This window comes from Triticum urartu, chromosome 4 (assembly GCF_003073215.2).
Source record: "Triticum urartu cultivar G1812 chromosome 4, Tu2.1, whole genome shotgun sequence".
Lineage (NCBI taxonomy): Eukaryota > Viridiplantae > Streptophyta > Magnoliopsida > Poales > Poaceae > Triticum > Triticum urartu.
In genome coordinates, this window is record NC_053025.1 from 602,318,171 (window position 1) to 602,390,084 (window position 71,914).

The 71,914-nt window shown below is 46.6% G+C and overlaps 3 protein-coding genes, 1 long non-coding RNA gene and 3 pseudogenes across 10 annotated transcripts; 5 read left to right on the forward strand and 2 right to left on the reverse strand.

Moving 5' to 3' along the window:
- Nucleotides 1–8,360: 8,360 nt before the first annotated feature.
- LOC125553078 lies at nt 8,361–9,392 on the reverse strand. The gene has a single exon (XM_048716832.1). It carries the CDS (start codon nt 9,089–9,091, stop codon nt 8,639–8,641), a length of 453 nt encoding a protein of 150 aa, XP_048572789.1. The 5' UTR covers nt 9,092–9,392; the 3' UTR covers nt 8,361–8,638.
- Nucleotides 9,393–9,611: 219 nt separating this feature from the next.
- LOC125553079 lies at nt 9,612–30,687 on the reverse strand. Of its 7 annotated transcripts, none has more exons than XR_007303902.1 (8): nt 30,136–30,687; nt 26,625–26,686; nt 24,727–24,819; nt 20,377–20,472; nt 17,599–17,712; nt 15,155–16,271; nt 11,409–11,511; nt 9,612–10,346 (listed from the first exon to the last, which is right to left on the reverse strand). It is a non-coding gene; the product is annotated as an uncharacterized LOC125553079 (long non-coding RNA). The 7 variants fall into 7 exon arrangements; XR_007303900.1 differs by lacking the exon at nt 26,625–26,686 and having other exon boundaries at nt 9,615–10,346; nt 15,155–15,956; nt 16,052–16,271; nt 30,136–30,686; XR_007303903.1 differs by lacking the exon at nt 26,625–26,686 and having other exon boundaries at nt 9,613–10,346; nt 17,599–17,704.
- On the forward strand, nt 11,573–14,878 carry LOC125553077 (wall-associated receptor kinase 5-like). Its single transcript, XM_048716831.1, has 3 exons — nt 11,573–12,833; nt 13,268–13,450; nt 13,638–14,878. Exons 1-3 carry the CDS (start codon nt 11,909–11,911, stop codon nt 14,807–14,809), a joined length of 2,280 nt encoding a protein of 759 aa, XP_048572788.1. The 5' UTR covers nt 11,573–11,908; the 3' UTR covers nt 14,810–14,878.
- On the forward strand, nt 16,317–19,593 carry LOC125553074 (annotated as a pseudogene).
- Nucleotides 20,484–24,122, forward strand: LOC125553075 (wall-associated receptor kinase 5-like). Its single transcript, XM_048716830.1, has 3 exons — nt 20,484–21,712; nt 22,120–22,302; nt 22,824–24,122. The coding sequence occupies exons 1-3, from the start codon at nt 20,743–20,745 to the stop codon at nt 23,999–24,001; spliced, it is 2,331 nt and encodes a 776-aa protein (XP_048572787.1). The 5' UTR covers nt 20,484–20,742; the 3' UTR covers nt 24,002–24,122.
- Nucleotides 26,693–30,085, forward strand: LOC125553076 (annotated as a pseudogene).
- A 17,278-nt stretch (nt 30,688–47,965) lies between the features above and the next one.
- Nucleotides 47,966–53,805, forward strand: LOC125554946 (annotated as a pseudogene).
- Nucleotides 53,806–71,914: the final 18,109 nt, after the last annotated feature.

A 71,914-nucleotide genomic window follows, 5' to 3' on the forward strand; every position in this document is an offset into this window, starting at 1 on the left:
GATAAACTTAATTATCATGAACTTAGTCTAAAATCTTTACAATATGTCTTGTAGATCAAATGGCCCACGTTGTCCTCAACTTCAACGCGTTCCTAGAGAAAACCAAGCTGAAAGACGATGGCAGCAACTATACGGACTGGGTCCGGAACCTGAGGATCATCCTCATAGCTGCCAAGAAAGATTATGTCCTAGAAGCACCGCTAGGTGACCACCCATCCCAGAGAACTAAGACGTTATGAACGCTTGGCAGTCACGTGCTGATGATTACTCCTCGTTCAGTGCGGCATGCTTTACAGCTTAGAACCGGGGCTCCAAAAGCGTTTTGAGCAACACGGAGCATATGAGATGTTCCAAGAGCTGAAAATGGTTTTCCAAGCTCATGCCGGGTCGAGAGATATGAAGTCTCCGAACAAGTTCTATAGTTGTAAGATGGAGGAGAATAGTTCTGTCAGCGAGCACATACTCAAATGTCTGGGTTGCACAACCGCTTGTCTCAGCTGGGAGTTAATCTCCCGGATGATGCGGTCATTGACAGAATCCTTCAGTCGCTTCCACCGAGCTACAAGAGCTTTGTGATGAACTTCAATATGCAGGGGATGGAAAAGACCATTCCTGAGGTATATTCAATGCTGAAATCAGCGGAGGTGGAAATCAAAAAGGAACATCAAGTGTTGATGGTGAATAAAACCACTAAGTTCAAGAAAGGCAAGGGTAAGAAGAACTTCAAGAAGGACGGCAAGGGAGTTGCCGCGCCCGGTAAGCAAGCTGCCAGGAAGAAGTCAAAGAATGGACCCAAGCCTGAGACTGAGTGTTTTTATTGCAAGGGAAGTGGTCACTGGAAGCGGAACTGCCCCAAATACTTAGCGGACAAGAAGGCCGGCAACACTAAAGGTATATGTGATATACATGTAATTGATGTGTACCTTACCAGTACTCGTAGTAGCTCCTGGGTATTTGATACCGGTGCGGTTGCTCACATTTGTAACTCAAAGCAGGAGCTGCGGAATAAGCGGAGACTGGCGAAGGACGAGGTGACGATGCGCGTCGGGAATGGTTCCAAGGTCGATGTGATCGCCGTCGGCACGCTACCTCTACATTTACCTACGGGATTAGTTTTAAACCTCAATAATTGTTATTTAGTGCCAGCTTTGAGCATGAACATTGTATCAGGATCTCGTTTAATTCAAGATGGCTACTCATTTAAATCCGAGAATAATGGTTGTTCTATTTATATGAGAGATATGTTTTATGGTCATGCCCGCTGGTGAATGGTTTATTCTTAATGAATCTCGAGCGTAATGTTACACATATTCATAGTGTGAATACCAAAAGATGTAAGGTTGACAATGATAGTCCCACATACTTGTGGCACTGCCGCCTTGGTCACATAGGTGTCAAACGCATGAAGAAGCTCCATGCAGATGGACTTTTGGAGTCTCTTGATTACGAATCATTTGACACGTGCGAACCATGCCTCATGGGTAAAATGACCAAGACTCCGTTCTCAGGAACAATGGAGCGAGCAACCAACTTATTGGAAATCATACATACTGATGTGTGCGGTCCAATGAGCGTTGAGGCTCGCGGTGGCTATCGTTATGTTCTCACCCTCACTGATGACTTGAGTAGATATGGGTATGTCTACTTAATGAACACAAGTCTGAGACCTTTGAAAAGTTCAAGGAATTTCAGAGTGAGGTTGAGAATCAACGTGACAGGAAAATCAAGTTCTTTCGATCAGATCGTGGGGGAGAATACTTGAGTCACGAATTTGGCACACACTTAAGGAAATGTGGAATAGTTTCACAACTCACGCCGCCTGGAACACCTCAGCGTAATGGTGTGTCCGAACGTCGTAATCGCACTCTATTGGATATGGTGCGATCTATGATGTCTCTTACCGATCTACCGCTGTCATTTTGGGGCTATGCTTTAGAGACTGCCGCATTCACTTTAAATAGGGCTCCGTCGAAATCCGTTGAGACGACACCGTATGAATTATGGTTTGGGAAGAAACCTAAGCTGTCGTTTCTAAAAGTTTGGGGATGCGATGCTTATGTCAAGAAACTTCAACCTGAAAAGCTCGAACCAAGTCGGAAAAATGCGTCTTCATAGGATACCCTAAAGAAACTATTGGGTATACCTTCTACCTCAGATCCGAAGGCAAGATCTTTGTTGCCAAGAATGGATCCTTTCTAGAGAAAGAGTTTCTCTCGAAAGAGAAGTAAGTGGGAGGAAAGTAGAACTCGATGAAGTACTGCCTCTTGAACCGGAAAGTAGCGCAGCTCAGGAAGATGTTCCTGTGGTGCCTGCACCGACTAGAGAGGAAGTTAATGATGATGATCAAGGTACTTCGGATCAAGTTGCTACTGAACTTCGAAGGTCCACAAGGACACGTTCCACACCAGAATGGTATGGCAACCCTGTCCTGGAAATCATGTTGTTAGACAACGGTGAACCTTCGAACTATAGAAGAAGCGATGGCGGGCCCAGATTCAACAAATGGCTTGGAAGCCATGAAATCCGAGATAGGATCCATGTATGAAAACAAAGTATGGACTTTGACTGACTTGCCCGAGATCGGCGAGCCATAGAAAATAAATGGATCTTTAAGAAGAAGACAGACGCGGATGGTAATGTGACCATCTATAAAGCTCGCTTGTCGCTAAGGGTTATCGACAAGTTCAAGGGGTTGACTACGATGAGACTTTCTCACCGTAGCGAAGCTGAAGTCCGTCCGAATCATGTTAGCAATTGCCGCATTTTATGATTATGAAATTTGGCAAATGGACGTCAAAACGGCATTCCTTAATGGTTTCCTTAAGGAAGAATTGTATATGATGCAGCCGGAAGGTTTTGTCGATCCTAAGAATGCTGACAAGGTGTGCAAGCTCCAACGCTCGATTATGGGCTGGTGCAAGCATCTCGGAGTTGGAACATTCGTTTTGATGAGATGATCAAAGCGTTTGGGTTTACACAGACTTATGGAGAAGCCTGCATTTACAAGAAAGTGAGTGGGAGCTCTGTAGCATTTCTCATATTGTATGTGGATGACATATTGTTGATGGGAAATGATATAGAATTCTTGGAAAGCATAAAGGCCTACTTGAACAAGTGTTTTTCAATGAAGGATCTTGGAGAAGCTGCTTAATATATTAGGCATCAAGATCTATAGAGATAGATCGAGACGCCTCATTGGTCTTTCACAGAGTACGTACCTTGACAAGATATTGAAGAAGTTCAAAATGGATCAGTCAAAGAAGGGGTTCTTGCCTGTATTGCAAGGTACGAGATTGAGCACGCTCAATGCCCGACCACGGCAGAAGATAGAGAAAAGATGAGTGTCGTCCCCTATGCCTCGGCCATAGGGTCTATCATGTATGCTATGCTGTGTACCAGACCTGATGTAAACCTTGCCGTAAGTTTGGTAGGAAGGTACCAAAGTAATCCCGGCATGGAACACTGGACAGCGGTCAAGAATATCCTGAAGTACCTGAAAAGGACTAAGGACATGTTTCTCGTTTATGGAGGTGACGAAGAGCTCGTCGTAAAGGGTTACGTCGATGCTAGCTTCGACACAGATCTGGATGACTCTAAGTCACAAACCGGATACGTGTATATTTTGAATGGTGGGGCAGTAAGCTGGTGCAGTTGCAAGCAAAGCGTTGTGGCGGGATCTACATGTGAAGCGGAGTACATGGCAGCCTCGGAGGCAGCACAAGAAGCAGTCTGGGTGAAGGAGTTCATACCGACCTAGGAGTCATACCCAATGCGTCGGGCCCGATGACTCTCTTCTGTGACAACACTGGAGCTATTGCCCTTGCCAAGGAGCCCAGGTTTCACAGGAAGACCAGGCATATCAAGCGTCGCTTCAACTCCATTCGTGAAAGTGTTCAAAATGGAGACATAGAGATTTGTAAAGTACATACGGACCTGAATGTGGCAGATCCGTTGACTAAACCTCTCCTAGAGCAAAACATGATCAACACCAGAACTATGGGTGTTCGATTCATCACAATGTAACTAGATATTGACTCTAGTGCAAGTGGGAGACTGTTGGAAATATGCCCTAGAGGCAATAATAAAATGGTTATTATTATATTCTTGTTCATGATAATTGTCTATTGTTCATGCTATAATTTGTGTTATCCGGAAATCGTAATACATGTGTGAATACATAGACCACAACACGTCCCTAGTGAGCCTCTAGTTGACTAGCTCGTTGATCAAAAGATAGTCATGGTTTCCTGACTATGGACATATGGATGTCATTGATAACGGGATCACATCATTAGGAGAATGATGTGATGGACAAGACCCAATCCTAAGCATAGCTCAAAGATCGTGTAGTTCGTTTGCTATAGCTTTTCCGAATGTCAAGTATCATTTCCTTTATCATTTCCTTAGACCATGAGATTGTGCAACTCCCGGATACCGTAGGAGTGCTTTGGGTGTGCCAAACATCACAACGTAACTGGGTGACTATAAAGGTACACTACGGGTATCTCAGAAAGTGTCTGTTGGGTTGGCATGAATCGAGACTGGGATTTGTCACTCCGTATGACGGAGAGGTATCTCTGGGCCCACTCGGTGATGCATCATCATAATGAGCTCAATATGACCAAGTGGTTGATCACGGGATCATGCATTACGGTACGAGTAAAGTGACTTGCCGGCAATGAGATTGAACGAGGTATTGGGATACCGACGATCGAGTCTCGGGCAAGTAACGTACCGATTGACAAAGGGAATTGTATACGGGATTGATTGAATCCTTGACATCGTGGTTCATCCGATGAGATCATCAAGGAGCATGTGGGAGCCAACATGGGTATCCAGATCCCGCTGTTGGTTATTGACCGGAGAGTCGTCTTAGTCATGTCTGCGTGTCTCCCGAACCCGTAGGGTCTACACACTTAAGGTTCGGTGACGCTAGGGTTGTTGAGATATTAGTATACGGTAACCCAAAAGTTGTTCGAAGTCCCGAATGAGATCTCGGACGTCACGAGGAGTTCTAGAATGGTCCGGAGGTGAAGATTTATATATAGGAAGTCAAGTTTCGGCCATGGGGAAAGTTTCGGGGGTAATTGGTATTGTATCGGGACCACCGGAAGGGTCCCGGGGGTCCACCAGGTGGGGCCACCTATCCCGGAGGGCCCCATGGGCTGAAGTGAGAGGGGAACCAGCCCCTAGTGGGCTGGTGCGCCCCCCATGGGCCTCCCCCTGCGCCTAGGGTTGGAAACCCTAGGGGTGGGGGCGCCCCACTTGGCTTGGGGGGCACTCCACCCCCCTTGGCCGCCGCCCCCCTTGGAGATTGCATCTCCTAGGGTCGGCGCCCCCCCTAGGGGTCCTATATATAGTAGGGGGAGGGAGGGCAGCCGCACCCTAGCCCCTGGCGCCTCCCTCTCCCTCCCGTGACACTTCTCCCTCTCCTTGAGCTTGGCGAAGCCCTGCCGAGATCACCGTTGCTTCCACCACCACGCCGTCATGCTGCTGGATCTCCATCAACCTCTCCTTCCCCCTTGCTGGATCAAGTTGGAGGAGACGTCTTCCCAACCGTACGTGTGTTGAACGCGGAGGTGCCGTCCGTTCGGCGCTAGGTCATCGGTGATTTGGATCACGCCGAGTACGACTCCATCAGCCCCGTTCTCTTGAACGCTTCCGCTCGCGATCTACAAGGGTATGTAGATGCACTCCCCTCTCCCTCGTTGCCAGATGACTCCATAGATTGATCTTGGTGATGCGTAGAAAATTTTAAAATTCTGCTACGTTCCCCAACACCAGTCCCAGTTCTTTTCCTTCAAACACAATAGCTGAGTCTCGTCCCGAGTAATCTTCTAGGTTATAAGCTTGAACCGCATTAGAGCAATCAGATTCAATTTGTAAGGCAGTGCAACCAATCCTCGAAGCGAGATAAAACCCATTGCGAATGGCCATAACCTCTGCTGACTCTGAAGATGCCACATGTGGTATAAACCAGCCAGCAGCAGCAATAAACTCTCCCCGCTCATCCCTCGCTATAGCTCCCGTACCACCAGTCATATTTTCACAACAGAAGGAAGCATCCACATTGATCTTCACTACTCCCCTTCTCGGTTGCTGCCACATGTGCTCACATTTTCTCGTAGGTTGATTCGCAGCAAGAGAGCGAAAGAAGTTGGTAGCGAGGACTCTGATTGAGACTGCTGTTCGATCTGGTGCTGGGATAAGTTTTCCTTTCACCATCTGTCTTCTTTGCCACCAAATATACCAACGGTGGGGAAGTTTACTATTGAGGGTTCCGGTTTTCTACCCGAAAAAGAGTTCAGTTCCAATTCCACTTGTCATCGCACGTGAGAAGTGCCCCGAAGTGCACGTGAGGCTGTTGATAAAAAAACGCGCAGGTCAAGTTTTATAAATCTCAACATTTGTAGGAACTAATCATGTCCAACCATTATATAATGCGGAAAAAGAAGGGTGTGGCTAAATTTTGTTCTTTGTTTAATAATAAAAAAGTAAATTCTCATCTTTGTTGCACACCCTCCCAAGCTAGGTTTACAATTGACAGTCATCATGACATGAACAATGGGCAAAAACTCTTGCATGGAGCTCTCTACAATTTATGTGGTGACTTTTGCCTACCGATATAGTTCCTACAAATTTTGAAGTTCAAACAAATGTGAAAAAATAATATAATATGTACATATGCATGTAATATATGTACATATAAATTTGTATGCAACACATACTTTTGCATACGATTGTACAAAAACACAAGACCGTTTGGTATTACAAATCCACAAAATTATTCTTTTTAGTAGCTAACATGCTAAATATCTCGTACTAAAAATTTCTATACATGTAGAATTCATCCATTATATACATTTGTTATATATTGTTAGTAAAAAATGAAATATAATTTCTACTTCAAAATATCGCGCTCACACCCGAGCCGAGCTCCAAATCACCTCACTCGTAATTAGGTAATTCAAAGGTGAATGTAGAGATATGGCTCCCGCATAAATGGCAATCTTGAAATCGAATATTTAAAAACATCAACAATATATGTAAAGTTCCACAGTTGCAAGTTATATGTCTTCATATAAATTTTGGCTTCACGCGTTAAACAATTTTAGAACAAGAGAAACTCGGTGATAAAAAATTATATTTACATAGGCAACAATAATAATAATAATTTTTTCCTCGATATTTGCAAGCACATGAATGATGATATAATACCTTTTGGACGCCAATCCCTTGCGAACCGTTGCTTGGAGGGATGGCAAGGGCGAACGCCTCATATGGCATTTTGTGTGGCTAGGGATGGTATTTTACAAAACTGCCATGACATTTTGTTTAATTTGCGGGGAGTTTTTGGCAAAAATTGCAACCTTGACATCAAGATCAGATGGCTCGGGGCGTTCGCTGATATCTCACCCACAGTGAACGTTTGCCAGATATGAGTAAAATCCACCATTGGTCCTAAAAGTATTCGAGGTGTGTCACTTTAGTCCTAAAACTATGAAAACGCATATCTGAGTCCTACTTCTTTCTAAAGTGTGTCACCGCCGGTCCTAAACTCGCGGGGGCTAGGGTCGTATCATACACTAGTGGGGGAACGCCAGGGGCGCCGCTGTGGAGCCATATCCGCGCCACGCACCCGCTCCGCCGGCCGCCTGCTTCTGGCGACCTCCGCTGGCTGCCGCTGCGCCCCAGTCACCTCTGACTTGTACGTGTGCTAGAGAAGCAGAGTGGGGGCATAATATGAGGGTAAGAAATTCAGTGGGACTATTGCAATGTATCCAGTGGAGTTGTTTTTTCAACGTGGCCTTTCAATTGGACGTGGCAAAGGTCAGGCAGTGGCGAATCTTAGATGAAAATGAAGGGCGGGCTCAACTTCTCAATACAAGGGTTAGAACATGTAAACAACAGGCTAGACACTAGACAGTGGGCTGAGATGGGCTAAAAACTAGTAGTAAATTTTTTGTTTTTCAGTTTCAGAGGGCAGGCTTGAGCCTGTTGAAGCATGCCCGGTAGAATCGCCACTGGGTGCAGGTCAGGCTTGCTCCGGCGAGTTTAGAACTGGCGGTGACACACTTTAGAAAGAAGTAGGACTCAGATATGCATTTTTATAGTTTTGGGATTAAAATGACACACCTCGAATACTTTTAGGACCAGTGGTGGATTTTACTCGCCGGATATCTATACCATATCTTTTAAAAAAAATCTATAGAGGTTTATTGATGGGTGGCTAGATCTCAGTCGAGTGAGACTTAATCAAGTCTCACTCAAGTGACAAGACATGTCAAAAAGAAAAGGTCCAAACGAAAATTTTGCACGGATCTCCGCATAAGACCTCATGAATATAGACTGAAACTTGATTAAATCTTAACAATCTCATTTATTGATTATTTGACAAGGTTACAATAACGTTGAAGTTATCCAACAAGAACTCTCAAACAAAATTCTGACATATATATAATAAGCAGTTACGTCTATTTTTGACACTTGGAAACTACTGTTCTTTTGCAGATTAGCAGCTGGTAACTAGGAGGCACTCTACAGACTGGATGGAGGTAGTACTATGACAGAGGCAATCTAATATATTAGTGAATATAATCACAATCTGGCGAGAGCGGACACGACAGGCACGCATCTACTACTGCACGATGCTGTCGCCGTAGAGGGCGGCGAACGCGACGTCGGCGTCCTCCCTGGACCGGCCCCGCCGCCGCGGCCGCGTGAACGGCAGCGTCAGCGACGTCGCGAACCGCGCGGACATGGACCGCCGGTGCCGCGGGGCCGTCGCAGCCGCAGTCTCCGTCGACGGCGGCGACAGCAGCGCTGCCGACGACACGCCCGCGAAGGTCCACCGCGCCGACGTCGAGGCGGGGCAGGTCCACCGCGCGCCGCCGCTGGACGCGGCGCGTGCAGAGGCGCCGGGGGGCAGCGCGAGCCTCGGAGGGAGCTGCAGCGGCGCCAACGACGACGGTGGTGCTGTAGCGGCGGCTGCGTGGCATGCCAGTGGCTTCGGGATGCCCGGCTGGAGCTCCCACTTGAAGGGGACCGAGCCCGGCGTCCTGAACGACGGCAGCTCCTCCGTGGACGCCATTGGTTGCCTCTAGCAGACGGCGTGAGCTCTCAAGTGTGGTCGACTCAAGGAAAGCGCAATAATGGAGACAGGGTGCGGTGCCATGCCATGCCCGGTGGTTTTATATCGCCATCGTCAGAGAAGATCACTTTTGCAGATTGAACCTTGGGGTTTTATTATTGTTGGAGTTGATTCCAACTTGGACCACCTCTTTGTCACAATCCGATAATTGTGTCACTGCATTTTGGATTTTACAATATATTCGGATTCCCAACATCATCATATTTCATAATTTTGTCCGCTGCACACTATATTTTGGATTCTATGATGTATTCCAATTCGCAACATCACCATATTTTATAACATAGTCGGGTTTACATTTTGGATTCTACAACATATTCCGATTCGCAACATATTTTGTTTTGGGGGTTTGTCCTTACATCGCACCATGCTCTTATATGAGTCCAATCTGGCCAGAGTTGTCTCGCCCTCTTCTGCCGCTCTCCCCCTAACTTCTAACCCGAATCACGCGTGTGAGAACAGCTAGATCCAATGAGTTCTTGACCAGGTTTGGGCTTGCCGGCCCCTTAGCGTCAACTTGGCCCGCCGTCTAGCAGCTCGTAAATGGCCCAAGCTCCTCCGAGTTGGGTCAAGAAAGAAAAGAGTAGTTGTTCTTGTCATGAAAAATAAAAGGCGGTACAAATCTTCTCATTCTAGTAATTCTCATGTGCTAGCAAATTTTGGCTTTTGTAATAAGAAAAAGTCCTCTTTTAGTTGGTTGGGTGAGCCTTCTGACTGTGCGGCTCGTAGACAATGTGAACGTTTTTTAATTGTAATAAAGCTAGTCATGATGGTCTTTCCTCAAAAAAAAGAATACAGTGCAAAATGTCGCTTCGAGGTAGTCCAAATCAGAATTAACTCTTGTTATTGCTACAAAATAGAGCCGACATGTACCGTCGACAGTGGTGATGCATAAATGCTCAATACAATACGGATAATCCACCGATGTATACAGCACAAAATTAGTAGCAAGTAAGGCCACGACGTCTCACACGTATATCCTTGCCAATTGGTGCCACGCAGCTAGTCGACACTGGCGCTGTGTGTCCAACTCCAACGCTGCCGATTCAGACACCGATGTCGATTTCAGAATTTAAGCCAACGTATTGAAACAGTTGTAGACCAAGCTTGGACCCTTGATGATGGCCAAATGATGGGATCAACAGCATCGACCAGCTGCGAGGAGCCGGCGACGAAGCGAGCAGAAATGCGAGGACTGAAGTGCAAAATACGAAGGTGCTGATTAAGCAGAGGGGAGGAGACAAAGTCCAAAACTGTATGGTATTGATTGTTTAGCATAGTAATACAGCGAGGAGCGAGCTGTTTGATGTGTACGGCCAAATTAAGAGACAGACTAAGGACTGTTGTTGTTTTGCTCCAAGTGTCGTCTTCCTGGTCACTCGAGCCAAGTCCCACTGGCATCGCCGGCCCGATTTTATATTTTATATTGTATCGTATTCTATTCCGATCCTTTTTTTGACAGAAAAGTACAAGCTCTCTTAGCTAGCCAACTGATTCCATGGCGTTTTTGTCTTTGCCACACCGTTTCTACACCAACATGGCACTAGTGATTTTTTTTTACAAGAGAAGTACAAGCCGGGATGGCCCATGTAATTTTGTTTTTTTCTCTCACTGAGACGAAATTTTGAGGCCCATATTAAGTTGGGCCAGGCCGGGATGGCCTGGATGGTTTGTAGGGCCCAGTGATAGATAGGCCCAACTGGACATCTCGGCCCGTCTAGCTAGAAGGCTGTATACATTTTTCTGTTCTGATCCTTCTTTACAAAAGGAAAATAGAAGCTCTCTTTGGCTACCCAACTGATAACCAAAGCCTTTTGTTTTTGCAACACTGTTTCCACACCAACATGTCACCAGTGATTTTTTTAGGGAAGCATCAGTGATTGCTTTTTGTTTTTCAGAAGGCATCAGTGTTATTTTCTCTAATCTGAGACCAAAATTTCAAGGCCGGATAGCTTGTCAGGTCCAGTGAAAAATGGGCCCAACCAGACCTCCCGGCCCTTAAAAAAAAGCTAGAAGATCATCAACACCTGAATGCATTTTTGCCTCAAAAAGATGACCTGAATGCATTTTGCAAATAAAACAAATCAGCAGCTGGATGTATTTTCGAGATCAATTAATGAAATTTCAATTAGATTCCGGCTCACAAGACTAACAATTCCCAACACCATTGGCGACGGGAATCGTCAGCATACGCATATTGCGTAGCCTCCCAAATTTCTCCTTTTATAATGAGAAGTTGGAACTGGAGTGTTCTCACCTTGTTGACTTCAAAGGAAAACTTGCCCTCCAACCAGCCAATCTGCGAGGGTTCCTTGCCCTCCAACCAGCCAAGCTAATCACCCTGTTGATTACTTCATTTCCTGAAACAAGAGACAACATAAATGAGGTTAAACTACATCTTTAAACAAAACCTTCGACAATGACAAAGAGGTACTTTATTTGTCGCGTGGATGACTTTCCGTGTTCTTGCTCGAATTCTTTCATCAGACGGTAAGCATCAATAGTGATGTCCAATTAAAAAAAAAAAGCGGTGTCACATCTCAAAACGAAAACAAAAGAAAGAATGAGGCAACACGCCGAAGAATCAGGGTCAAGGTCTCCCCCGCTGGTATGATTAGTGATATCAGTTGTGGTACTTAAACTAACTAACACCTTATCGCTTGAGCACCATACCAACTTGTGTTTACTTGTTTGCAGGCGCAAACCTACTCCAAATCAGTTTAACATGGTCTGGTATGCTGTTTGCAAACATGTAACATGAGTAATCAGCGTCCAGCTATGCTGGTTTTCGTAGCTAGCATTTTACTCCCAGCAGCGGCAACACTGGCCGGAGCCTCTTCCGGGCGCTCCGTCTCGCTGCCAGGCTGCCCCGACAAGTGCGGCGACGTTCCCATCCCATACCCCTTTGGCATCGGCACACACTGCGCCGCGACCAGCCTGAGCAGCTACTTCAACCTCACCTGCAACGGCACGATCGATCCACCGCGGCCAATGGTCGGCAATGACGAGGCAGTGGTTGAGATCACCGACATCTCGCTGGAGCACGGTGAGATGCGTGTGCTCAGCCCCGTCAACCACATCTGCTTCACTTCGGACACCACGTTCACCAAGTTCCTCGGAGGGTACGAGCTGCAACTCACGCCCTTCCTGCCCTCCCCATCGCGCAACCGCTTCACGGTAATCGGCTGCAACACGCTTGGGCTCATCAGCGGGTACAAAGGCACCGCGAGCCAGTACGTGGCTGGTTGCTACTCCTACTGCGAGGGCGTCAACAACACGACTGAAGGCGCGCCGTGTGCTGGGATGGGATGCTGCGAGGCTGCCATCCCTGCAAACCTCACCTCCTTCGGGGTCAAGTTTGAGATGAACCAGAGCAAGGTATGGGGCTTCAACCCGTGCTTCTACGCCATGGTGGCGGAGGTTGGGTGGTACAACTTCAGGCAGCAGGACCTCGTCGGCAGACTTGGGTTCGTTGATGATCGAGCCCAGAGAGGCGCCCCCGTTGTCGCTGACTGGGCCATTAGGAACGCCTCATGCCCGGAGGAGGGGAAGGACATGCCCAATGACTATGCCTGCATCAGTGTCAACAGTCATTGTGTGGCCGCAAACAATGGTCCAGGGTACTTATGCCAGTGTTCCAAAGGATATGAAGGAAATCCTTATCTTTTGAACGGCTGTCAAGGTTAAGTATCTACTCAAATTTAACTTCTGTGGTTTTCCAGGGATAGTTCTCTGAAAACTGATGCAATTCTGGACCATATCTCAGTGTTAGTTCCACAAGATATAGATTCATGAAAAATTAGTGCTCGACACAAGTCTTCAAATTTTTTGCTAGTAGCAAAAGGCAACACTCATATAGTCATATTTGATTTCTACCACACCTAAAGAAAGAACTGGAAAATAATGGCCTTCTTTTGTGGTGTGTATTGTTTATTTTAACACATGACTTAATGTTACTTTAGAACAAGTAATGCATAGGGAATTTTACAGCATTACAAAGTGAATTGACTGGTTGTCTTCATTACTCGTTGAAACTTTCTTCGGCTGACATATAACAATGAAAATAATGTGTGTTTAGTTTGACTATTGAGTGCATGTTCTTGTTATTGTCTTCAGACACAGATGAGTGCGCATTGCGTAAGCAGAACACCAAGTATAAAGATTTGTATCCATGCACAAAAGGGGTCTGCCACAACACACCAGGAAGCTACTTTTGCAAATGCAAGAAAGGAACAAAATCTGACGGTACAGATTTTGGATGCCAGTCTCTGCATTCGCCAGCTGACAAAATGGTTATTGGTAAGTATCATCTATGTAAAGAGGTTACCTTTGCTTCAGATTTTCATCTACATTAAGGTGTGTCTCCTAATGACGAACACCGACGTAATACTAACATATAATATTAATGCTAGACACTACTTAGAAGCAAAAAGGAAGAGGAAGTCAAAATCTGCAACAGAAATTTACTAGAAATATATTTTTACAGGCCTCAGTGTTTCTGCAACGGTGGTGATGGCCTTAGCATGCTTGTTGCTCATGCAATTACAAAGGAAAAAGCACAAGAAGGAGAAAGATGAGTATTTCAAACAAAATGGAGGTCTCAAGTTATATGATGAGATGAGGTCAAGGCAGGTTGACACAATTCGTATACTTACTGAAAAAGAGATAAAGAGAGCCACTGATAACTACAATGAAGATCGAGTTATTGGCTGTGGCGGCCATGGGATGGTATACAGAGGAACTTTGGATGACCAAAAAGAGGTCGCCATCAAGAAGTCCAAAGTAATCAGCGATGATTGGAGGGAAGAATTTGTCAATGAGATAATAGTCTTATCACAAATCAATCACCGAAACATTGTGAGGTTGCTAGGCTGTTGTTTAGATGTGGATGTCCCAATGTTGGTCTACGAGTTCGTCCCCGGTGGTACTTTATCTGAGTTTCTTCATGGCGCTGGTTGTAGATCACCAATCCCTTTGGATCTTCGCCTGAAGATTGCTACACAGTCAGCAGAAGCTCTGGCTTACTTACATTCTTCGACATCTCGCACAATCCTACATGGGGATGTCAAGTCTGCCAACATTCTCTTGGATGATCAGCTCAACACAAAAGTTGGCGATTTCGGAGCATCAGCACTTAAGTCCATGGATGAAAGTGAATTCATCATGTTTGTTCATGGAACACTCGGCTACCTTGACCCAGAGAGCTTTATCAGTCGTCATCTCACTGACAAAAGTGATGTATACAGCTTCGGGGTGGTTCTTCTGGAGCTGATGACAAGAAAGAGGGCTATATATACGGACAACTTCAACGAAAAGGAATCATTGTCATATAGTTTTCCCTTGATGTTTCAAAAGAGGAGACACCTTGTTATGCTGGACACTGAAATTACAGATGATGCAGTTATGGTGGTGCTTGAGAACATGGCTGAACTTGCAGTGCAGTGCCTTAGCCCAAAGGGAGATGACAGGCCAACGATGAAGGAAGTCGCTGAGAGCCTACAGATGATGAGGAGACTCCGAGTGCACTCAGCTAGTGATCCTGAAAATAATCACTATACACATAGCTATGGAGGATCATCTTCGGTTGTGGTCCCTTTGGAAGAGACAACACGTGGGACCATCGATATGTCAGAACTAGTTGAAGATCTTTCAAGATGATGTTTGTAATTTTGTATGGACAGTCAATTCTTTTGTTTGTGAAATGTGACAATAAATATTTAACCCCCACTGTTGCAATAGTTACACCAATTTATGGGGCAAGGATCATAACATTCGATTTGACATGCCAGAGAAATCACCACATACATCACTGTTTTACTTTTGATAAAACACACACCACTGCATGTATGGAACATGTAGATTATAGGCGTATAGTTTGATTATGAGTATACAGACTTTGTTTTGGCCATTTAATTTGTAAATGGTACCATTTGAACTAAGACATATCCACTTATGCAACACAATACGGATTTTATTAGTTCCATAACAGAAATCGGAATTTACCTGTGCTGGGTGGGGAATGAGTGTCTCCCAATTCCGTGGGTCAATACGCACTGCCGATCCAATCATGAGCTGGTGACTAGCTGCCACTGAGCAGACTCGGCGGCGTCACTACGAACTGATCCAAATTCACCAGCGCTGGCGTTCACCGCCAGTCTCCACGCCACATGGAGCCCTCCCTCTCGGCCAGGGTCACCGCGGTTCGCACGACAGAGCCTTAGTGCCGGAAGCCCGCATTTCACTCGTCGCATTGTTAGCTCTCTTTTGCTGCCACCGTCACCGAACAACCATTGTTCTCAAGCAGCAGCGATCATAACTTGTCCAGGAGATGGCGTTTGTTTAGACAATTTTGATCCGCTTAGCTTCATGTGCCTCATTTTACTTTTCGGAAAACCAACAGGAGCCAAATGTTTGTCAGTCAACCTTCGATAGCCGAATGATAAAATAGGAGCAGTAGCATCGATTTGGAGAAGCTTCCGACGAAGCGAAGAGATAAAAATTCTTAATTGCCAACTGAGTCCATATATATCCTTCTTTCTCTGCAACTATGTTTCGACAGCAATATATCGTCAGAGCTTCAGGCTGGGTCATATGCCGGATGGTATGCATTTTCCTGGGCCCAGAGGTAAATAGGCCCAACCAAACCACCTTGACCATCCAGCTAGAAACTCATCACAATGTTTAGAACCTCAAAACTCATCATTCGCTCCTCGTCTCCTGATGCCCCTCATAACATAAATGTATTCTTCTAGGTGAACACGTGAATGTTGATATGCTCCAACTGAACAAACTAAAAATCACCACTCTGGCAATGCAACAAGTTAACACAGTGGCGAATGAGAGTGTATTGTGTAGGCTCCAGATTTCTTCTCAAATGAGCCGGAACCGGTTTGTGCTCACCTTGTTAATTTTCTATTAAGGGTAGGCCCCAACTGGCCAGTCTGTGATGATTCCTACTCCCTCCGTTCCAAATTACTTGTCTTAGATTTGTCTAGATACGGAGGTATCCAGCACTAAAATGAGTCTAGATACATCCGTATCTAGACAAATCCAAGACAAGTAATTCGGAACGGAGGGAGTACTCCTGTATGTTACCAAAAACGCCAGATCACCTCGTTTCCTGAAGACAAGAAAAAATAAAATGAGGGGGCGAAACCATTGACAAAAGCAACCACACAAATAAAGAATCAAGACTACGGCAAACACGCAATCAAGGTCAAAGCATTTGTGCGTGTTAACGTGCATTCCGATATAGTAATACCACTTGTAGTAGTTAACTGGCACTCTTGGAGATTCCCTCCAGTGAATAACCATATACAATCAGTATTGTATGGCAAACTTGCAAGTACATGTATGTGTGCATACATGTAACATCACTAATTGGCATTCAATCATGCCAGGAGCATCAACAGCCCTGCTAGTTTCCATAGTATGCATCTCCTTTCCAGCAGTGGCAGCAGCGGCCGGAGCCTCTTCCAAGCGCTCCATGTCGTTGCCAGGCTGCCCCGACAAGTGCGGCGATGTGCTCATCCCATACCCTTTCGGCATAGGGAGCACTGCGCCGCGACCAGCCGGAACAGCTACTTCAACCTTTCCTGCAATGGCACGATGGATCCCCCACGGCCAATGGTTGGTGATCCCGGAGCAGTAGCTGAGGTCGCCGAGATCTCACTGGAGCACGGCGAGATGCGCGTGCTCAGCCCCGTCAGCCACATCTGCTTCAAGTCAAACGCCACATTCACCAAGTTCACCAGAGGGTACGAGCTGGACAACACGCCCTTCCTACCCTCCCCATCGCGCAATCACTTCACAGTCATCGGCTGTAACACCCTGGGGCTCATCGGCGGTTACAAGGGCGCCGCAAGCCAGTACGTGGCTGGCTGCTACTCCTACTGCGATGGTGTCAACAACACGTCGGATGGCGCACCATGTGCTGGGATGGGCTGCTGTGAGGCTGCCATCCCAGCCAACCTCACCACCTTCGAGGTCAAGTTTGAGATGAACCAGAGCAAGGTATGGGACTTCAACCCGTGCTTCTACGCCATGGTGGCCGAGGTTGGATGGTACAATTTCAGGCAGCAGGACCTCACCGGCAGCCTTGGGTTTATGAATGATCGAGCCCAGGGGGGTGCTCCCATCATCGCTGACTGGGCCATTAGGAACGGCTCATGCCTGGAGGAGGGGAAGGACACACCTAATGACCATGCCTGCATCAGTGCAAACAGCTACTGCATGGCTGCGAACAATGGTCCAGGGTACTTATGCCAGTGCTCCAAAGGATATGAGGGCAATCCTTATCTTCTGAACGGTTGTCAAGGTTAGATATTTACTTGTGTAGATTTCCAAGGGTATTACTCTATAAACTGATGTCACTCTAAACCATATTCAGTGTTAGTTAGAGTAAATACATTTCCATCGTTCCATGAAACATCTGTATGGTAACTCACCTGCAGGTGGGTTCCGAATTTCACCTTGTGTAGCAGCTCCAACTTTTAGTTTCAACAGAAGTCTTCAAAACTTCTGTGCCTACAGGTGACCACCTGGAACACCTCACTGTAGTACTGGGAAAAAAATCATTTGTAGTGTAAATTACTAACACATGCTGTAATATTAAGTTCAGAAAATTTACAGAAAGCCAAGCTACAGAATTACAAAGTGAATTCCCTATTTGACTTTATTGTTTTTTATCCATTATGAATGAAAGTACTACAGTGATGTGTGTTTAATTTGATGCTTCTAAGTGCTTCCGTTAATATCTTCAGACACAGATGAGTGTGCATTGCGTAAGCAGGACACCAAGTATGAAGATTTGTATCCGTGCAGAAAAGGGGACTGCCACAACACACTGGGAGGCTACTTATGCAAATGCAAGACAGGAAAAAGATCTGATGGTACAAAGTTTGGATGCCAATCTCTGCATTCTCCAGCTGAAAAATTGGTTATTGGTAAGCATCGTTTATGTAAACAGTTCATCTCTGTACATTCTTTCATCTACATCATGTAATAGAAACAAAAATATACTCCCTCCGTCCCATAATGTAGGACGTTTTTGACTCTAGTGTAGTGTCAAAAAACGTCTTATATTATGGAACGGAGGGAGTAACTCTGAACATTACTCTCAAGCTGCAACAAAAACGAAAATAGCAAAGTCCAAATTCTAATAGAAATTCACTGGCATCAGTTTCTCAAAAACAACATTTGTGCAGGCCTCATTGTTTGTGTTTCTGCAACTGTGCTGATGGCCTTAACATGCATGTTGCTCATGCAATTTCAAAGAAAAAGGCACAAGAGGGAGAAAGATGAGTACTTCAAACAAAATGGTGGTCTCAAGTTATATGATGAGATGAGATCAAGGCAGGTCGACACAATCCGCATACTCACAGAGAAAGAGATAAAGAGAGCCACTGATAACTATAATGAAGATCGAGTTATTGGATGTGGTGGTCATGGTATGGTCTACAGAGGAACTTTGGATGACCAAAAAGAGGTTGCCATAAAGAAGTCTAAAGCAATCAACAATGATTGGAGAGAAGAAATTGTCAATGAGATTATAATCTTGTCACAGATCAATCACCGAAACATTGTGAGATTACTCGGGTGTTGTCTGGATGTAGATGTCCCAATGTTGGTTTATGAGTTTGTCTCCCATGGTACTCTATCTGAGTTCCTGCATGGTGCTGCACCTAGATCTCCAATCCCATTCGATCTTCGCCTGAAGATTGCTACACAGTCAGCAGAAGCTCTAGCTTACTTACATTCGTCGACATCTCGCACAATCCTACATGGGGATGTCAAGTCTGCCAACATTCTCTTGGATGATCAGCTCAATGTAAAGGTTGCCGATTTTGGAGCATCAGCACTTAAGTCCATGGATGAAAGTGAGTTCATCATGTTTGTCAATGGAACACTTGGCTACCTTGATCCTGAGAGCTTTATTAGCCGTCGGCTCACCGATAAAAGTGATGTCTACAGTTTCGGGGTGGTTCTTCTGGAGCTGATGACACGAAATAGGGCTATATATTCTGACAGCTTCAATGGAAAGGAATCATTGTCATATAGTTTTCCCTTGATGTTTCATCAGAAGACGCACCATGTTATGCTGGACTCTGAAATTACAGATGATGCAGGCTTGGTGCTCCTTGAGAACATGGCTGAACTTGCAGTTCATTGCCTTAGCCAGAGGGGAGATGACAGGCCAACAATGAAGGAAGTTGCAGAGAGACTAGAGATGATGAGGAGACTCCATTTGCACGGGAACAATGCTCCCGAAAACAACTGTGGTGCGCATAACTATGGAGGGTCATCTTCGGTTCTTGTCCCTTTTGACGAGAAAACACATGGAACCATCGATATGTCTGAACTGGTTGAAGATCTTGCAAGATGATCTTTGTAATTTCGTATGCACAGTTAATTATTATTTTTCCGAGAATGAACACAGTTAATTCTTTTGTTTGTGGTATGCAATACTAAACCCACCCAGTGCTGTAAATTGCAATAAGTTAGAGCAACAATAACACTCTAAAAAACGCAGCCTCTATAATGGTTTTAGGGTGCACTCTAAAAGTTTTTTAGAGGCTATATAGTGCTTTCCCATTTCAGACACTCTAAAACTGCAGCCATTATATTTTTGTTTATATGAACCCACTTGGCAGTGGTTTACCATTTCTTTTTCTTTTTTTCCTTTGATTTTCCTCCTGTTCATCCCGGCTGCACCTCCCCCATCCGGGCGAGCCCCTCCGCCGCCGGCCTCTCACTGCACGGCCACATATTTGTCAACCTTCGATAGCCAAATGATAGGAGCAGTAGCGTCGATTTGGAGAAGATTCTGCTGAAGCGAAGAAAAACAAATTCTTAGCTGCCAACTGAGTCCACATCTTCTTTCTCTTCAACTATGTTCTGATAGCAACATATATGGTCTCATATCTTTGAGCTTATAAGTTAGGCCACATCGGATTCCGGAAAGTGTGCATTTTGCTGGGCCCAGAAGTAAACAGGCCCAACTGTACCACCTGGCCCATGCAGCTAGAAGCTCGTCACAGTCACAGCCATCCTCAATACATGAACGTATTCTTCTAGGTGAACACATGAATGTTGACATGCCCCAGTTGACCAATTTATTTAAAAAAAGCCTCCGGGAATGCAAGCTAACGCGTTGGCGAATGAGTATGTGTAGGCTACATTTTTTTTTCTTTTCTAATGCGAAGTTGGAACAGGGGTGTTCTCACCTTGATGATTTTAAAAAAAAAGTGTAGGCTTCAACCACCCAATCTACGATGATTCATTCTCCCTCACGTTACCACCGATACCAAATCACTCATTTCCTGGAAACGATAGAAAATAAGATGAGGGGGCCGAAACCATTGACAAAAGCAACAACTCCATATAAAGAATTAAGAGTAAGGCAAACACACAATCAAGGTCAAAGTCTCTGTGCAAGTTAACGTACATATAGCAATTCCACTTGTAGTAGTTAACTGACACTCTTGGATATTCTCTCAGATGAACTATATACAATCAGGATCGTATGGAAACTTGCGATTACTTTTTTGCAGAGACAAGCATACCACATACTGATTTAACTGGGCTAGCTGATGTGCTGTTTGCATACATGTAACATGGGTAGTTGGCATCCAGTCATGCCAGGAGCATCAGCAGCCCTGGTAGTTTTCATAGTATGCATCTCCTTTCCAGCAATGGCAGCAGCGGCCGGAGCCTCATCCGACCGCTCCATGTCGTTGCCAGGCTGCCCCGACAAGTGTGGCGACGTGCCCATCCCATACCCCTTCGGCATTGGGGAAGACTGTGCCGCGGCCAGCCGGAACAACTACTTCAACCTCATCTGCAACAGCACGATCGATCCACCACGGCCAATGGTTGGTTATCCCGAAGCAGTAGCTGAGGTCGCTGACATCTCACTGGAGCACGGCGAGATGCGTGTGCTCAGCCCTGTCAGCCACATCTGCTTCAATTCAAACACCACATTCACCAAGTTCACCGGAGGGTACCAGCTACAGGACACACCCTTCCTACCCTCTCCATCGCGCAACCACTTCACAGTCATTGGCTGTAACACCATGGGGCTCATCGGCGGTCAGAAGGGAGCCGCGAGCCAGTACGTAGCTGGGTGCTACTCCTACTGTGATGGTGTCAACAATACATCGGATGGCGCACCATGTGCTGGGATGGGCTGCTGTGAGTCTGCCATCCCAGCCAACCTCACCACCTTCGAGGTCATCTTTGCGACGAACCAGAGCCAGGTATGGGGCTTCAACCCATGCTTCTATGCGATGATAGCGGAGGTTGGGTGGTACAATTTCAGGCAGCAGGACCTCGTCGGCAACCTTGGGTTTATCAAAGATCGGGTCCAGGGGGGTGCCCCCATCATTGCTGACTGGGCCATTAGGAATGGCTCATGCCCGGAGGAGGGGAAGGATGCACCTAATGACTACGCCTGCATCAGTGCAAACAGCAACTGCATGGCTGCGAACAATGGCCCAGGGTACTTATGCCAGTGCTCCAAAGGATATGAGGGCAATCCTTATCTTCTAAACGGCTGTGAAGGTTAGATATTTAATCTAAAATAACTTGTGTAGATTTCCAAGGATATTACTCTAAAACTGATGGAACTCTAAACCATATTCAGTGTTAGTTAGACTAAACAGTAATACACATCCACGAAACATCTGCAGAGAAACTCACCAGAAGGTGAGTTCCAAATTTCACACTGTGTGACTGCCTGGCAGCACTCATATAATCATATTTGGTTTCCAGCACACCTCAGTATAGTACTGGCAAAAAAAGTCAGGTTTGCTGGAATATTAAGTTGAGACAAATTTACAGAAAGCCAAGCTCATTACAAAGTGAATTCCCTACTTGATTGTATTACTTTTTTATCCATATTTAATGAAAGTAATAAAGTAATTTGTGTTTAATTTGATGCTTCTAAGTGTTTTCGTTAATATCTTCAGACACAGATGAGTGTGAGTTGCGTAAGCAGGATCCCAAGTATGAAGATTTGTATCCGTGCAGAAAAGGGATCTGCCACAACACACCAGGAAGCTACTTATGCAAATGCAAGGCAGGAAAAAGATCTGACGGCACAAGTTTTGGATGCCAATCTCTGCATTCTCCAGCTGAAAAATTGGTTATTGGTAAGCATCACCACCATTTATATAAACAGATTATCTCTGTTCATGCTTTCATCTACATTAAGATGTGTATTGCCATAACAAAGATCATGTACTCCCTCCGATCCTTTTTACTCCCGCATATAAGATTTTTCTAAAGTAAAACATCATAAAGTTTGAACATATTTATATGAAAAAATATTAACAGCTACAATACTAAAGTTATACAATATGAAAAATAATTCATGGCGCATCTAACGATATTGATTCCTTATTATGAATGTTGATATTTTTTCTATAAAGTTGATCAAACATTACAAAGTTTGACCTCAAAGAAATCTTATATGCAGAGTAAAAGGACCAGAGGGAGTAATAGAAACAATACATAAACTCTGAACACTACTTACAAACAACCAAAAGGAAAATAGCAAAGTTCAATTCTACTCCCTCCGTTCTAAAATAGATGACCCAATTTTGTACTAACTTTAGTACAAAGTTGGGTCATCTATTTTGGAACGGAGGGAGTAATATATATATTTTTGCAGGCCTCAGTGTTTGTGTTTCTGCAACAATGGTGATGGCCTTAGCATGCATGTTGCTCATGCAATTTCAAAGAAAAAGGCATAAGAAGGAGAAAGATGAGTATTTCAAACAAAATGGAGGTCTCAAGTTATATGATGAGATGAGATCAAGGCAAGTCGACACAGTCCGCATACTTTCGGAGAAAGAGATAAAGAGAGCCACTGACAACTACAATGAAGATCGAGTTATTGGATGCGGTGGTCATGGTATGGTCTACAGAGGAACTTTGGATGATCAAAAAGAGGTTGCCATAAAGAAGTCTAAAGCAGTCAACAATGAATGCAGAGAAGAATTTGTCAATGAGATTATAATCTTGTCGCAAATCAATCACCGGAACATTGTGAGGCTACTCGGCTGTTGTCTAGATGTAAATGTCCCAATGTTGGTCTACGAGTTTGTCTCCCATGGTACTCTATCCGAGTTCCTGCACAGTGCTGATCCTAGATCTCCAATCCCATTTGACCTTCGCCTGAAGATTGCTACACAGTCAGCAGAAGCTCTAGCTTACTTACATTCGTCGACATCTCGCACAATCCTACATGGGGATGTAAAGTCTGCCAACATTCTCTTGGATGGTCAGCTCAACGCAAAGGTTGCTGATTTCGGAGCATCAGCTCTCAAGTCCATGGATGAAAGTGATTTCATCATGTTTGTCCATGGAACCCTTGGCTACCTTGACCCTGAGAGCTTTATCAGCCGCCGCTTCACCGACAAAAGTGATGTATACAGTTTTGGGGTGGTTCTGCTGGAGCTGATGACACGAAAGAGGGCTATATATACTGATAGTTTCAATGGAAAGGAATCATTGTCATATACTATTCCTTTGATGTTTCATCAGAAGACACACCACGTTATGCTGGACTCTGAAATTACAGATGATGCAGACATGGTGGTCCTGGAGAACATGACTGAACTCGCAGTTCACTGCCTTAGCCAGAGGGGAAATGACAGGCCAACGATGAAGGAAGTTGCAGAGAGACTAGAGATGATGAGGAGACTCCATTTGCACACCACCAATGGTCGTGACGACAACCGCTTTGCACGAAACTACGGAGGATCCTCTTCAGTTGTTGCCCCTTTCAACGAGGCAACACATGGGACCATCGATATGTCTGAACTGGTGGAAGATCTTGTAAGATGATGTTTGTACTTGATGCAGATTAAATTCTTTTGTTTGGGATATGCAACACTAAATATTAACCCACCCGTTGTTGTAATAAATTCGCCAGTTTACAGAGTAATAATCCTAGCATTCGATTTGATATGCTTGATAAACCGCCACATGCATCATTGTTTTTTTGATAGGACACTTATGCGAGGAACAGGCTTTTGAATGTGTATGGTCCAATTAAGCAGCCTGGACTGTCGTTGTTTTGCACCAAGTGTCTTCTGATAGCTCAAACTAACTTCAGCTGGCAATTCAGTCAAAAAATCCTTCAGCTGAGGAATTTATGTTTATCTTTGCAGATAGGAAAAAAAATGCACTCTGTTAGCTAGCTGACTGATTCCATACGCTTGTTCTATTTCACAAATCTATTTCCATAGCAATTTAAATTGATAATTTAGAGTAAGCATTCTTGTTTTATTATTGGCCCATAAATGCTGATTTGTATCTCATGGTGTGCATTTTGTCGAGCCCAGTGGCAAATAGGTCCAACTGGACATCCCAGATTATCCAGCAAGATGCATCACACACTCATGTACATGACTGTATTTTTTTTTATCAAGACATGAATGTTAATATGCTCTAGCTGACTGAACTAGTACTTCTCACCCTCTGAGATTGCAAACTGATACATTGGCAATGGAGAGTGTATGTCTAGGCTCCAGATTACTAATGAGAAGTTGGAACCAGAGCATTCTCACCTTGTGGAATTTTAAGGAGTGTGTAGGCTCCAACAGGCTAATCTGTTATGGTTTCTTCTCCTGCCTGCTTTCAACTTCAGATTACACCGTTTACTGCAAGACAAGAAAAAAAATGACGCCAAAAAAGGAAATGTTATACTCTATATATCGTAGACAAACCATTGAAAAAACTAACAGGTAGTTTATTTATAGCATGGGATGACTCGCTGTTTCATGGTCAAATTCTTCCTCGAACAGTAAGAAGCAGTGGTGATGTTCAATTAAAGATTAAGGAAACAACTCCAGAGAATAATTAGATCAAAGCAAAAAAAAATCAAGGTCAAAGTCTGTGCATTTTGATATACTCTGATATCGCAATATCACTAGTGGTAGTAAACTAACACCCTGGAATCTCTCCCATATAATATAACTCTATCTGATCAGTATTGTATCAAAACTTGCATTTAGTTATTTATGGAGACAAACCTACTTCATATCAATTAAACCCTGTCCAGCTAATGCGCTGTTTGCATACATGTAACATGATTAATTAGCATCCAACGATGCCAGAAGCATCAACAGTCATGGTAATCTTCATAGCAAGCATCTTCTTGGCAGCAGTGGGAACACCTGCCAGAGCCTCTTCTGGACACAACATGCCATGCATACACTCCCACCCAAGACAACACGTGGGACCATCAATATGTCCGAAGACCGAACTGCTGAAGATCTTGCAAGATGATGTTCGTATTGGATTCACAGTCAATTATTTTGTTTCAGATATGCAACACTAAATATTAAACCCACACACTGTTATAATAATTACAGAGCAATGATCCTAACATTCGATTTGACATGCCAGAGAAATCACCACATACGCAATTGTATTTTTGATAGAAACATATGCCACCATAGTAAGCCAGTGAGGAATGAGCTGTTGGATGCGCATGGTCGAATTAAGCAGCCCCAACTGTCGTTGTTTTGCTCCAAGTATCTTTTTCAAGAAAATGCAAAGAGAATTGTGTTTCTTTCCATAGAAAAGATAGCTTATGTTACAATCCTCCTAGGAGGTACAGTCGTGGAGATCAATGCAGGAAATTAATGTACATCCCAGGTCTAGGGCAAGGTGTCTTGGAGGCCAGCAGCACCTGCCTTGGCCAGAGCGCCACCTTGTCCTTGATCTTCGCAACAAGGTTACTCACCGAGGGTTGGGTGCCCTCGAAGACACAATCATGTTTGCGATCACTCAAATTAACTTCAGCTACCTTCTTCCTTTTGATATGGGTTGTAGGAATAGGATGAGACAAATCTGACAGGGATGGATCTGCATCCTTCGCTCTAGATTAGCCTTCCTCGGATTTCTCTGTTCCCCCATTCAGTTTGTAAAGACAACTGTTTCTAGTAAGGGCAATCGGAGGGAGACCCCTCTTTAAAAAAAAACTTATCTTGCTAAATACTCCCTCTGTATCAAATTATAAGACATTTTTTGATACAAAGCGAGTATAAAAAAACTCTTATATTTTGGCACAGAGGGAGTAGAAGAAAAGGTGCATACCATCTTCGCTAGACGTCCAATTACATACACTTGTTATATTTTGCAAATTGATAGATTAATATAGTTTTCGAGTAAGAAATCACTTATTACTATTTTCTAAGCTGATTAGTATAAGATGGCATGTATTTTGTTGAGCCCGGTGGCTAACAGGTCCAACTGAACACCTTCCAGCAAGAAACTCATTACACATTCCACGTACATTAATGCCTTTTTTAGATTAACACATGAGTGTTAATATGCTCCATCTGACCAAACTAATAATTGCCACCCACTGTGATTGTGTAAGCTACTAATATATCAGCGACAATGGTGTGTTTGTAGGCTCCAGATTTCTAATGAAAAATTGGAACCAGGGTATTCTGACCTTGATGATTTAAAAAAATGTGTAGGCTCCAACCGGCCAATCTGTGATGATTCCTTCTCTGCCTGCTACCACCAACACCATATTACATCATTTCTTGAAGATAAGAGAAAAATAAAATGACGCAAATATGTTAGCGGTACATATTATGAACGAACCATATTGCGAACAAACCGCTGACAAAACCAAAATATATTATTGTTGTATGAGATGACTTGCTGTTTCATGGCCGTATCCTTCCGCCAACAGTAAGCAGCAATGGTGATGTTCAATTAAAGATTAAGGAGATAACCCCAGAAAATAGTTAGACCGAGGCAAGAAGCCAATCAGGGTCAAAGCCTTTGTGCGTGTTAACGTACTCTGATAAAGAGATGTCACTAGTGGTACTTAACTAACACCCTTGGAAAATCTCTCCATATAGATCAGTATTGTATCGCAACTTGCAATTAGTTATTTCTGGTGACAAACCTACTTCATGTCGATTTAATCCTGTCCAGCTAATGCGATGTTTGCATACAATGCATGTAACATGGCTAATTGGCATCCAACCATGCCAGGAGCATCGACAGTCACAATAATCTTCATAGCAAGCATCTTCCTCCCAGAAGTAGGAACACTTGTCGGAGCCTCTTCTGGATGCTCCATGTCGTTGCCAGGTTGCCCCGACAAGTGCGGTGACATATCAATCCCATACCCCTTTGGGATTGGCGCGGACTGTGCCGCGGCCAACCTGAGCAGGTACTTCAACCTCATCTGCGACGACACGATTAATCCACCACGGCCAATGGTTGGGGATCCTGGAGGAGAAGATGAGATCATCGACATCTCACTGGAGCACGGCGAGATGCGCGTTTTCAGCCCCGTTAGCTACATATGCTTCGAGTCGAACACCACATTCAGCTGGTCCACAGTAGGGTACGATCTGCAGCTCACGCCCTTCCTTCCGTCACCATCGCGTAACCGCTTCACAGTCATCGGCTGCGACACCTTGGGGCTCATCAGCGGCTACAAAGACACCACAGGCAAGTACAGGGCTGGCTGCTACTCCTACTGTGAGGGCGCCAACAACACGTCTGAAGGTGCGCCATGTGCTGGAATGGGCTGCTGTGAGGCTGCCATCCCCAACAACCTCACCTCCTTGGAGGTCGTGTTTGAGATGGACCAGAGCAAGGTATGGCACTTCAACCCATGCTTCTACGCCATGGTGGCTGAGGTTGGGTGGTACAACTTCAGTCGGCAGGACCTCGTCAGTAGACTTGGGTTCATCGATCAGCGAGCCAAGAAGGGTACCCGCATCGTCGCTGATTGGGCCATTAGGAATGGCTCCTGCCCAGAGACGGGAAAGAACAAACCTAAGGACTATGCTTGCATCAGTACAAACAGCTATTGTATGGCTGCGAACAATGGTCCAGGATACTTATGCCGTTGCTCCGGAGGATATGAGGGCAATCCTTATCTTCTGAACGGCTGTGAAGGTCAAGTATCTACACTAATTCAACTTGTGTACATTCCCCCCCTCCTCTCAAAAACTTTGAGAAGAGTATTTCTGTCTAATTAAAATCAGATATTTGAGTAGTTGGTTTCATTACATGTTGAATCTTTGTTCCGCAGACATATAGTGAACTTGTTTTTTAGTTTGAATCTTCTGAGAGAATGTTTTCCATTATGTACTCAGACATAGACGAGTGCACATTGCGTAAGCAGAACCCCAAGAATGAAGATGTGTATCCATGCAGAAAAGGGGTCTGCCTCAACACACCAGGATCGTACGATTGCAAATGCAAGAGAGGAACATGACCTGATGGTACAAATTTTGGATGCCGGCCTCTGTTGACTTCAGCTGAAATATTGGCCACTGGTGAGCATCATTTATTTAACAATTGGCCTATATTGATACTTTTATCAACATTAAGATGTGCATTTTAATAACAAACACTCAAGCAACGTAAAAAATATATATGAACTCAGAACACTACTTGGTACTTACAACCAAAAGAAACATAGTGAACTCCCGATTCGTAACAGAAATTTACTACTGTTATTATTAGTTTCTCAAAAATATATGTCTGCAGGCCTCAGTGTTTCTGCGACTGTGGTGATGGCCTTAGCATGCTTGCTGCTCATGCAATTTCAAATAAAAAGGCACAAAAGGGAAAAAGATGAGTATTTCAGACAAAATGGAGGTCTCAAGTTATATGATGAGATGAGGTCAAGGCAGGCCGACACAATCCGCATACTTACAGAGAAAGAGATAAAGAGAGCCACTGACAACTACAATGAAGACCAAGTTATTGGATGTGGTGGTCATGGTATGGTCTACAGAGGAACTTTGGATGATCAAAAGGAGGTTGCCATAAAGAAGTCCAAAGCAATCAACAATGCTTGGAGAGAAGAATTTGTCAATGAGATAATAATCTTGTCACAAATCAATCACCGACACATTGTGAGGTTACTAGGCTGTTGTCTGGATGTAGATGTCCCGATGTTGGTCTACGAGTTTGTCCCCTGTGGTTCTTTATCTGAATTCCTTCACGATGCTAATCATAGATCACCAATCCTGTTGGATCTTCGCCTGAAGATTGCTACTCAGTCAGCAGAAGCTCTAGCTTACTTACATTCATCAACATCACGCACAATCCTACATGGGGATGTCAAATGTGCAAACATTCTGTTAGATGATCAGCTGGACGCAAAGGTAGCCGATTTCGGAGCATCGACACTGAAGTCCATGGATGAAAATGACTTCATCATGTTCATCCAGGGAACACTTGGTTACCTTGACCCCGAAAGCTTTATCAGCCGTCATCTCACGGACAAAAGTGATGTATACAGCTTTGGGGTGGTTCTTCTGGAGCTGATGACAAGGAAGAGGGCCATATATACCGACAACTTTAACCGAAAGCAATCATTGTCATACAGTTTTCCCTCGATGTTTAACCAGAAGAGGCACCACACTATGTTGGACCCTGAAATTACAGCCGGTGCAGGTATGGTGGTCCTAGAGATCATGGCTGAGCTCGCAGTTCACTGCCTTAGCCAGAGGGGAGATGACAGGCCAGCGATGAAGGAAGTTGCAGAGAGACTAGAGATGATGAGGAGACTCCAGTTGCACGAAGCCAGTGCTCATGAAAACAATCAGTGTGTGTATAACTACGGAGGATCATCTTCGGTTGTCCTCCCCTTTGATGAGGCAACACGCGGGACCATCGACATGTCCGAGCTGGTCGAAGATCTTGCAAGGTGATGTTTGGAATCTTGTATACAGAGTTAGTTCTTTGGTTTGTGCTATGCAAAACTAAACCACAGCCACTGTTATGATTGTGAAGTGTAATAAGTTAACCTGTTCATGGAGCAATTATCCTAACATTCGGTCTGGCATGCTGGAGAAATCGCCAAATTTGGCATTTCAAGGTATGCAACATGTACATAATGTGTGCAACTGTGCATGCTGTATAGTTTGACCATGGCCATCCTGAACTCTGAAGATATATTCAGCTACTGAATCGAAGTTTACCTGTGGTGGGCGTGGAATGGATCCCCTTGTGTTGGCGCGGCTCGATCCGCTCCCCAGATCCAAACGCGAGCCGGCGACCAGCCGCCGCCGAGCAGAATCGCGGCCGTCGCGACGAACCGGTTCGAATTCACCAGCACCGGCGTTCACCACGGGTCGCCGCGCCGCACGGACCTCTCCCGCCGAGTCCGCGGGACGGAGCCTCGGCGCCGGAAGCCCGCGGCTACGGGAGGAACCGCGTGGCCACCGCCGCTGCTGACGCGGACGCTCGCTGAAGCCTCCCTCCCTCCCTCCATCCCTGCCGCAGAGCCCTCCCGTCGAATCCGCGTCTGAGTTCGGAGCCGGAAGCCCGCGCTACTCCTGCCGCACCAATGCGGACGCTCGCCGAAGCCACCCGCCGGTGGCCGCCGCCCGTCCGGCACGTCGGCAGTCGGCAGTCGGCACGGCGGCGGGGTGGGGGGCCGTCCGGCGGCTTGGGCAAGGGACTCTCGCTCGCTCGCTCTAGTGAGCGGTAAAAGGCGTATTCTTGACTTCGAAGCGTACTCTCTTTTACCGTTTTCGATACTGCTTTGTTCAAAAAACAATTGGAAGAAGAAGAACCAACAGATCTTATACAATACCTACCTGCATATGCCCTTCAATGGCACAAAACATTTTTCTTTAATTGTGAATTTAATTTTATATTTTATAAACATTTCAAAAATACATAACAACAACAACAACAATAAAGCCTTTAGTTCCAAATAAGTTGGGGTACGTTAGAGATGAAACCCATAAGATCTCGCAACCAACTCATGACTCTGGCACATAGATAGCAAGCTTCCACGCACCCTTGTCCATATCTACCTCTTCGGTGATACTCCAATCCTTCAGGTCTCTCTTAACGGACTCCTCCCATGTCAAATTCGGTCTACCCCACCCTCTCTTAACATTCTCTACACGCTTTAGCTGTCCACTATGCACCGGAGCTTCTGGAGGCCTGCGCTGAATATGCTCAAACCATCTCAGACGATGTTGGACAATTTTCTCTTCAATTGGTGCTACCCCAACTCTATCTCGTATATCATCATTCCGGACTCGATCCTTCCTCGTGTGGCCACACATCCATCTCAATATACGCATCTCCGCCACACCTAACTGTTGAACATGTCGCCTTTTAGTCGGCCAACACTCAGCGCCATACAACATTGCGGGTCGAACCGTCGTCCTGTAGAACTTGCCTTTTAGCTTTTGTGGCACTCTCTTATCACAGAGAATGCCAGAAGCTTGGCGTCACTTCATCCATCCGGCTTTGATTCGATGGTTCACATCTTCATCAATACCCCCATCCTCCTGCAGCATTGACCCCAAATACCGAAAGGTGTCCTTCTGAGGTACCACCTGGCCATCAAGGCTAACCTCCTCCTCACACCTAGTAGTACTGAAACCGCACATCATGTACTCGGTTTTAGTTCTACTAAGCCTAAACCCTTTCGATTCCAAAGTTTGTCTCCATAACTCTAACTTCCTATTTACCCCGTCCGACTATTGTCAACTAGCACCACATCATCCGCAAAGAGCATACACCATGGGATATCTCCTTGTATATCCCTTGTGACCTCATCCATCACCAATGCAAAAAGATAAGGGCTCAAAGCTGACCCCTGATGCAGTCCTATCTTAATTGGGAAGTCATTAGTGTCGACATCGCTTGTTTGAACACTTGTCACAACATTATCGTACATGTCCTTGATGAGGGTAATGTATTTTGCTGGGACTTTGTGTTTCTCCAAGGCCCACCACATGACATTCCGCGGTATCTTATCATAGGCCTTCTCCAAGTCAATGAACACCATATGCAAGTCCTTCTTTTGCTCCATGTATCTCTCCATAAGTTGTCGTACCAAGAAAATGGCTTCCATGGTCGACCTCCCAGGCATGAAACCAAACTAATTTTTGGTCACGCTTGTCATTCTTATTAAGCGGTGCTCAATGACTCTCTCCCATAGCTTCATTGTATGGCTCGTCAGCTTAATTCCACGGTAATTAGTACAACTCTGAACACCCCCCTTGTTCTTGAAGATTGGTACTAATATACTCCGTCTTCATTCTTCTGGCATCTTGTTTGCCCGAAAAATGAGGTTGAAAAGCTTGGTTAGCCATACTATCGCTATGTTCCCGAGACCTTTCCACACCTCAATGGGGATACAATTAAGGCCCATCGTCTTGCCTCCTTTCATCCTTTTTAAAGCCTCCTTGACCTCAGACTCCTGAATTCGTCGCACAAAACGCATGCTGGTCTCATCAAAGGAGTCGTCCAGTTCAATGGTAGAACTCTCATTCTTCCCATTGAACAGCTTGTCGAAGTACTCCCGCCATCTATGTTTAATCTCCTCGTCCTTCACTAAGAGTTGGCCTGCTCCGTCCTTGATGCATTTGACTTGGCCAATATCCCTCGTCTTCCTCTCTCGGACCTTGGCCATCTTATAGATGTCCCTTTCACCTTCCTTCGTGCCTAACCGTTGGTAGAGGTCCTCATATGCCCGACCCCTTGCTTCACTAACAGCTCGCTTTGCGGCCTTCTTTGCCATCTTGTACTTCTCTATGTTGTCTGCACTCCTATCCAGGTATAGGCGTTTGAAGCAATCTTTCTTCTCTTTAATCGCCTTCTGGACATCATCATTCCACCACCAGGTATCCTTATCTTCGCTTCTCCTTCCCCTGGACACTCCAAGCTCCTCCGAGGCCACCTTATGAATGCAAGTCGCCATCTTTGTCCACACATTGTTCGCATCTCCTCCTTCCTCCCAAGGGCCCTCCTTAATGACCCTCTCCTTGAACGCTAGAGCTACCTCCCCCTTGAGCTTCCACCACTTCGTTCTAGCGACTTTGGCACGCTTATCCCGCTGGACACGAATCCGAAAGCGGAAGTCAGCAACCACTAGCTTATGCTGGGGTACAACACTCTCTCCAGGTATCACCTTATAGTCTAGGCACGCACGCCTATCTTCTCTTCTCGAGAGGATGAAATCAATCTGGCTAGAGTGTAGGCCACTACTAAAAGTCACCAGATGTGATTCTCTCTTTCTAAAGAAGGTGTTAGTTACAATCATGTTGTAGGCTAGAGCAAAGCTTAAGACATCTTCTCCTTCTTGATTCCTGATGCCATAGCCAAAGCCCCTGTGCGCCCCTTCAAAACCTGTGTTAGATGTACCCACGTGGCTATTGAGGTCTCCTCCTATGAAGAGCTTCTCACCAATTGGTACACTCCTAACCATGTCTTCCAGGCCTTCCCAGAACTCCCTCTTGGTGTTCTCATTGTGGCCTACTTACGGGGCATACGCGCTGATAACATTGAGAACCAAGTCCTCAACTACCAGCTTGACCAGGATAATCCGGTCCCCACGTCTCTTGACGTCTACCACTCCATGCTTGAGGCTCTTGTTGATCAAGATGCCTACACCATTTCTGTTTGCAGCCGTCCCTGTGTACCACAACTTGAAGCCGGTATCCTCCACCTCCTTCGCCTTCTGTCCTCTCCATTTGGTTTCTTGGATGCAAAGGATATCAACACCTCTCCTCACCGCTGCATCAACTAGCTCCCGAAGCTTCCCTGTCAGAGACCCTACGTTCCAGCTACCTAAGCGAATCCTCCTAGGCTCGGCTAGCTTCCTTACCCTTCGCACTCGTCGAGTCAAATGCGAAGACCCTTGCCCATTTTTCACTACATCCGGGCGCCGATGTAGCGCGCCACTAAGGATGCGACGACCCGATCCTCGCTCACTTGCCACCGTATCCGGATCAAGATACAGCGCACCACCTTGGGGGTGACGGCTCGGCCCTTGCCCATTTTCCACCACACCCGGGTTCCGATGTAGCGCGTCGCTGAGAGGGTTACGCCCCAACGAAAACCTTTTGGGTTTCATCTTCATAAGAGTGGCTGAGTTTTTACGTTGGCTCGCCAAGCCTATCACAACCCTCCTCCTTTACCCGGGCTTGGGACCGGCTATGTTGAGACAACATAGGCGGAGTTACATTTCAAAAATACATGATTAACATTATTTTCAAACATATATATTTTCATGTCTATTTTTGTAATATATATTTTACATTTTCTGTATACATTAGGAGCATTTTTTGTTACACATTTAACATTTTTAAATACATATTAACTTTTTTCAAATATATTTTTTGATGTCTTCTTTATTTATCACACGTTTCATATTTTTTGTATACAATAGGAACATTTTTACATACTTTTAACAATTTTCAGATACATGATTAACATTTTTTCGTATATATAATGTATAATTTTTTTTTCATACGTGCTTAAAAAAATTAAATGCATGATTAACATTTTTAGATTTTTTTTAAAATATGTAAAATTATTTTTGAATTATATATGTATTTAGAATATTTCTAAATATAAGAAAGGTAAAAGAGAAAGCAAAAAAATGTGAAAAATGGAAGGAAGAAACAAAAAATAAACGCGTGCGTCCCTGTGCTCACTGGTCCCTATGAGACGTCCGCTTATAGTCGCGCGCTGGGGCCGTCCCGTTGTCGCGAGTGCTTGAGATGAGGCGTGTGTGTCTTGCGTCAAGCGAGAATAGCCGCTCCCCTTGTGGTGCACCCGATATCCATAATGTCTCTTAAACATTAAAAATTATGATATTCAGTGAGAATAAGTACAATAGATATTTATCATGGTATATAAAAATATTTAGATCCAAACTCAGAATAGCTAATGCAAATCAGGCCTAGAATTCGGCACATTTATTTTTGATGAATTTGTCATTTTTGTTTCTCATACTATTTTTCACATTTGAATATGAAATTTCGTAGCATGATGGATTCTTGTTTTTACTACGGCGTTATTTATTCCCAGAAAATATTCAACACATGCAAATATGATAATTTTAATTTCCGCGCAAAAAAGGATAATTTGGATTGGGTGCACCGGGTTGTAGTAGCATCAGACTGGGACCAGACCAAAAGGCCCAGAAAGCAATAGGTTATGGCAATGGCGGCAGTGTTGAGGCATTCCATATTTGGTAGTTGGCGCCCGTTTCTACTGCTTTCTGCGTGGACGTGGTTCGAACCATTTTTTTTTTTGACGCGTCAACGGCGGGCTTACGCCAGCCTGAACATATATTAACAGCATCAATCGGTTACAAAGAGTAGCAAGAGTTACATGGGTAGTCGGGGGTGAGAGAAGTAAGGGAAGGGTGAAAGTTACAGTTTGCCTACAATCTCGCGGCAAGATGAAACAACATAGTGGCCCAGTCACGTATCAGATTTTGTTTCTGAACATTTGTACATTTGTTGGACCAGAGAATCAGGTCGTCGGCTGCCGCCCTGGCGATGCAGTGGAGGCCCTGAGTGTCATTGCGGAACACTTTGGCATTGCGTCTTTTCCAAATGTTCCAGAGCAGCGCCAAGATCACAGTGGAACGAACTTTCTCATGAATTGGAGCTTTCCAGATGTGGAGGAGGCTGCAAGGTCTCACGTCTTGGAGGCTGCCGAGATGATCCCACAGCGGACGCAGCAAGGGGCAATTGAACAGAAGATGATCAATGCTCTCACAGTGCCCGCATAATGGGCAGGCGTCAGAAGTTGCAATCGATCTTCGGAAGCGACGTCCATTTGTGTATACGCGGTCCTTGTGCGCCAGCCAGATGAATAATCTGCATTTGTTCGGGGCGTAGTTCTTCCAGATTGCAGGTGCAATGGGGTCGATCGGAGTGGATGCCCAAGTCTCCTTGTACGCCGCCTTGGTGGTGAGTGATTTGCCATTTTCCTACTAATTCTCACATCTGCAACCTGCAGGTTAACGGGGGCTAAAATAATGCGCAAAGCTGTAAGCTCAAGATTGGCTGCATGGGAGAGTCTAGGGGCTAGGAAGAGGTTCAGATCAGGGGTGTCGAGCGCCAGAGCAACTGAAAGAGACTGCTTCAAAGAGTGGGAAAAAAGGGCAGGGAATTGTTGAGCTAGATATCGAACCATGACCTCCTCGATATCTACAGCCAGCGATAACAAACCCAGCAACCCAGTACAACAATTTTATTCTTTTTCTTCTTTCTTCTTTCTTTTTTCTTGGAAGGGTTTCGTTCGTTTTTTCTTTTTTCTTGGAACTGTTTTTTTTTCATTTTTTTTCTTTTCCTAAATGCATGAAAATTTTCTTTTAATTCGTGAACTTTCTTTAAAAAACAATGTGCTTTTTTCAAAATTAATGAACTTTTTCAAATAAAATGATGATTTTTTAAAATTCGATGAACTTTTAAAAAAATTGATGAACAATTTTTCAAATTCGATGATTTTTTTCAAATTCATGAACTTTTTTCATTTTTGTGAACTTTTCTTTATAATTCATGGTTTTTGTGAATGCTTTTTTGAATTTAAGTTTTATTTATTCAAATAATGTATAGTGGTATATAATACTAGTATATGTTTAATATTTGTACTGAATGAAAGGTCAAAGAGCTCTGTCTCCTTGGTTAATCAACAAACTGAGCTTTCTCTAGTGGTTAACGTGTGTGGTTGTTGACGTCCATCCATCAGACAAAAAACTTTATACTAATAGGCGCTGAATAGGGGCTATTGAACTTTATACTAAGAGGCAGTTGCGGTGGTGCTCGAGAACATGGCCGAACTCGCAGTGCACTGCCTTAGCCCAAGGGGGGACAACAGGCCAACAATGAAGGAAGTTGCAGAAAGACTGGAGATGATGAGGAGACTCCAATTGCACGCCGCTAGTGCTTGCGAACGTAACCGATATGCGCACAACTATGGAGAGCCATCTTCGGCTGTTGTCCCTTTCAACGAGACAACAAACGGGAGCATCCATATGTCTGAACTGGTTGAAGATCTCGCAAGATGATGTTTCTGCTTTTGGGATATGCAGGTAGCGATAGTAAACACACACCACCATCGTAATAAGGTAGCCGGTTCGCCACAGAAATTTCTCCATGTGTATAGTTTGATGATGGTGTCTACTCTTGTTTTATTGCTCCCAGTCTGAAACTTTGAAGACATATTCAGTTACGCAGAACACAGTACTGATTTCATTGATTTCCACTAGTGAATCGAAATTTACCTGTGCTGGGCGTGGAACGGATTCTCTTCTCTTAGCGCCGCGGATCCAATCGCGAGCCGCCGACAAGCCGCCGTCCTGACGAACAGATCCGAATTCACCAGCACTGGCGCTGGCGTTCACCACCGGCCGCCTCGCCGCACGAAACCCTCCCTCTCGGCCAGGGCCGCCGCGGTTCGCGTGACGGAGCCTCGGCGCCGGAAGCCCGCAGCGGCGCCCTGGACGAGCCGCTTCCCACGCACCGCACTGCTCTTACCGCAGCAATGTGGCCGCTCGCTGAAGCCTCCCGCCGTTGCTGCGCAGCTTCATCCTTCCCCGCCAGCCTCCGCCGTCCATCTCCATCGGGCACCTCGGCAGTCGGGCCGGTGACTTGTGGGAGGACTGCTTCCCACTGGGATCCACTGGGATGGGGGAGGAGCAGTGAGCGGTGAAACCGGTGACAGATATAAATGCAAGCGTATTTTTGACTCCAAAGCGTATTCCTTGTTTACCGTTTCCGGTGTCCTTTTAACAGAAGCTCAGTACTCCGCCGAGTGAACCTGCTGGTTTTTATATGAACCGTGGTTAAAAACTGGAGTAGTTGAACCAGAGATGCTACCTCCGCCGAGTGTGCAAAATAAATTGCATTGAATGGGATTCAAACTTAGGTCAAGTTGTGATGGGTCAAATGAGCTAAACTTGGCCCAATAACCACTAAATCTCACCCTAGTTGTTGTACTAAATGAAGTAAATAATCTTTTTGACCTTTCCTACAACAAAATATATTATATTTTGCACCTAGCGAACCAACAATCGAACCGGTGAACCAGCGGTCCGACCAGTAAAAATCTGAACCAGTTCCATTTATTAAACTATGAAGTAAAACATGTGAAAGATCAAACCTTAGGTTCTTTTTAAATAGCGGAAATAGAGAGTAGAGAAATCAGGTATATAAATTGCACCGTAGGCCCCAATGTACCTGGTAACAACATGTCCTCCAACAACATCAGTCTTCCCTCAATGCTATGTTTCGCTTACTGCAAGACAGAAGAAAGTGTTTGTCTTTGTGAGATGGCCCAATAGCACGGTTTTAGAAAGTTTATATGGATGAGTACAAATCGGTTTTTAGAATCTCCCCCCTTTTTTCTACTATGTATTTTCTCTATGGGTTTCCTTTTGAGTGTTATTATTTTTCATTTTTGTTCTCCTTTTCGATTCGTTTCCATTTTCCATATATATATTTAAACTTTTTTAAAATACATATTGGAAATTTTACGTATATAGGTTGAACATTTTCAGCTGCCATCAATAGGCAACTTCGGAGCCGGGCCGAGCCGCTCGTAGCACACAACCGGTGAGCCACCGTTGCTTTTTTTTTTAGAAGAGTTGCTGTGTTGTGGCACCGTGCGCAGCCTTCAGAAGGAGTAATGCTACACGTACAAACGAGTTACAAGCTTTTACAAAGAGAATTAATTTGATTGGTTAATAGGTGACGAGGCGGTCCATCCCCTGAAAATCAAGAAGAGGGCAAGTTTATGATTGATTAGTAGATGGAAAAAATTCTAATCAGCGTGTAATTATGTATAACTCTTTATATGTTTAGCATCATTGCCTCCAGAAGCGCCCCTGCAGCGGTGCATTTTCCATCCGTCGCACCTGTAACAGTCTCGAGTCCCGCCCGTCGTCTCCATCGTCGAATACACGCGCATGGTACCTACTACGGGCTTTTGCGGGAAGTAGGTACCACGTAGTTGGTCGGGAGAACATCATAGACTGCATGCATAGCCGCCGCATCCAACTTCGTACGGCGCCGTTGATCATGGATAGATGGACGCCATCACCACCGTTGTCGGCCGGCAGTCGTTGTCACCCTACCATAGCGCGCCGGCGCCACCGTCCCTTCCGCAAGGCGCAGCTGCCCCCGCCTGGTTATGGTGGAGCTAGCGCCACACAGCCATGGCCGTCTCATTCATTGGTATAATAAATATCAAGTTAAATGCCACGTAGGCATTTGACAATACTGAAAAGACAATGAAACTCTAGCCCTTAAACAAAGGACCTACAACCAAGATAGAAAATTATAGTAATGAAGATCAAAGAGCCCCTTAAACCTGACACCAACACTCGCTACCTGCCTTCGGCACCACCGCAACAGCCATAAAAAAAAAACGTGTTGAATCACCTATTCACACAATCTCAATGCTGCTCCATCGCTGATTTGCAACTTTTCGGGTCTCTAAAGTAATTTACCAAAGGCGAAACTAGTGATGTTGAAAAAACCTAGTCGTGGCAGCACCCTGAACACACCATCAAACTCCAGATCTGCCTTCCTCACTCGACGATTATATCAGAGGAGGAAACCATAGCTGCCAACCGCCAACTAGAACCCAAAACACGATCCACCATCTTCCGGTTGCCATCAACGTAAATCGCTATCTACATCTGCTCCTGCACTACCTCTCGAGCTCTGCGCTGACTATGGAGCAAACATCGTCACAACGACAGACTCCGAGGATACAAATCCACCATAGGGATATTGTCGCTGCCATACCATCCCCACATGAACATACTAGCAACCAGATCCATCACCCACCAACGAGCAGAAGGTTATGTTGAGGAAGGAAGCTTTATTATTCGACGCCGCCGTCACCCTTGCCAAAGCCATGACATCGAACAACCACAAACCTAAGATATTATAACCCTAAAACCCAAAGCTACATGACCGTATGCGCGGGATCCGGTGACACCCCCTCTCCACCAACGGCCGAGAGGTCGTCAGCGATGGGAGTCGCCGAAGGACAGTGCCGGAAGACGGGTCCCCTTGAAGCCCTAATTACCCTAGCCGCTGACATAGGTTTTAGGTTTTCAGGGAACAATGTAAACGCCACTGATCATGTTATTAGCCTTTTTTAAGTAAGAGTATGTTATTGGCAAGGGAAAGGATATATAGGAGTAGAATTGTCAAAATCCCCTCAATAAAAAGAATTGTCGAAAGGGAAAAAGGGCTAGTAGTATTTCCCTCTCCTTCACACACCCACACCCACACGCACAAGAGTCACTCGAAAAAGAAAAAAGAAAAAAAAAGAAACCCCACACGCACACGCACACGGCACACACCGGGGCGAAGCGGAGGTATCGTCCAGCTTAGGGCATCTCCAGCGGTTGGCCCCCCAGGGGGTGAGCCGGCGTAAAAATTGGGCTTGGGGGCGAGTTGGTCCCTAGCCGCCGGCCCCAGGGCCGCCCCCAGGCACGTTTTAAAATAAAAGAAGTTCGACGAAGTTCAGCTTAAACACGATGAATTTCGGCCAAACACGATAAATTTCGGCACATTTCGGCGAAGTTCGCGGATTTTCATTACGTAGCACATATACATAAACTAATCTAAAGGAAAAACTAGCTGAAGTCGCCGCTGTCGCCGCCATCGTCATCGTCGGCCTTCTCCTCCTTGACGCGGGCGCCCCTACTGGACCCCTGTCCGGCGTCGCCATGGCGGACTGGTGCCGGCGCATCGTCGTCGTCGTCGTTGTCGCAGATGACGACGACTCCGCCTTCGTCGCGGCCGCGTCGACGCTCCGCGAAGCGAAGCAGGGCGGCGTGCTGGCGCTCCTTCGCCTTCTCCAGGCGCTCCTTCTCCATCGCTATGGAGTCCCTGCGCGCCCATTCCAGGGCCGCGTCGTCGTCGTCGAGCTCTTCGTTACCGGCGCGGCCGGCTCCTTCACCGGCGCGAGCCCCGGCTCCGTCTTCACCGGCACGAGCCCCGGCTCCGTCGTTGGCTTGACGAAGCGCGGAGGAGGAGCCGACGAGTAGGCGCGCCGGCCGCCCTCGTTGATGACAGTGCCGGCGCTGCGAGTGCGCCGGCCGAGCGGCGTCTCCACCGCGGGCTCGGCCTTGACGCCGAGCAGGGCCGGAGTGCCGGAGGAGTGCGATGAAGACCGGGAGGAGGAAGAAGAGGAGGAGGACCCGAACCTCCTTGGCGCCCATGGCCCGGCGCGTCGGTGCTGCGCCGGGGCGACCGCCCTCGCCGGGTACGCCAACGGCGGGTCGTTGCCGCCCTCGAGGTACGTCAGCATGCCCTCGAGTATGCGGCCGGGGACGCCCCACCACAGGTGGCGCCCCTGGCTGTTGTGCCGGCCGCCGACCACCGGCGCGCCGTTGATGGACGCCAAGCGCTGCTGCTGGCGGCGCTCGAAATACGCCGCCCAAGCCGCGTGGTTGTCGGCGGTGTACTGGGGGAGGGAGAGTTGGGCGGCGGTGAGGGAAACGCGCACGACCTCGACTTCCTCGATGAAGTACGTCGGCTTCGCCACGGCGTCGGGCAACGGGGGAATGGGCATTCCCCCGGCGCTGAGTCTCCACCCCGTCGGCCCGGCGCGGATGTCCGGCGGCGCCGGGATGTTCGCCTGGAACAGGAGCTAGGACTCCTGTTCGCGGAGCGAACAGCGGCCGAAGCCGTTGGCCGTCACCTTGTCTCCGGGGAAGCGTTCCGCCATGGCGACGGGCTCGGGAGAGGTAGAGAGATAGAGGGAGGGGCTGGGCGGCGGCGCTCGGGAGAGGTAGGGAGAGGGAGGGGCTGGGCGACGGCGAGGGGCGGGGCTGGTGTGAACACAGGCGAGTGCAGGCCACCGGCTTTATAGCCGCGCCGCACCCATGTGTACGCGTGCGAGGGAGGGGAGGCGTCGTCGCGCCGTCCCGTGACCCGCCGCCCGTGAGGAATCAATGGCAAGGCTGACCGGCGGCAGCCTTGGCATTGATTCCCCGCAGGAACCGAGGCCGTTGGGAGAAGACGAGGCGCCGTGTCGCTAACGCGGCGAGCCCGCGGCTGTTTCGCGCCAAAACAGTTTGCCCTGGCGCCCCCGAGCGCCCCCAGCGCGCCGGGTTCGGCCTGGGTCCGTCGGCGCTGTTTTCGGTCCAGGACGGCGAAAATCAGGCTCCTGGGACGCGACTGGGCCGTTTTTTTGGCGCCGGCGCGAAAAAATTACCTGGGAAGGCATTCCTGAGGGCGCGGCTGGATATGCCCTTACCAGCAGCACCACCGCCGCCCACCGGCGAGCGATCTCGACCGCAGCGAATGTGAGGGCGAGCGGCAGCAAGAGGGGTGGAGCCCAGGACCCCGGACGAGGCCACGGCCCGACAAGAGGCGGCGCGACATGGACGACTGCGACCGCGAGCTCGAGCTCGACAGGTGCCTCCCCTCCCCCTACCTCCCTCCCCAGCTATTCGCGCCGCTGCTCTGCGCTCCGCGCGTCCCGCTCGCGGCGTTTCTGGATGGAAGAGACCGAGGGTTTCCTGGCCGCGCCCCCTTCTCCTCCTCCTCCTCTCTCTCCCACGCTCGATTTGTGTCGGATTTTCGCGTGCTTCACTGATTTGGCCGTATGATTCCTGGGTGTTTGCTCCGACGCTAGTGTGCATATTCTTTCTACCAGCCCCGCTTATGGGAGTTTTGTTGCCTGCAACGCTAGAATTCACTATTCAGTAGCGAAGAGTGTGTAATTTGTGTTTCCCTGTATCTGAACCTCCTGTATGCCCCGTATCTGAACCTATTGTATGCCTTGTATCTGAACCTGCTGTATGCCATGTATCTCATTTTAGGCTTCAGCAATCTGTAACTGGATGAGAACTACTCCGTGTTATCAGTGTCATGTTGTTTGTGCATGATCAGGTGCCGTTTTGATGATTGGAATTGTAGGTACCAGTGTGAACATAGGCTTAGGAGTGTTTCATGCACTGATTGGTTTGACACGATTTATCCACCTTGTTCAGAGTGAACCATAGCTAGTTTTTTTTATTATCGAATATACGCGTCCACCTTCCCATTTTGTCCTTTGCTCAGTGTCACAATAACTTGCAAAGACTTGGGGTGTTATGTTAGTGTTTCTGTTCACTGCATCGCATTGCATTTATATATTGAAAATCTATGTGCCCACCAAAGTAGCAGGATCACATACCATGGTTGTCAGGTTGTTTGTGACCGCCTAGGTCTTGTATGTAATTTTGCGCCAATAGATCACAAACTCTCAAGAGACATAATTTAAGTTGGAGGATCAAATTACTCTCTGATGATCAAGTGTTACAACAAGGGTTTATATACACCGGGCGCTGCCCGAGTCATAAGGCATGCAGGCCTGTGATCCTAATTACATGGGCATGCAAGCCAACACGTTACAACACAACTCAACACCCCCCCTCAGCCGGAACTCCATTGGCGTGGATGTTGAGGCTGGATCGAAACTCGTGGAACACCGGAGATGGCAATCCTTTTGTGAACAAATCAGCAAATTGAGAGCTCGAAGGGACGTGCAACACGCGGACGTCACCGAAGGCAACCCGATCACGCACAAAATGAAGATCGATCTCGATGTGCTTGGTGCGTTGATGTTGGACCGGATTGCACGCAAGGTAGGAGGCGCTGATATTGTCACAATAGACGATTGTGGCACGCTGTGGTGGACACTTGAGTTCGTGAAGGAGTTGGCGTAACCAGCAAGACTCGGCAACGCAGTTGGCCACACTGCGATACTCGGCCTCCGCACTAGAACGAGAAACAGTTGCCTGTCGTTTGGAGGACCAAGATATGAGGTTGGAACCAAGGAAAACACAAAAGCCCGATGTGGATTTCCGTGTGTCAGGGCAACCGGCCCAGTCCGCATCTGTGTATGCGATGAGTTCCTTGGAGGATGACTTGTAGAATTGTAAGCCATAGTGGGAGGTGCCTTGGAGGTAACGAAGAATTCGTTTGACGAGCTGCATATGAGTGTCTCGTGGCTCATGCATAAAGAGGCACACCTGTTGGACGGCATATGAGATGTCCGGCCTGGTCAAGGTGAGATACTGAAGGGCGCCGGCTAGGCTGCGATAATAGGTGGGGTTGGAGAGGAGCTGACCATGAGTGAGAGACATCTTAGAGCTCGTGTCAATTAATGGGGGTGGAGATGGGCTTACAATGGAGCATGTTGGCACGCTCAAGAACCTCCAAGGTGTACTGTTGCTGACTGACTGAGGAAGAGCCCCGAGGAGTTCGGGGTGACGTTGATGCCAAGAAAATGATGGAGAGGCCCCATATCGGTCATGGAGAACTCGGACTTGAGAGCAGAGATGACGTGGTGTAGTGTTTGAGGAGAACTGGCTGTCAAAATGATATCATCGACGTACACGAGTAAGTAGGCGATGGAGGTACCATGATGAAGAATGAACAAGGAGGTGTCACTCTTGGAGCCATGAAAACCAAGGGTGAGAAGGAATGCCTGAAAGCGAAGAAACCACGTGCGAGGGGCTTGCTTGAGTCCGTAAAGAGACTTGTGGAGTCGGCAAACATGATTCGGACGGGCATTGTCAACAAAACCAGCTGGCTGAGAGCAGTAGACGAGCTCGTTGAGGTCACCATGGAGGAAGGCATTCTTGACGTCCATTTGGTGGATTGGCCAGGAGTGAGTGGTGGCAATACTCAAAACCACACGGATAGTAGCTGGCTTGACCACGGGGCTGAACGTCTCATCATAGTCCACACCCTCCCGTTGAGTGAAACCGCGAAGCACCCATCGAGCTTTCTACTGTGCCAAGGAGCCATCCATGTTGAATTTGTGGCGATAGATCCACTTCCCCATGACCACATTAACACCTGCAGGCTTAGGCACCAAAGACCACGTAGAGTTATTCATTAAAGCAGTGTACTCATCTAGCATAGCGTGTCGCCAATTAGGGTCTTTGAGGGCTGATTTGTAGGTGGGTGGAATGGGTGAGATGGAGGTGGATGTGGTGTCGCAAGGAAGAGGCGACGGGGCATGCAAAACCCAGATTTGGAGCGAGTGGACATTTTGTGGGCGTTGTTTGGCGGTGCAACAGAGATGGCACGAGGCGGTACATGGTGTGGAGGAGTGCATGGGGGCGGGGAACCTGAGGAGGATTCGGTGGGGCTGGTGATAGGTTGATCCGATCGGCGGGGCGCAGGGAGCGAGGAGGATGCGGTCGCAGTGGGGCTGGCAGGTGCGGCAGAGGCGGGTGGGGATTGGGTGGGAGTGGACGCGGTCGGGGCGGTAGTGCTGGACCCGCGAGAACGGCCCGTGGGGCGAGGGCACGTGGTGGAGCCAGGCGTGGGTGGCGCGTCGCGACGAACGCGCACGGGGTGGTGGGGCCCGGCGGATCTGGCCAATCCGGTGGTGGATCCGAGGAAGCTGGAGCTGCCAGCGGTCTGGAAGGGGAGATTCGGTGTGTGAGATCGTCTGTGGACGTGCGGGTGTGTGGCTGCGTGTATGGAAACACGTTTCGTAAAAAATGACATGGCGAGAAACGATAACGCGGCGCGAGTCCAGATCAAAACACCTATACCCCTTGTGTTCTAGGGGATACCCAAGGAAGACGTAGTGGACAGAGCGGGGAGAGAGAGCTTGTGAGCCATGGTAGAGGCTGTGTGAGGAAAGCACAAACAACCAAAGACTCGAAGATGATCATATGTGGGATGTGAGCCATGGAGGAGGTAGTATGGCGTAACACTAGAAATAACACGTGAGAAGCGCCTATTGAGTAAGTATGCAGCGGTGTGAAGAGCTTCAACCCAAAAGGGAGGGGTGAGATTGGTTTGAAAGAGTAGGGTCCGTACTATGTCGTTGGTTGTGCGAAGGAGGCATTCAGCCTTGCCGTTTTTTGGTGACGTATGTGGACAAGAGAAACGGTAAGCGATGCCGTTGGAGGAGAAGAACGTACGGAGGGAGGTGTTGATGAACTCACCACCGTTGTCGCATTGCATGGCTTTGATCACTGTGTTGTATTGGGTGTGGATAAAGGAAAAGAAGCGTTGTAGAGTAGTGGACGTGTCGGATTTTTGTCGGAGAGGAAAAGTCCATGAGTAGTGAGTGTAATCATCCAACACAATAAGATAATATTGATAACCCGAGAAGCTTACAACCGGTGAGGTCCACAAATCACAATGTATGAGATCAAATGCTGCAAAAGATCTACTAAAGGAAGAGGGAAAGCGGAGCCGAGGCTGTCGGCCGAGCTGACAAGCAGTACAAGGTGTGTGAGCCTCCTTATTACAATCGGGAAGAACAGTTGTAGCTAAAGTGGAGAGAGTATGAACGCCGGGGTGGCCGAGCCGACGATGCCATAGGTCAGGTGATGCAGTGGCAAGGAGTGCGGACGCCGAGGACGCCTTATTGCCAAGGAAAGGGTAGAGGTCGCCGTTGCTAATGGAGATCATGAGAACCCGCCGCGTTCGAAGATCCTTCACAAGAAAACCACAAGGGTAAAACTCAACGGAACAAGAATTTTCTCTAGTGAACTTGCGAACGGAAATGAGGCTGGTGACTACGTGTGGGGAAACGAGAACATTGGTGAGGCGGAAGTCGTGAGGGGGAAGGTGGACAGAACCGGTGGCCATGACAGGGAGGTGTTGGCCATTGCCGACAAGGATGCTAGTAGGCACATGCTTTAAGGAAGAACTAGATGAGGTAAGGGTACCTGGATTGCCGGTGATGTGGGAGGAGGCGCCACTGTCGAGGTACCAGTCAGTCGACGGAGCGGGGGGGGGGGATGCCGCCATTGCTGTAGGCAGCGTTCAACATGGCGAGGTGCTCCCAAGAAGGAGGTGCAGGCGGATAGTACGGCGATGACGGAGAAGGCGCCGACTGATACATCGAGTAGGCGTGGGCATGAGAGCCGGGCCGGGGGCCGAGAACCCCAGCGGAGTTTGGCGGCACCCATCCAGGTCAAGGCAGAGGGAGCGCCATCCCATATGGAGCGAAGTAGCCTGTGAACGGAGTGGGCGGCGACGGGGGGCCGCGGCCACCAGAGTCGTGGCGGCCACGCCCGCGCCCACGGCCACGGTCGGTGCCATCGCCGCGGTCACCACGGCCGCGGGTCGGCTGCTGGGGCGGAGCCGGAGCCTGGGAGCGAGCGGAGCCGCGATCTCCCGAGCGGTCACCGCGATCACCCTGAGAGCGCGCGTCCAAGCCAGATGGATCGCCAGCGGAAGGAGAGGCGCCAGGGAGAGCGAACGCCGAGGCGCTCTCCTCAGCAGCGCGCTGGGCCTAGGACTCCTCCGCCAGGACGACACGGGAGAGAACGGTGTCGAAGGGCATGGTGGACGCCTGGTCGCCGAGGACGACGCGGATGGTGTCGAGCCGCTTGTCGAGGCCATGGAGGAATTGGGTCGTGAGATCCACCTCTTTGACGACGTGGTCGATGTCGGCGAGGCCGTCGGTGAGCAGCTTCAGGTGACGGAGAGGTCGCCCTGCTTCAGATTACGGTACTAGCGGTTGAGGACCATGAACCGCGCAGCCCGATTGGCGAGGAAGAAGTCCTGGATCTTGTTGGTCCAGAGGGCGTGAGTGGTGGTGGCGCCGCCGACGTGGTCGATGAGGGGATCGGCGAGGGTGGCGTAGATCCAGAGCACCACATGGGCGTCCAGCTCCAGGTACTGGGCGTCGGCGTTGGGTGGAGGAGGGTGCTCGATGAGGTAGGTAACGCCGTAGCGAACGAGAACGAGAAGGAAGAAAGACTTCCATTTGTGGTAGTTGTGGTCCGCCGGATTGAGTAGGAACTTAATATGATTTGTGATGTGGTCGAAGAAGATCGGGTTGCGAGGAGCCGGGGCGGGCGGCGCAGAAGGCGAGGACGTGAACAGAGGGGCGAACTGAGAGGGACCGGCGCTGCCAGAGGCGCCGGAGAAGATGAACGGGGTGGAGCCCGGCGAGGTCGCCGAGGAGGTGGCCGGAGCAGTCACCGAGGAAGAGAGGGAGCCTGGCGAGGTCGCGGTGTCGGAGGCGGCGGAGAAGGAGCCGGGCACAGTCATGGCGACAGAAGAGGAGGGCCTGGTAACTGATACCAAGTTGGAGGATCAAATTACTCTCTCTGATGATCAAGTGTTACAACAAGGGTTTATATACACCGGGCGCTGCCCGAGTCATAAGGCACGCAGGCCTGTGATCCTAATTACATGGGCATGCAAGCCAACACATTACAACACAACTCAACAATTTAGGCGCTGTGCAATGTTATGGCAGTTGATCATAAACTTATGGTAGATTTGTTCCCTTCAATGGTAAGAGTTTGGTGTTATGAGTGTTATCGGTGCTTTTAGCCTGCTGTATGCCTGTTTCTGAATTTAGGTTCCAGAAGTCTGTAATTGGATGGGAACTAGGATTTACTAGTGTTATGCTGTTTGTGAATGTTCGAGTGCCCGTCTGTTGATTGGAGTAAGTGGGTACATACTGATGCAACGATAGGACTTGGAAGCGTTGCGTGCATCTATTGGTTTCAACACGATTTATCCGCCTTCTTTGTGGAACCCTAACTAGTTTTGTTGATCGAATTTATGCTTCCGTCTTCCCATTTTTCTCCTGGCCCACTCTCACAATGGCCTACAAAGACTTTGGACTCATGTTACTGTTTCTACTTTCTACCTGCTGTGTCACATTTAGACATTAGAAATCTGTGTTTGCATCACCAAATTAGCTGGGCAACATACCATGGTTTCCAGATTGGTCATGACTGCTTAGGTCTTGCATGTAGTGTTGCGCCACCAGATCATAAACTTTAGGAGACATTTTAGGCACTTTGTAATGCTGCGGCAGTTAATCATAAATTTATATGGAAGCATAGCATACATGATCATTCCGGTATGAAAGATGGATTCATATGATGAAATGATGACATCTCAAGTGCATATTCAGTGGCTTGATATTTTGAGCCTTTCCTGTCTGAGAAAGATCCCAAGTTATGTCTATTTCATACTTTTCAGCTGCTAGCAGAATTTACTTTACTACTCCCTCCGCCCCATAATATAAGATGTTGTTACAACCAATATGTGAGTATATCTGGTTGTAATAACATATTATATATTTAAGTACAGACGGAGTAACATATTATTTTAACTTTCAGCATTGCAACAGAGATTCAATCTATGGTACAGGGCACCAGCAGAAAGTTTGAGAAGGAAAGGTGAACAACCGAACTATTTCACTTGCCTTTAACTTTCGGTGTGTAGGAATACAAATTTCTGCTATCCTTTTTATAGTGAAGAATTCATATTTTCTTTTTTACTCATTGCTTCAACATGAGCACATACATAAGCTACTTCTTGATAATAAAAACTGTAAATGCTCATTGAGATGTACTCTGAATGCTGACAATGTTACTGATTGTATTAGCAGGCAGAATGTTCTTAAAGCTCTAATGAATACTTCCAAAGATATTGCTGCACACATACATAATTTAAAGTTATGCTGAATGGGCATCCGCTACCACATTTTCTGAAGTCTATGGCGTATATACACTCTACGTGTTATGATAAAAGCATATATGTAGAACATAGTCTGCTGTTGTCCTAGCTTTTGACCCTAGAAGAACAGTAGCTGCGTCCTGTCGAATTATAAGCATATTTGCGTATGATTTGAGTTTGTTATCTATGCCTTGACACATGGAGAACTATATCGCCAAACAGTATCGAAAGAAATCTATGTCTTTGTTAACCTTTAAAACTTGTTGAACTGTGTGCGCAGTTTATGAATAATTGTGCTACTGGCTATTAAATACACTTAATTATTTATTATTTGTTTGAGAGGATGAGCCAATATCTTCAGTTCATAGTTGTGCATAATGGTACCTGAATTTGTAGTTTCCTGCCACATAATGAATCATCTCTGTTTCCGAGTACTTACTTATCCACATGTGGTGTTCTGCAGATCTTATCCACATACCTGAAAGGACAAGGCTCACAAGGACGGCCAGAAGAAGACCGAGCAGGCCATCTCCAGGTGACTCCCGCTCCCATTCAGCTCCCCATGTTTCTCCCTGGTCAATTTCGCAATGCTAGTCTGCACATTCTTTCTACCAGCCCCACTCTTATGGGTGATTTATTGCCTTGCAACACTAGGATTCAGTGGCTACGAGTACCTGGAGTCTTGAAGCTTCTGAGTGCTCTTAATCCGAACCTTCTGCATGCCCTGTATGCTGTATCTGAACCTGCTATATACCCTGTATCCGAACCTGCTGTATGCACTGTGTCTGAACCTGATGTATGCACTGTATCTGAATTTAGGCTACAGGAGTCTGTAACTGGATGTGAACTAGGAATTACCAGTGTCATGTGGTTTGTGAATGATCAGGTGCCCTTTTGATGATTGAAGTAGTAGGTACCGATGCAATGACAGTGCTTAGAAGTGTTGAGTGCACCAGTTGGTGTAGCATGATTTATCCACCTTGTTCAGAGTGAACCATAGCTAGTTTTTTTTATCGAATATATGCATCGCATCCACCTCTCCATTTTGTCCGTGTCTGACTCTCACAATATCCTGCAAAGACTTGGGGGTTATATTAGTGTTTCTGTTTACTGCATTGCATTTAAATATTGGAAATCTATGTTCGCATCACCAAAGTAGCAACACAGCACACTATTGTTGTCAGGTTGTTTGTGACTGCTTAGATCATAAACTTGCAAGGCGACATTTTAGGCACTTTGCAATGTTGTGGCAGTTGATAATAATCTTATGGGAGATTTGTTCCCTTCAATGGTATGATTTTGGAGTTATGGATGTTATCAGTGCTTCTAGTCTGCTGTATGCCTGTACCTGAATTTAGGTTCCAGAAGTTTGTAATTGGATGAGAACTAGGATTTACGAGTGTTATGTTGTTTGTGAATGTTTGAGTGGCCATACGATGATTGGAGTAGTGGGTATGGTACTGATGCAACGATAGGACTTGAAAGCGCTGTGTGCACGGGTTGGTTTAAGACGATTTATCCGCCTTCTTTGTGGAACTATAGCTAGTTTTTTTGATCAAATATATGCATCCACCTTCCCATTTTGTCCTTGGCTCACTCTCACAATGGCCTGCAAGGACTTGGGGGTTATGTTAGGTTTTCTGTTTACTGTATTGCATTTGTATATTGGAAATCTATGTTTGCATCACCAAAGTAGCAGGATCGCATACCATTGTTGTCAGGTTGTTTGTGACTGCTTAGGTCTCGTATGTAATTTCGCACCAGTAGATCATAAACTTGTAAGAGACATTTTAGGCACTTTGCAATGTTGTGGCAGTTGATAATAAAACTTATGGGAGATTTGTTCCCTTCAATGGTAGGATTTTGGAGTTATGAGATGGTATGCATGTATATGAATTTAGGTTCCAGAAGTCTGCAATCGGATGAGAACTAGGATTTATGAGTGTCATGTTGGTTGTGAATGCTCGGGGTGCCCATCCGATGATTGGAGTAAGTGGGTACGTACTGATGCATCGATAGGACCTGGAAGCTTTTCGTGCACCTATTGGTTTGAACACGATTTATCCGCCTTCTTTGTGGAACCATAACTAGTTTTTGCTGATTGAATATATGCATCCACCTTCCTATTTTTCTCTTGACTCACTCTCAGAATAGCCTGCAAAGAGTTCGGAGTCATGTTACTGTTTCTACCTGCTGTGTTGCATTTAGACACTGGAAATCTGTGTTCGCATCACCAAATTAGCAGGGCAGCATACCATGGTTTAACAGATTCGTCATGACTGCTTAGGTCTTCTTAGGTCTTGCATGTAGTGTTGCGCCAGTAGATCATAAACTTATAAGAGACAAATTAGGCACTTTGTAATGCTGTGGCAGTTGATCATGAACTTATAAGGAAGCATATCATACATGATCATTCCGGTATGAAGGATCGATTCATATAATGAACTGATGACATTTCAGTATGTATATTCAGTGGCTCAAAATTTGAGCCTTTCCTGTCTGACAAAGGTCCCAAGTTATGTCTATTGCACACTTTTCAGCTGCTGGTAGAATTTAAACATATTCTTTTAACTTTCAGCGTTACAACAGAGATTCAATCTATGGTACAGGACACCAAGACAAAGTTTGAGAAGGAAAGGTGAACAACCGAACTATTTCACTCGCCTTTTACTTTCTATGTGTAGGAATAGAAATTTCTGCTATCCTTTTTATAGTGAAGATTTGGTATGCTCTTTTTTACTCATTGCTTCAACATGAAGACATACGTATGCTAGTTCTCGACAATAAAAATTGTGAATTTCATTGAACTGTACTCTGAATGCTGAAAAATGTTACTGACTGCATTAGCTGGCAGAATGTTCTTAAAGCTCTAACGAAGGCTTCCAAAGAGGTTTTGAACTTCTATCGATACAATGAACATCCGATTATATAAACTATTGTCACAGTTTGGGTCCCAGCTTTATTTGTATGCAATGCAGTGTGAAGGTTCATTGAAGACCGAGTACACCAAGTTTCAAGCCACCAAGTTCTGCAAAGACAAGGCTTCACACATACAGAATTTCAAAGGGATGCCGAATGGGCATCTGCTACCATATTTTCTGAAGTCTATGGCATATATACACTCTACGTGTTGCAATAAATACATTATATGTAGAACATAGTCTGCTCTTGCCCTAGCTTTTGGCTCTAGAAGAACAGTAGCTGCATCCTGTCTAATTATAAAGGAGTTTGTTATCATTGCCCTGACACATATTGGAGAATTATTGTCAAAAGTTATCCAAAGAAAACCATGTCTTTGTTAACCTTTAAAGCTGGTCAAACTCTGTGTGCAGTTTATGAAAAATCGTGCTACTGTGGCTAGTAAATACACCTAATTATTTATCATTTCTTTGAAAGGATGAGCCAATATCTTCATGTTATACTTGTGCATAATGAGACCTGAATTTGTAGCTTCTTGCCACATAATGAATGATGTCTATTGTCGATTACTTACTTATCCACACGTCATGTTCTGCAGATCTTTTCTCAAAGTTTGAAGTTGAAAAGGAGAAGCTGATGGTTCAGTATGAACTACAAAGTAAGTAGATGCTTACACTACTTATGTACTCCCCTGTTCCTAAGACGTTTGGCAGTTCAATTTAAACTGCCAAAACGTCTTATATTTAGAAACGGAGGTAATAGGGACGATGTTTGCTGTAGTAGCTTGTCTTTGAACAGTTCTTGTGTGTGGAAGATCCTTTGCTCTTACACAAATACTACTCCTACCTCTTAAACAGGGTAGAAGGAAAAGACTACAATTTCTGATGTTGAGAAAAGAGTTTCAGAGAAGCTAGCAGATGCAGAAGAATCTCTGAAGAAGTTGAAGCAGGTCTGTTCAACACTCTGTGCCGATTACTACAACTGCTGCTTTGGTCTTGTGTAACCACACAGCTTTAACGGAGTTGAATCAATGTTTACCGGTGCTACCATGTAATTCTCTCTCTTGGACAAGTAAGTAACACTGTGTTTGTGTCTTGCAGGGTAGGGTGACAAATCCATCATCAAGCTTCGCAAGTCCTTTGCCTCGTTCATGGGCCCCGATGGCGAGGAGGACTGATACGGTTCTTGCCAGATCGTTCTGTCTTTCAGATCGAAGTGGATAGTGGTATATGGTTTTGAAGAAGAGAGATGATGCACACTACAGGGGCAAGAAAGAGTAGGTTCCGTAGGGTTTCTATAGAGGTTTTGGTGTTCCGGTCATGATCAAAACTCAATTTTCCTGCTCTTACTTACATTCAGCAGCCATTGCTAAACTTGTGGCCGACCTTTGCTCATGTTTTGCAACATGTATATTTTCTAGCACCCTTCGGCCCTTTGCCTATGCCTGGACCAACATTCAGTAAGAAACATATAGTGCTACATACTCCTATACATATATCAAGCAATTACATAATCTTGTCATGTATGTGTTCAACGGAAAATAGAAAATTTTACTTCTATTGCAAGGTTTATCATATGAGCTACTCCCTCCGTCCCATAATATAAGAGCGTTTTTGACACTAGTGTAGTGTCAAAAACGCTCTTATATTATGGGACGGAGGGAGTAGCTGTTTTTTCTAAAAGGTTTATGAGCTACTCCAGTAGTACTACAATGGCATACTTTCCTGGAGATTGTACGGCAGCGGAGGTTCCACGTGCCAGCGGACACCATCGACGTGAGCTGCGTCTCGCACTGCGGGCACCGGGAGGGGCACTGGAACTTCGGGGGCGTCGTCTTCTAGCCACATCCTGCAGGTGCAGCGCTCGAAGCGGACGCGGACTGCTTCGGCCCGTGGCGCGATCAGTACCACTCCCTGGGCGGAGGCTCGGACCTGCGGTGGCGGCGGCGCTGCTGTACCTGTAGTGGTCCTAAAACATCTCACACCGATTTCCAACAAGGGACATGTTTCAAGATGACGACGACGATTCTGTATAATCAAAGCGGAGATTAGGGAGTGTGTTACAAATTTTTACATTAATTTTTCCTTTGCTTTGTTATGGGTCAAACTTTATAAAATTTGATCAAGTTTGTAGGAAATAATATGAACATTTGCAATAACAAGTATATGCATGATGTGAAAATATACTCAACGATGAGTCTAATGGTAACGATTTGGTATTATAAATATTAATAATTCATTTTATAAACTTAGTCAAAGTTTATAAAGTTCGGTTTAACAGAAAACTAGTACTTGAATGTCTCCTTCGACTTTAATTTGACGAGGACAATGCTGGTGCACCATGTATAAGTCACGTAACAACCAACCTGACAAAACTAAAAGAACAGTTGAATGAAGCCTTTGCACAAAGGACCATCAGCCAAGAAAGAAAATTACAATCAAGACCGACGACTTTCCCTGAGCTTGACTCCAACGCCCATCACCTACCTCCGGCACAACTGCAACAACCATCAAAGGAAAAAGTAACGGATCACCTCTTCACTTGAGCTCGACGTGGCTTCATCTCTGATATGCAACTTTTCAAACCTCCAAAGTAGTTTACCAAAGAAGCCATTGCATTTAAAAAAACATGCCAAGGTAGCAAGCACCCCCCGCCCCCACTAACATGTCGGAGGAGAAAACCATACTACCTCCCAAACTCCGCGCAGGCGCTGGAGAAAACATCGTTGCAATGATGGAGCCGAGGACCCAAGTTCAACATAAGGATGTTGTCGCCGCCACACCATCCTTACTTGAATAGACCGGTTTCCAAATCCATCCCTAGCTGTGTGGCTGATCACCTCGACGGAAAAGTACTTAGAGCTTCTTTATTCATCGTCACCATCACTATTGCCAAAGCCAAGATGTTGAACGGCCCAAAAAATTGAAACTACTAGGGCGTCAAACCAAAATCTACATGATCTACTCGCACCGATCCGACAACCCCCTCATCACCGACAACCAGGAGCTGCCGTAGGACGGCGAGGAAGGCTACTCGCCTGGCCGAGGTCGCTTGTCTTTCTTTCCTCTCGAAGAAAGAAAACCCCTCAACTAGTTTGTTGACTTGCAGTTCATGCATGCTTCATGAGTTTATGTACCTCTTACTTGGGCCATGCACCACGTACGACATGCGCGCGGTATGCCGCTCATGCATGCATGCATGTTGCATTATTCGAGGATGACATCACACCTGTATGTCTATCTACTCCCTCCGTTCCAAATTACTCGCAACAGAAATGAATGTATCTAGAATTAAAATACATCTACATATATCCATATTTGCGACAAATAATTCGAAACGGAGGGAGTACGTCTCATCTATTTGGCCTTCCTATATAAAGCATTTCGGATCTTGCATGCAACCTACAGCACGCGTCCGCATTCAAACATGTACAAACTACTTCAAACAACAAATTACATGTACAAACAAGTTCACGCATCCGCATCCAAACATGTACAAACTACTTCAAACAATAAATTACATGAATACCACACACAAGAAAAAACTAATTATGTTGAGGTGGTACACCTTACTTTTTTTGCGGTCGCCTCCCACACGGTTGGGATATGACGGAAGTTCACTATATATACTCCCAAAAAATAATTACCATGTGCTTTTTTCGGGCGTCTCCAATCATGTACTCCCTTTGTCTTGGGAGTATGTACTTTACCATGTGCTTTACCACGACACTTATTTTTGGATGAAGGGAGTATGTACTTGGTATTCTTCATTTCTTGTTATGAGTAGGCAACACTCATGCCAGATTGACCTTAAGAAAGTTGATAATTCTTAATACCGTCCATGGTTTGATAATTGCTAATATCGCCCATGGTCGTGCTCTAATCAAAATCATGGAACAAAAGGAAAAACATGGAAAAGAAAATAGATAAAAAAGATCAAGGGGTAAACATATTATACATGAAGTTACTCCAGATTATTAGGATTTTTAAAATGCCTGACATCTCGAAATACTCGGTTGGAACCATGGCAATGGTTCAAACTAAAAATGTTTCACTTTTTATATTTCATGTTTTTGTTCTTTGATAGTTCAATAACTTTCTATGGCACAATCAATATTTTTTCTAAATTGCACGTTTCTTCTAAATTTGTTGTTTAAAATGTGTTTTCGAATAAATTTCTATGGCTAGTAAATTCGATTTGTCTTGTAGTTTACAGATTTCCCCCTAATTTTCCTTCTTACTTTAGTATTCAGATAAATTCCCCCTCCCTTCCCATTTCCTTGATTACTACCTAGCCACCACGTATATGAAAGCGCAAATCATTAATCCATCGACCAAACTGTTGAGGACAATTACATCGGATGCCTCTCAGCAATATGTTAGTCGCACGAGATAATTGGGAGAGAGACGTCATCACATGTCACCACATACACACAAGACACGAGTTTAACCTAGCTTCAACCCTTTCCGCGGGTAATAGCCCTAGTCCTGCTTATATCAGGTTGATCTTGAAATAGGGCACAATAGATCTTCGCCCTCCTCTATGGTACCGGATTGAAATGACTTTATAATATGCAAAGCATGCAGGCAGCCTCACCTCATCGTAAGGTACTTTGGGTCATCCACAAATAAGACTCCTCAGTTTGGTAGGGATACAACTCCTATTTTTTTAGGAAAACTTAGGTAGTACGCCTTATGAAGTCGGTTGCCTATGTATATATGAGTCTCATGAGCCATTGTGTTTGTGAGCTTGTATGGCATGTGATACGGCACACATGGAACATAGTAGATAATAAGACTACTTGACAAAAGGACCAACTAAGCAATTTTGACACCATAAGAGACCAATAGTTTTCGGTGTTGGAGTTGTGGGACCAAATAAAATTTGTGACAACGGGAAGGATAAACATGCATGGTCTTCTTCCCATTATCTACCATTTGACAAGTTCCCGTCTTGTCAGTTTAAAAATCTTGAAATTATCATAGCAACAAAAACACAACTACATGATTACCGTAGTCACACGACTCCCTAAGCGATTTCCATATCTCTAGCCCTACTTAGTCACTCCCTTCTTTCATAAATATACTCATTTTTAGTTCTACTTCAGCCGTACGTACGTTGTACGTGCTGTGTCATGCATGCATCATGTATTAATTGGAGCATTGACAAATGATAGTTCCAATATGCCTCTTATGTTTGTATTTTTTTTCAGATTACGCTATATAAGGATGGCTAGGTTTTGGAAGAGAGGGAAGGTGAGAGCTAAAGCGAGGAGGAGGATCATGGCGTTTAATTTGGATGGGGGATGGACGGTTTGGGCGGCTCATGCCGCGTCTTGACCGCGACAAATTAGACAAGGGATGGTACCACACGGATGGGACGGATTCGGAGGCTCCATTTAAGAGTTTGGTATATATATTCGGCTAAAAGATAGTTTGAAATAGGAGTATCCAAATAAATCAAAAAAGTTAAAAGATAGAGTTTGGTGTATTCGGCTTAGAGGTTACAAATTTCATACATTGTGGATGCTCGAGCTCTCTTACTTTATGGATCTTGGGCTCTACTCGAGCTTGACCTCGTGACGTCGGTCGCCCTCGGTTCCTTCCGTTGCATCGGCATCGGATCGGCGGCGTGAGTTTGTGCTTGAAGATTAACTTGCGAACTAGGTACATGATGGCAAGGCCAGTCCCTCGATCCTTCATTATATTATCTAATTGTTAATCTAAGCTGGAGCTCAAGTTGAAGCATTTCAAGAACTTTGAAATGGTGAAGATTAAATTGTGTGAACTACTATACTCTATGTATCTATCTATCTATCTATCTAAGTTAACTATATGAAAGCAAGAGAAAAGAAAACAAGATGGTTTGGGCAAAGCTCCTCGGCCATCGGCGGCCGCGTGCGCCTCCGACGATCCGTGGCAACTAGCAAGGCAGGCGAGGCGGTATCAAAATTCCCGCCCAAACCAACCGCCCAAACCAACAGACACCGCTCCCCGCCGGCGTATCAAAGCCCCCAACCCCTCTCTCTCGCTGCGCACCTCACCTCGTCCTCCCTTCCTCTCCTCCACAGTCCACACCACGCGCGAGCCCCACCCCGCCGCCATGTCCGCCGTCACCCGCCTCCTCGCCGGCGCCGGGCGCGTCCGTGTTCTTGCCGCGGCGCGCGCCCGCACGGCCACCGCGGGCTCCACCGCCGCCCTCCGCGCCGCCGCCACCCGGGCATCCGCCCTGCTCCGCGCCCCCGACTCCACTCGCTCCCGGTTCCGCGCCGGGTCGCTGCGTCCCGCCGTGGAGGACTTCCTCCACGGGCTTCCGGGTCCGGCCGACCTCTTCCGCCGGACCCGCGACTCCCTCACGGAGCTCCGCTGGAGCCTCCCCTCTACCGATTCCCTGCGGCCCGCGCTCCGGGACCTCGTCCAGGCGGTGCCGCGCCTCGGAGGCGACGGCGAGGAGGCCCTCCGCCGCCGCCTGCTCGGGCGGCTCCGCCTCCGCCGCCGCGCCACCGTGCGCCGACCTCGCGTCGACTACATCGTCTTGGACGGCGACGAGCTCCGGGAGGCGGCCGACGACGACGACCGCATGGCCGCGGCCCTTCGCCGCCTCTGGGCGAGCTTTTGGGATGCGTTCCTCGACCGGCATCGTCTGGAGACGTGGATACGGCAGATCATGTACAAGGCCCCAGGCCAGCCGCCGCGGAGGCTTCGGCTCCGCCCTGCTCGTCCTCGCACCACGCCGCGCCCGATCTCGTCATCGTGGTCGGCTCTCAGGTGCCCTCTCTCTCCCCTCTCAACCTCCTCCGCTCCTCTCCGGCATACATAGCAGGAGCGCTCCGGTGTTGGAACTTGGAACTTGGATTTGGCCTCAAACGCGGGCATTAATTCTCGCGCTCGGCGTTGTTTTCTGTCTTGCAGGATCGAGATGATCCCCACCGGCGATCGATTGGAGTGGATCTTGCTGGATTCGGTTGCTCTGGTGGACGCCCACATGGCGCCGGGTGTGCAGGTGCAGCTGGATGCGGACACCCCCCCGCGGCCGAGCACGCTGGCGGTGTCTCCGCACATCAGCGGCCCCTTCACTTCGCCCGAGGACCACCACCCCTACGTGGCCGCGGTGCTGGACCCAGGTCACCACCTCCTCCTCCGCGCGCGCCCCGAGCACGTCCACGACATGGCGCCCTACTACATCTGCAACCTCGCTTCTGGTACGGCGACTCGGCTGCCTGTTCCAAGAGCTTTCCTGGCACCGGACACCATCGCTATCATCTCCTGCGTGGACGGCGACGGCTTCCTGGTGCTGGCGCTCCAGCAGGCACCAGCAGCAGGTATGGCCCTCGTGCTATGCTTTGATAGCCGCACCTGGACTTGGAGCGGCTTCGCCGTGTCCGTGGATGGGGTCGGCGACAGGCCGTGGTCCGGCGGCCACGGCGTGGTCTCCCACGGCGGGAGGATCGCCTGGGTCGACCTTCGCCTGGGGTTCCTCCTGTTGGACGCGCACGGCCAGGAGCGCACGCTCAGGTTCGTGTCCCTGCCCACGGGGAGGGCGCTTCCAGCAGGCAGCACCGGGGTGGAGAGGCTCCGCTGCGCTGCGATGAGTCAGGGAGTTCTGCGCTACGCTGAGCTGATGGAGCTGGATGCGCCCCACGTCGAGCTCTGGAGGTTCGAGGAGGCGGACCGTACCTGGCTGCGCGGCGGCAGGGTGCGCCTGGACGCCGGCCTCCGCACGGACCTCATCCCTTGGATCGCGGCCATCCACCCGCACAAGGATGTCGTGTTCGTCACCATGGGGTCTGCCATCTCCGCCGTGGCCGGGTGGTCATCGCCGAGGACTTGTTCCAGCTGCCACCCCCGGAGCGCCGCTCGTCCTACTTCGTCCGAGCGTGGGAGCTCGCCGCCTGATCGCTCATCGAGTGATGACAGATTGTGCCCCTTCTTCTGTTGTTTTGTTCGATCGTCACTAGACTTGATGGAAGTGATGTTTGTCATTCTTGTCTCTAGACGATTATTGTATTGTTGATATGCTTTGGGCCGTGAATGCATCCAAGTAGAACACCTTGCTTGATGCATGGTGTTATTCATCTTTTCATTATTTGCCGCTGCATGCATGAACTTAATTTGCATATACTACGTACTATATGTTGTTGTCTACAACACCTTGAAGCGAAAGGGAGTCGTCGGCCGCTAGCTTCATATGTATGTTGTGCTTTAATCCTAGCTCGATCGGTTTGCATTGCTCCATATATAGTTAACTACACCGGCCGGATCTCACCTCGACTTTCAGAGCGCAAGCAATTGACAAGTTAATTAGCAGCTAGTGAACCAACAACTAGAAGAAGTTGCCTCCATCGTGGATTGAGTATCTTCTCCATGCCAAAAACTTCCCGTACGTGTTCCCACCCTACATGTACCATGCATGTCGCAACTACAACAATCTCCTTAAAACTCACCTCACCAAGCACCAAAACCTCCTCTTCCTCCGCTATATATGCTCAACAGCTCTTCATCTCCAGCCAAATCAACTAATCCAACCCTTGTGTGATTAACATCATCAATACCCAACAGGGGCCGGCCATACATCTCCTTAGCTCAAGGGCATGCATTATATTATCCGGACTAGTATTACAAACTGTACATTAGGATTCAATCGCGAGAGCAGCTTTACACACAAGACAGATGAATCTCCTCTGTATTGATCAGTTGTGGTAACACATACATATACTACTCCCTCCGTCCGAGAAAAGTTGTCACCAGTGTAGTGTACTGCCAATTTTGCAAAAACGCCCTTGTAGCTTGAAATCTGTTACAAACAGGTGGCCGTCTCCTTCCTTCTTCCTCTGCCCGTTGCCCGCGCGCATCGCCACGGTCAGTCGTCGCCAGGACCTGCATGGGCGTCACCCAGGGCTTGCTCCTCCGCCGTCCAGGACCTGCGCCGCCTAATTGATTGCTCCATCGCCGCCCAGGACGTGCTCCTGCGCCGCCCAATTGCTTGCCCTGGCACCGCCCAGGACGGGCTCCTCCGCCGCCCAATTGCTTGCTCTGCCATCGCCCAGGACGTGCTCCTCTGCCACCCAGGACCTGCGCCGCCGATATCCCCTCCCGCCACCCACGACCTGCACCACCGCCGCCCAGGACCTGCGCACGCCGGGGTCTTCGAGTGCCTGGACCTCGAGCTCCCTCAAGCTCTCTCGTTGGCCTGGAACTCAAGCTCGAGCTTTTTTTTGCTGCTCCTTTGAAAGTTGTTGCTCCTTCCCTGCTCGTGTTGCCGCCCGGAGCTCCCCGGCTCATGTGCTTTCACCAGAGGTCCCCTGGCCGTGCTGCTGCCGGTGAGAAGAAGTACAGGGCTCCTTGCCTTTTCATCTCCAGTTCCGGATCTGTACCTTGCTCCCAGTATCTCCTCTGCAAGCACTCCGAGAAGAAGTACAAGGCTCGGCCCTGTACCTTGCTCAAGCTCTTACTTGTGCTGCTGCCGATGAGAAAATGTGCTCCAAAAGCCCCAATTTCGAACACAATTTCTTTACATTGCACCGTGTACCTTGCTTGCTCTGTAATTTGAAACACAATTGATCATGTCCTCTAAAGAAATGTTACAAAAAAAAGTTCAGCTAACTGTTATGGTCTAAAATGGGGGAAGGAAAACATCTCTGGAATCATTGATGGTCTGTAGCATTTTCAACAATTATAAATGTTCTGTCAATTTCTGTAATGTTCACTATGACATGGAGTGTTAAGTACTGTCAATTTTGTTTCTCAAATTCCAATTAGAACATTACAGTGGACTATTGTCAATTTTTGTAATGATGATGGAACAATCTTTAGGTTGCCATGATTGAAATTTCTGTTTTTTGGACTGTCAATTTCTCAACATTTATGTTCATTTCTGATGGGACAATCTTTAGTACTGCCAAAAAGAAATTGCTGTTAATGATGACAGTGGAGTATAATGATGACAGAACATTAATATAAGATTGATGTTGATTTGGCATTATAACTGAAATTTCTATGCAAGTTCTATGCAAGACTGATGACATAACATTAAGATAAGATAAGATTAAAAAATCGGAGTACGGTTCTTGTAACACCCACAATGCGGCTATATCTCCCACGTGTCGGGGCACGACTTAGAGGCATAGCCGCATGGTAGGCATGTCGCAAGAGGGGTAATCTTTACACATCCCATGTACTGAAAAAGAAAGGGACAAAAAGTTGGCTTACAAACGCCACTTCATACAAATACAAGTTATACATACATCATCCAGAATACAATCAAGGTCCGACTACGGAACCAAAGTAAAAGAAGACAACCCCAAATGCTAGATCCCCGATCGTCCCAACTGGGCTCCTCTACTGATCGTCCGGAAAAGACACATAGTAACGTCCCGAATCCTCGTCAAACTCCCACTTGAGTTCGGTAGCGTCCCCTGCACTGGCATCATCGGCACCTGCATCTGTTTGGAAGTATCTATGAGTCACGGGGACATAGCAATCTCACACCCTCGCGATCAAAACTATTTAAGCTTATAGGTAGGAAAGGGTGGTGAGGTGGAGCTGCAGCAAGCACTAGCATATATGGTGGCTGCCTTATGCAAAAGAGAGCGAGAAGAGAAGCAAAGCACGGTCGAGAAGCTAATAAGTGATCAAGAAGTGATCCTGAAGCTACTTACGTTCAAGCATAACCCGAGACCGTGTTCTCTTCACGGACTCCGCCGAAAAGAGAACATCACGGCTACACACGCGGTTGATACATTTTAATTAGATTAAGTGTCAAGTTCTCTACAACCAGATATTAACAAATTCCCATCTGCCCATAGCCGCGGGCACGGCTTTCGAAAGTTCAAAACCCTGCAGGGGTGTCCCAACTTAGCCCATCACAAGCTCTCGTGGTCAACGAAGGATATTCCTTCTAGCAGGAAGACCCGATCAGTCTTGGAATCCCGGTTACAAGACATTTCGACAATGGTAAAACAAGACCAGCAAGACCGCCCGATGCGTCGACATCCTGATAGGAGCTGCACATATCTCATTCTCAGGGCAACACTGGATTGTCTAAGATTCCGGTAGGCCAGCCCAGAGTTGCCCCTGGTGGCCACCGGCGGCTGACAGGTCCGGACCAACACTTAAACAAGCACTGGCCCGGGGGGGGGGTGTTAAAATAAAGATGACCCTTGAGTCTGCAGAACCCAAGGGGAGGTGATAGGTTGTTAGGCAAATGTAAAACCAAGGTTGGGCCTTGCTGGAGGAGTTTTATTCAAAGCGAATTGTCAAGGGGTTCCCATAACACCCAACCGTGTAAGGAACGCAAAATCAAGGAACATAACACCGGTATGACGGAAACTAGGGCGGCAAGAGTGGAACAAAACACCAGGCATAAGGCCGAGCCTTCCACCCTTTACCAAGTATATAGATGCATTAAAGTAAATACGATATAATAATGATATCCCAACAATATCCATGTTCCAATATGGAACAAACTTCATCTTCACCTGCAACTAGCAACACTATAAGAGGGGCTGGGCAAAGAGGTAACATAGCCAAACAACGGTTTGCTAAGAAAGGTGGGTTAGAGGCTTGACATAGCAATATGGAGGCATGATATAGCAAGTGGTAGGTATAGCAGCATAGCAATAGAGCGAACAACTAGCAAGCAAAGATAGAAGTGATTTCAAGGGTATGGTCATCTTGCCTGCAAAGTTCTTAGAGTTAATGAAAGCTTGATCCTCGTAAGCGTACTCAATGGGTTCCTTGAATCACGTACTTGTCTCCCGGCTCTACCCAAAGCAAGAACACAAGCAAAGGACCAACAATCAATCACGGTGCAATGCACAAACAACATGATGCAAAACATGGCATGACATGCGGGATGTGATATGCAATGCATATGCGTGCTCCCGAAGGGAAATATTGAACAAGGCATCAACTTGGAAAACCAAGTGCGCCACCGGAAAGATGAGTTGAAATTGGTCGAAATCGATATAAAGATCACCGGAATCGGATGAACGGTTTGCAAATGCAAGCAAAACAAGAATGACACAATTCTGCGATTAACAGCACGATGCCATCTAGAAGGCAATAAGAAACTAAGCTAATGCACTCCAACATAACAACAAAGCACATGGCAGCGATCTACTCAAGATGCTTGACAAAACATGAACAATGAGCTACGACTAAATCACACAAGAGCAGGTTCAAACAAGCATGGCAAAAGTGCAAAAGATATCAGCTTCACAGACTTCACTAACATGTCAGGAATAACATCAGGAAGCAATGTCTAGAGCAAGCAAACAACTTGCTACAGGAACAGAACATGGCAAACAAAGGCATGGAATGAATCTATTCAAAGCATAGAACGAAAGTCTCTTAATGATCATGAGCCAAAAAGGCACAGAAAATATGATGGCACCCATGTAAACATAGCAAGTTCATTAACAGATTCAGACTTAGCAGAAAACTGAGCATGGCATAAACAGAGTTATGAAGGCATCTTTGTGAGCTCGATTCACTCACCACAAGGCATTTCATGACAAGACAAGCATACCTGCAGCAAGATGACATGCTCAAGAAGCTAACCATGGCCATATCAACTACAACAACCATGTCAAAATTGATTAACATGTAAACAATCTGCCAAGAACATTTTATAGCAAAAGTAGAGCAAGATTAAGACATGATAGGGCACTCCATAATTTCAAACAGGGGCATGGATGGATAGAGCATAACCATATGTCCAAAACATCCTTACTGAAGATACTCAAAAGAAGCATGGATCTCACTGTAGCAACATGAATACATGGCATAAAAATAACAGCAAGGAAATGACTTAGTAAAATTCTAAGTCCCTGAAATCAGCAATATCACGAGAGCTACTTTGCATGCTTGTGCTAGTCACCACATTGATCACAAAAATACATGTCAAGCACCCCTGTAAAGATGGCATGGCATAGATCAAAACAAATGTAGAGCTCATGCTCATATGCAACACAAACAAATGTAGCAAAAATGACAAATCCTCATACTCTGATAAGAATCAGCACCTAACAATTTATAGCACTCTTGCATCAACGTTTTGGGCATCAAGATGAACTCACACAAGCACGACACAATGGAACAAAATGAAGAGCACATCGTGATGAACATTTCGATATATAATATGCATGAAACAGATCTACAGTCACAAAGTTATGATGCGATGAACATGGCATAAAATGTTGAAGGGAAAAGACTTAGAGGAAAATCAACCTCCGGAAAGTCAACGAGACGAGGATATCCGAGGCGCGGGCGACGCGTTTGGTTGAGATCCCGGTGGATCTCATCCCGATCCACCGGGTTCGGCCGGCGGGCTCCGGCGATGCGCGGTGGCGCACGACGACTACACCGGCGACCGAAAAGGTGAACGGCTGCGAGGGAGGCGACTCCGGTGGCGCAGCACGGGAGGCAAGGCGGCGCATGACGGCGGTGTATGGCGGCGCGCGCGCAGAGATGGCCGGCGGCGAGGTGCAGCGATGCGGGGCGTCGGAGTGCTCCGGCGAGCGCTTGCAGGGAGAGGCGCGGCAGCGCGCGTGCGGGCCCGGGCGGCGGTGGCGGATGGGCCCCGCGGGCCGGCGGCGGCGGAGCGGGGCGCCGGGACACGTGGCGGCGCCCGGTTGGGCGAGGGGGGCAGCCAGCTGACGTGGCAACCCATGATTGGCCGGTGCAACGTGGGGGGAGCGGCGGACAGTCCGGCGCGGCGCAGACGTGTCCGGACGCGCGGAGGAGGAGTGGATCTAGGTTTGGACCCGAAATTTCGGAGGGGAGCACATTTTTATAGGTAGGAGGAGGTAGGAGTGTCCAAATGAAGTGTAGTTTTCGCCCATGCGATCGTGATCGGACGACGGAGGATATGGAAGAGGTTTGGATGGGTTATTGGGCCGATTTGGAGGGTTGTTGGGCTGCAACACACACGAGGCCTTTGCGGTTCCCCGGTTAATCGTTGGAGTATCAAACGGTCTCCAAATGACACGAAATTTGACAGGCGGTCTACCGGTGGTGTACCAAGGCCACTTGGCAAATCTTGGTCCATTCCGAGAAAGTTTAACACCCGCTCACGAAAAGAGGCAAAAGGGGGCGCCGGAGGATGTAGGAATGCCGGATTGCAAAACGGACAACGGGGAAAATGCTCGGATGCATGAGATGAACCCATATGCAAATACGATGCACATGATGACATGATATGAAAGGCATGACATGAACAAAAGCAAAACAAAGACAAGAACCCAACCACGAAGGGAATCTCATAACTTAGAGCCGAAAATGGCAAGAGTCGGAGTTACAATTATGAAAAGTTGTATCCGGGGCGTTATAGTTCTATGCAAGTTACATGTTCAAAATTGAGATGTTGTCAATTGAGCTGTCTGGACTAAATCAAACTGGACAAGAAGCAATGAAGGAAATTACTGGAGTAGATCAATATACTGGCAACGGCGGAGCTATGTGAAGGAAATATGCCCTAGAGGCAATAATAAAGTTATTATTTATTTCCTTATATCATGATAAATGTTTATTATTCATGCTAGAATTGTATTAACTGGAAATATAATACATGTGTGAATACATAGACAAACAGAGTGTCACTAGTATGCCTCTACTTGACTAGCTCGTTGATCAAAGATGGTTACGTTTCCTAACCATAGACATGAGTTGTCATTTGATTAACGGGATCACATCACTAGGAGAATGATGTGATTGACTTGACCCATTCCGTTAGCTTAGCACTTGATCGTTTAGTTTGTTGCTATTGCTTTCTTCATGACTTATACATGTCCCTGTGACTATGAGATTATGCAACTCTCGTTTACCGGAGGAACACTTTGTGTGCCACCAAACGTCACAACGTAACTAGGTGATTATAAAGGTGCTCTACAGGTATCTACGAAGGTACTTGTTGGGTTGGCGTATTTCGAGATTAGGATTTGTCACTCCGATTGTCGGAGAGGTATCTCTGGGCCCTCTCGGTAATGCACATCACTTAAGCCTTGCAAGCATTGCAACTAATGAGTTAGTTGCGGGATGATGTATTACGGAACGAGTAAAGAGACTTGCCGGTAATGAGATTGAACTAGGTATTGAGATACCGACGATCGAATCTCGGGCAAGTAACATACCGATGACAAAGGAAACAACTTATGTTGTTATGCGGTTTGACCGAGAAAGATCTTTGTAGAATATGTAGGAGCCAATATGAGCATCCAGGTTCCTCTATTGGTTATTGACCGAAGACGTGTCTCGGTCATGTCTACATAGTTCTCGAACCTGCAGGGTCCGCACGCTTAACGTTTCGATGACGGTTATATTATGAGTTTATGAGTTTTGATGTACCGAAGGTTGTCGGGAGTCCCGAATGTGATCACGAACATGACGAGGAGTTTCAAAATGGTCGAGACATGAATATTGATATATTGGACGACTATATTCGTACACCGGAATGGTTCCGGGGGTTATCGGATATATACCGGAGTACCGGGGGGTTACCGGAACCCCCCCGGGGGTTATTGGGCCTCATGGGCCCAAAGTGGTGGAAGAGGAGAGGCAGCAGGAGGTGGCGCGCGGCCCCCCTTGCCCCAATCCGAATTGGGAAAGGGGAGGGGGCGCGGCCCCTTCTCCTTCCTTCTCTCCACCTCCTCCTTCCCCTTCTCCTAGTTGGAATAGGAAAGGGGGCAAAACCTACTTGGAGTAGGATTGCCCCCCCTTGGGCGCGCCTCCTCCTCTTGGCCGGCCCCCTCCTCCTCCCCCCTCTATATACGGAGGAGGGGGGCACCCCATAGACACAACAATTGATCATTTGATCTTTTAGCCATGTGCGGTGCCCCCCTCCACCATAGTCCACCTCGATAATACTGTGGCGGTGCTTAGGCGAAGCCCTGCGTCGGTAGAACATCATCATCGTCACCACACCGTCGTGCTGACGAAACTCTCCCTCAACACTCGGCTGGATCGGAGTTCGAGGGACGTCATCGGGCTGAACGTGTGCTGAACTCGGAGGTGCCGTGCGTTCGGTACTTGATCGACCGGATCGTGAAGACGTACGACTACATCAACCGCGTTGTGCTAACGCTTCCGCTTTCGGTCTACGAGGGTACGTAGACAACACTCTCCCCTCTCGTTGCTATGCATCACCATGATCTTGCGTGTGTGTAGGAATTTTTTTGAAATTACTACGTTCCCCAATAGTGGCATCCGAGCCTGGTTTTATGCGTTGATGTCATATGCATGAGTAGAACACAAGTGAGTTGTGGGCGATATAAGTCATACTACTTACCAACATGTCATACTTTGTTTCGGCGGTATTGTTGGATGAAGCGGCCCGGACCGACATTACGCGTATGCTTACGCGAGACTGGTTCTACCGACGTGCTTTGCACACATGTGGCTGGCGGGTGTCAGTTTCTCCAAGTTTAGTTGAATCGAGTGTGGCTACGCCCGGTCCTTGCGAAGGTTAAAACAGCACCAACTTGACAAACTATCGTTGTGGTTTTGATGCGTAGGTAAGAACAGTTCTTGCTAAGCCCTTAGCAGCCACGTAAAATTTGCAACAACAAAGTAGAGGACGTCTAACTTGTTTTTGCAGGGCATGTTGTGATGTGATATGGTCAAGACGTGATGAGATATAAGTTGTTGTATAAGATGATCACGTTTTGTTGAAATTATCGGCAACTGGCAGAAGCCTTATGGTTGTCTCTTTATTGCATAAGATGCAAGCGCCAAATAATTGCTTTACTTTATCACTATGCGATAGCAATAGTTGCAAGAGCAATAGTTGGCGAGACGACCATGTGACGACACATTGATATAGATCAAGATGATGGAGATCATGGTGTCATGCCGGTGACGATGGAAATCATGACGATGCTTTGGGGATGGAGATCAAAGGCACAAGATGATGATGGCCATATCATGTCACATATTTTGATTGCATGTGATGTTTATCTTTTATACATCTTATTTTGATTAGTTTGATGGTAGCTTTATAAGATGATCTCTCACTAATTATCAAGGTACAAGTGTTCTCCCTGAGTATGCACCATTGCGAAAGTTCTTCGTGCTGAGACACCACGTGATGATCGGGTGTGATAGGCTCTACGTTCAAATATAATGGGTGCAAAACAGTTGCACACGCGGAATACTCAGGTTAAACTTGACGAGCCTAGCATATAACAGATATGGCCTCAGAACACGGAGACCGAAAGGTCGAGTGTGAATCATATAGTAGATATGATCAACATAGTGATGTCCACCATTGAAACTACTCCATCTCACGTGATGATCGGACATGGTTTAGTTGATATGGATCACGTGATCACTTAGAGGATTAGAGGGATGTCTATCTAAGTGGGATCTCTTAAGTAATATGATTAATTGAACTTAAATTTATCATGAACTTAGTCCTGGTAGTATTAGCATATCTATGTTGTAGATCAATAGCTCGCGTTTAGCTCCCCTGTTTTATTTTCGATATGTTCCTAGAGAAAACTAAGTTGAAAGATGTTAGTAGCAATGATGTGGATTGGATCCGTGATCTGAGGTTTATCCTCATTGCTGCACAGAAGAATTATGTCCTTGATGCACCGCTAGGTGACAAACCTATTGCAGGAGCAGATGCAGATGTTATGAATGTTTGGCTAGCTCAATATGATGACTACTTGATAGTTTAGTGCACCATGCTTAAACGGCTTAGAATCGGGACTTCAAAGACGTTTTGAACGTCATGGACCATATGAGATGTTCCAGGAGTTGAAGTTAATATTTCAAGCAAATACCCAAGTTGAGAGATATGAAGTCTCCAACAAGTTCTATAGCTAAAAGATGGAGGAGAATAGCTCAAGCAGTGAGCATGTGCTCAGATTGTCTGGGTACTACAATCGCTTGAATCAAGTGGGAGTTAATCTTCCAGATAAAATAGTGATTGACAGAATTCTCTAGTCACCATCACCAAGTTAGTAGAACTGATGAACTATAATATGCAAGGGATAACGGAAACGGTTCCCAAGCTCTTCGTGATGCTGAAATCAACAAAGGTAGAAATCAAGAAAAGCATCAAGTGTTGATGGTAAACAAAACCACTAGTTTCAAGTAAAGGGACAAAGGGAAGAAAGGGGAACTTCAAGAAGAACGGCAAACAAGTTGCTGCTCAAGTGAAAAAACCCAAGTCTGGACCTAAGCCTGAAACTGAGTGCTTCTACTGCAAAGGGACTGGTCATTGGAAGCGGAACTACCCCAAGTAATTGGCGGATAAGAAGGATGGCAAAGTGAACATAGGTATATTTGATATACATGTTATTGATGTGTACTTTACTAATGTTTATAGCAACCCCTCAGTATTTGATACTAGTTCAGTTGCTAAGAATAGTAACTTGAAACGGGAGTTGCAGAATGAACAGAGACTAGTAAGGGTGAAGTGACGATGTGTATTGGAAGTGGTCCCAAGATTGATATGATCATCATCGCACACTCCCTATACTTTCGGGATTAGTGTTGAACCTAAAATAAATGTTATTTAGTATTTGCGTTGAGCATGAATATGATTGGATCATGTTTGTTGCAATACGGTTATTCACGTAAACTAGAGAATAATTGTTGTTCTGTTTACATGAATAAAACCTTCTATGGTCATACACCCAATGAAAATGGTTTGTTGGATCTCGATCGTAGTGATACACATATTCATAATATTGAAGTCAAAAGATGCAAAGTTAATAATGATAGTGTAACTTATTTGTGGCACTGCCATTTAGGTCATATTGGTGTAAAGCGCATGAAGAAACTCCATGCTGATGGGATTTTGGAATCACTTGATACTTGCGAACCATGCCTCATGGGCAAGATGACTAAAACTCCATTCTCCGGAACAATGGAGCGAGCAATTGACTTATTGGAAATAATACATACTGATGTATGCGGTCCGATGAGTGTTGAGGCTCGCGGCGGATATCATTATTTTCTGACCTTCACAAATGATTTGAGCAGATAGATGATTTGAGCAGATATGGGTATATCTACTTGATGAAACACAAGTCTGAAACATTTGAAAAGTTCAAAGTATTTCAGAGTAAAGTGGAGAATCATCGTAACAAGAAAATAAAAGTTTCTACGATATGATCGCAGAAGTAAAATATTTGAGTTAACGAGTTTGGCCTTCAGTTAAAACAATGTGAAATAGTTTCACTACTCACGCCACCTGGAACACCACAGTGTAATGGTGTGTCCGAACGTCATAACCGTACTTTATTAGATATAGTGCGATCTATGATGTCTCTCACTGATCTACCACTATCGTTTTGGGGTTATGCATTAGAGACAACTACATTCACGTTAAATAGGGCACCATCTAATACCCTACATTGTTTTTGGCAAGGGAGTACAATAGTGATCTAGGAGTAGATCACTGGACAGCGGTCAAAATTATCCTTAGTGGAATAAGGATATGTTTCTCGATTATGGAGGTGACAAAAAGTATCGTCGTAAAGGGTTACATCGATGCAAAAAATTTACACTGATCCAGATGACTCTAAATCTCAATCTGGATACATGTTGAAAGTGGGAGCAATTAGCTAGAGTAGCTCCGTGCAGAGCATTGT

What these genes read in the sequence shown, in the direction of transcription:
- LOC125553078 (XM_048716832.1), bottom strand. Translation starts at nt 9,091, where the DNA reads ATGGCGTCCACGGAGGAGCTGCCGTCGTTCAGGACGCCGGGCTCGGTC.
- LOC125553077 (XM_048716831.1), top strand. Translation starts at nt 11,909, where the DNA reads ATGAGTAATCAGCGTCCAGCTATGCTGGTTTTCGTAGCTAGCATTTTA. An exon ending in TCTTTTGAACGGCTGTCAAG is followed by an intron (nt 12,834 to 13,267) that starts GTTAAGTATCTA and finishes TATTGTCTTCAG; the next exon opens with ACACAGATGAGTGCGCATTG. An exon ending in AGCTGACAAAATGGTTATTG is followed by an intron (nt 13,451 to 13,637) that starts GTAAGTATCATC and finishes ATATTTTTACAG; the next exon opens with GCCTCAGTGTTTCTGCAACG.
- LOC125553075 (XM_048716830.1), top strand. Translation starts at nt 20,743, where the DNA reads ATGTGCTGTTTGCATACATGTAACATGGGTAGTTGGCATCCAGTCATG. An exon ending in TCTTCTAAACGGCTGTGAAG is followed by an intron (nt 21,713 to 22,119) that starts GTTAGATATTTA and finishes TAATATCTTCAG; the next exon opens with ACACAGATGAGTGTGAGTTG. An exon ending in AGCTGAAAAATTGGTTATTG is followed by an intron (nt 22,303 to 22,823) that starts GTAAGCATCACC and finishes ATATTTTTGCAG; the next exon opens with GCCTCAGTGTTTGTGTTTCT.